This window comes from Ochotona curzoniae, unplaced genomic scaffold (assembly GCF_017591425.1).
Source record: "Ochotona curzoniae isolate NIBS_2020 unplaced genomic scaffold, NIBS_Ocur_1.0 contig_43, whole genome shotgun sequence".
Lineage (NCBI taxonomy): Eukaryota > Metazoa > Chordata > Mammalia > Lagomorpha > Ochotonidae > Ochotona > Ochotona curzoniae.
This window is the reverse complement of record NW_024466218.1, coordinates 36,595,301-36,667,389: the sequence shown is the minus strand read 5'-3', so window position 1 is coordinate 36,667,389 and position 72,089 is coordinate 36,595,301.

Below are 72,089 nucleotides of genomic sequence, written 5' to 3'. Positions count from 1 at the left end.
ACTGTAAGACCTCCAGAATTAAAGGGCTAAGACTTTTATTAAAAACATTTTGATCTAATTTTTAAACATAAACAGAGCATGGATATTTATGGATAGAATTTCCTCAGAAGATGTTCTTTTCAGTAAAAAAAAAAAAAGCTAAATCCTGTGCACTTTAAGGATAATTTAAAAGTTCATATTGTGTAGTGATAAAGCAATTTATGTTCCCTGCATTGTCTGGACACTGTATTCTTATACTGCAATTTATAATTGGGACATTTTATTCTGTATTGTGTTTTCCCAGGTTTTTATAGAATGAACTGGATATTTGGTCATTATCTTTTCCTCCTGTTAAGCTCTCTAAGCTTGCTAATCCTCACAGAGTGGCCTTTGCCAGGAAGTTGGCAGGCTGCCATGCGTGGGCCTCAGAATCAGAGCAAAACACGAGAGCATCGGGGATGTGGTCGGAAGGATGAGTCGCTGCAAAGGGAGAGCATCGGGGATGTGGTCGGAAGGATGAGTCGCTGCAAAGGGAGAGCATCGGGGATGTGGTCGGAAGGATGAGTCGCTACAAAGGGATTTCTCCAGCATGCTCCTCCACACCACCTTTTAGGCATGCACTCTGCTTCAGACAGAGGACAATTCCTCTGAAAAATGTTTAAGATTTATTTTGTTTTTATTGGAATATCAGATCTATATAGAGAAAGAGACACAGAGAGGAAGATGTTGTATCTGTTGATTCACTTCCCAAGCAGCCACAATAGCCGGTGCTGCAGTGATCCGAAACCAGGAGCCAGGAGCTTCTTCTGAGTCTCCCACGTAGGTGCAGGGTCCCAAGGCTTTGGGCCGTCCTTGACTGCTTTCCCAGGCCACCAGCAGGGAGTTGGAAGGTAAGCAGGACTATTGGGATTAGAGCCAGAGCCCATATGGGATTCAAGTATACACAACGCTAGGACTTTAGCTACTAGTCTATTGCACTGGGCCCTAAAATTTTCTTTTTTAAAGAAATTTTTAGATGTAGATTTTTTGGATGCTCTTGACATAAGCAAATAGGCACAGAGATTTCTCTGCAAGCTATAGTTGGAAGAAAACATCTATGTCTGATACTCAGTTTTATTCGCCATCACCTAGGCTTGGGAACCGTAAGCTTGAGTACAGTGCTTGCTCAGTAATGTTAAGATATTTTTCATGTAAACTATTCATTCATGAAATATTTGTATTGAGTGTTCACATCACAGGGTAAAAATAAACAATTAAATAGAATGTTCTCAGATCCACAAACTCATTAATTATATCTCACTAGTATTAAAGGATTTCACAAAACGTTTATTTTCAAAAAACTTTTAATTTTTGAGAAATAAAATTCTTTTTGGTAAATGGATTTGCCAAATCTCTCAATTTTCTGTGCAGAGAAGAGCAAAATTTAGATTCAGAATGTGAGGCGCTGATCATTTCAACAGAACAAAAATTTATTATTTTATTTTTCGGTGATTTTGTAATTCTTGTTTCACATTATACGGTTTTATAGGTACAGGATTTCCTCCATTCCTCCATCTCCTCCCTTCCCGTCTCCCCTCCCCACTGTCTTCTCTGTTTTACAGTAACATAGTTCTTCGGCAGTAGACTCCACTCCAGTGCCCGGCTCCCTGGGTATCATGACATTGTAGGTATAAACAATGGTAGGATGTCCAGCATTTTGTTATCAAGGTATACATAATGGTTTTATGGGGAGATTGCTTTGATTGGGAGTAGAGATACACACCACAATTTGTTTCCTGGTACTCGGGTCTCCATTACACCATTTGTTTATGAGACGACCAGTGTATACTTGTTTACCTATATGTGTTTTTGTTTTGAATTTTGGATGAAAGTTGCCTCATATCAGAGCCAACATACGGTATTTGTCCTTGAGAGAATGGCTATTAAGCACATTGGTCTGCAGTTGGGACCATTTTGTTGCAAACAGTAGACTTTCAATCTTTTCAGTGGCTGAGTAACAGTCCACAGACCAGTTGTCCCAGAGTTCCTTTATCTGGTCCTCATTCAGTGGGCATCTAGGTTGGTATTATGGCTTGTGTTACTGCGAATGTAGGGCTGCAGGTTGCTTTCCCATTCATAGGAGTCACTTCTTTTGCATACATTCCCAGTAGTGGGATGGCTGGGTCATGCAGTGGATGAATTTTCAGTTGTCTGATCACTCTCACATAGTCTGCAGTCCCACCAGTAGTGAAGTAGGGGAGTAGGGAATCTCTTCCCACACATCCTTGCCAGTAGGTACAGAACACACATTTCTACAAGGAGTTGTCTATTTGTCTTCAGAATAAAAGAAAATTTCTTTCATTAATTTATCAATTATTGAGGGTGCAGGAGGCAACAGGAATACAACAATTCTGTCTTTAACTGAAATCCCAAGGGTCAAATGAATTTCCTTTCCCAATGTGCCAGGTGCAGAATCTGACGCTCTGACAGAGCTGATCTGCGAGGATAGGAGAAGACAAGGCACCTTCTCCCGGAAGGCCCAGAAGCACAGAGATTCTTCCTTAACTTGGATATTTACTTCCTTCTTGTGACTTTTCCACATTGGTTTTAAATTTGTACTTGTTTGAGAAATGGAATGGTATGCATACTGCACCTCAGTAGATTCTGGAAGTGCAATGAGAAGAAAATGATTTGAACCTTGTCTTCATGGATCTCACGGGTCTCAGCCTGTGAAGAGTGGGCTTAGGCAGTCAGAGCGCAGAGTGAACCCACCTTAGGGCATGGCAATCACAGAGGGCTGCTCCCTGCTCTGCTTCCCACAGAGTTTTCATGAAAAGAACTGAAGTTTGACTCACAAAAGAGAGGGAGCAAAGACCTGGAATCATCAGACCTGGAAGCCTGGAAATTGAGAGAATAGATTTTTGAAGATCTGAACAGGCTGCAGAATGGCTAGAGGCTGGAATACATCATGGTTAGTGACTGAGAAGCTTGGGGTCCCTTGTTGGAAAATGGAAAAGCTGGCAAGAAAGCAGGGTGCGAAGGCAGATGAGTTGACTTCTGAAGTGCTTTCTCCAGATGAAGACAGAAATTTTAATTATATTTTAATAGCAATCAGTAACTACTGAAAGATTATAAACAGGGGAGTGGAACTGAGATTGAGAAGCCCTTTTTCTTATCTCTTCCATGAAATCTTCTCAATCACTGAAGCAGCCAATCTGCCTCACCCCAGTTCCCATCACCCTTCATTTCCAGAGCTGGCCGTTGTCTGCTCTCCTGGCTGGTATGCTTTTAAAATAAGGAATCCACCACAGAGTGGAATGTTCCAGAGGGCAAGTAAACAGCATATTTAATAGTAGAATGCTCTATCTTTATTTTTCCTGAATATTACTTTTGTTAGAGTAGATTAAAATGATGGAATATTGTTTATCAGCTTTAAGCTTATGAGAAAATAAAAGCAACAGTTTTTTTCTAACTAAAATTGCTATTTGGTGAATTCTCTTGCCTCATGTGTAGATTTCGATGTCATACTATTAATTTCAGGCTGTTATTCATGCCTACCAGGGCTGTTTTGACCAGCGGTATCATCCTAGACCCTTGCCATCCATCCAGGTTCACATCAGTCATACATTTAATAAGCATCATTCTTGTATCTTCATCCAACTTGTAAACTTTCTCTGAAGTTCTCTCTCCAGTTAGTAAAAATATTTTTCTGCCTACCTTTCTACTCAACTACTTTCCAAGCCACGTTAAGATCTAAATAATACTAAGGGTTTGCTTAGATGTCTTCCTGAAATCAATTCACATGATTTTGTTGATATTCACTGCATTTTCCTCAAGAGTATTTATCTACAAATGGTTTTTATTCTGGTACCTGGTGACACCCAGTGGAAAGCACCTGTCTCCCTGTTGTCCTGTGATTAGACACATTCCCCATGGGGAAGGATCCACTGCCTTCCCGGTTGGTAAGTCTGCCATGGCTTTCCTGATGTTACTCAGTGCCCTGGCCTGCTGTGCACTTTGCATATTAACTTCTCTTTAATCCCGTTTCTTATCCTACTGTTTTCCTGCAAGGATGGTTCCTTAGTAAAATGAGAAGAGCAGCACACAACCTTAGGCTCTGGGGGAGGGTTTCAAAGATTGACCCATGGGAAGAGTTGTATCAGGGTCCTGGTTAACAGCTTGTAGCTAAGGATGGCAAATCAGCAGTTCTGAGCAGATTTGAAAATTGTTCCACTTTGTTAATTGCCATTTACCCACATCAGATGGACAAATGGCCTCTTTGACGATAAGTTTTCTGTGTATGATATAAAGATGCCAGTTTTCCTTGCCTGTTGACCTTTCGAAGGATGAAGTGCGATGATGGAAAAGGCTTTGACTAGATGTGTGGGTAATGAACACACCATGTTGGAATAGAAGGTCTGACAACTCCATCATTTACTCCTCATATGGTCTCAAGAAAATTAGACAAAAAAATCATTTCCATACATAGAAAACAATCAAAGTTTTCAAAACTACACCCGCTTAGTAGACAAGAATCTTTATTTTATACCATCTGTAAAGTAAATAGTGTGTCTTAAAATAAATTTTATCTAGTTAAAAATACATTTTGCCATTTTCTTTGTTGTGGTTTCTGCCAAAGTTCACCCAGTTGATAATTTTTTGCACTCTATTCCAGGAGACAGGATAGTTCTGAGTGAAGTTTCTGAGATGAATGCAAACAAGTCATTGTGGCTCTTAGTGCAAGAACAGCAGCTGTGTCCAGCGAGCAGGGGGAGCTTGAGCCACGCGTGATGGTAACAGAAGCAGGGGCGTTGTGTGGCAGGGTGAGCCTGTGTCTCTAGAGCGCTCTTTCCACTCTGCTAAAACCCTCGTGCTGACTGAGCGTAACCCAGATGGAAGGATTATTGGGAGTATTCACCACAACATATAAAAGCCAGATCCGTAGTTGCGGCTCAGTATAAAATAGCTATTATTCCTGGCTGTTTCAAAGACTTTTCTCTGGATGGTACAGCCTGAGAGATAGTTAAACAGGTTAACCAACCAAGAAAGCATAATGAGGAGAAGACAGGCATCCTGATAGGGTGTTTCCTAGAACATAGCAACAAAGTAAACCTTTTGATTTAGATCAGCCCAGTCTCCCTGAGCTGTCCGTGGTCACGCTAACCAGAAACCCAGCAGGTACTGTTAGGCTTTCCCTCATTTTGTGCGACTTGGATGTGGCTGCATATAGTTTCATTATCCAGATACACAGTTGCTTCTTGAAGCATTTACCATTTCATTTTTGCCTTTCTAGTTCTTCATTCATTGCCTGGGAAGGGACATGTGGACAGTCTGTGCTGAGGGGACTGCAGGACTACGTTGTGTGGCCATCTACAAGGGTCACACATTGACAGGGAGCCCTTCCAGCTGTCATTCATTGCTGATCGTACAAGTCATTCATGGGCCAAAGAATTCTTTGTGCCAAGTAAGTATCATTATTACCATTTTTTAGAAATCAATAGTTTGGGATTGGAACTGCTGCAGAAAGAAGGTGTTTGCAGAGATACAGCGTTTCTGCACGGATGTGTTAGTGTCTGTACGTGTGTGTATGTGTTTTCTTGTTCAATCTCAGTGACATGAAACAGTCCACAGGCTTTGATTCAACATGCAGAGCAATTCTTGGAGAGGACAAACAGAGTTGAAGTTTCCAAGAAGAAAATTAACGATCCCCAGAAGATTACGTCCTAAGATGTTGCTTAGGTAGGATGTGGAGCCGATAATTGCTTCCTGCAACTTGTTCCAAATTGTTCCCAACAAAAAGTCCTTGCATATCTGCCTTGAAAATTGACTGATGTAGTTCTATGGAAATTCTTCTCTTTGCTGAATGTGGAACATATGTGATAACAAGTGTTATTGAAAAGAAAAAAATGTAAATAACAGCTTGATATCTTGGATTTTGAAGAAAGAAAAAGGGGATTCCAAATAACCCTTAAACTAATAGGACGATGGTGAGTGTGTGGCTGGAACAATGATGCCATTTCTCGCAGGGCAGAGCCGTGGTGTGCGGGTTAGGTCCTGGTGTGAGGTGCCTGTGTTCTGCATTGGAGCCTTTGGGTGTGAGTGCCAGCCCCACTATTGCATCCAGTTCCCTGCTACTGTGCACCCTAGAAGGTATCGGGGATGGCTGCAGGGGCTGCATTACTGGCACCCTCATGGGAGATCTGGATTTAGTTCTGAACCACTGGCTTCAGCTTAGTATGGCCTAGCTGTACGTTGTGGGTACTTAAGAAGTGAGTGTCTGTGTATCTGACAGGGAAAAAGGAAATCAACGGTCTTTGTGGTGCCTGTCCCTCCGTCTGCTAATGCCATTGTTCTCTAAGTTCTGCAGCTTCGCTTTGCTGCTCACTGAGGTCCTTCTTGAACCCTCAGCATAGTCCATCACTTTTGCTTTCTGCCTCCTACTCTTTTGTTTCACAGCATGCATTACATATTTTAAGCTACTTACTGTTATTTTCTTGTTCCTTATCTATTTTCTCCACTGGGCTGAGAGTCACTAGGCTGAGAAGCCTGTCTTGTCTTCTGATGCATGCCTGCAGCCCACGCAGCACCTGGCCCAAGCTGAGCACAGCAAGTGCTTAGCATGTAAAAACTGTAATTTATTAAAATTAATTCTGTGAGTTTATTTTTGATTATTATAATGATAAAATACTTAGAAAAATTCCCCTTTGATACTAATTTAAAAAAAAAAATAGTTGCGGATTTTAAATGTGTGTTGATTTCACATCAGCCTGATAATCATTCTGTTTTCTGAGCCAATGTCTCTTTCTCTTTTTATACTCCAGCATCTGACACAACCCTATACTCAGTTATTTAGGTAACTTAAGAACTATTATAATCCTGTGCAAAATACTATTAGATCAACTTAAAATATATCATTTACATATCTGTAAGGAAGAGTAAGAGTTAACATATCATCTATAAAATGATCAAAGCCTTCCTACTTAGCAGTTTTATTTTATACTTACTAAAGTCTGTTTATAGCTCTTTAGATACAGTTTATAAAATCACCTAAATCACCTTCTTATCCAAAGTTGACTCCTCTGCAGATTTCTCACGTTTGAGCCACACCTGCCCACCACGTCATCTGTCACACTTCGTGCCTATCTCATTAATGAGCCACACATGAATTCATGCATCTCATAGAGCATCTGTCACTCTCAGAATCACAGATCTGCACACACAACGCCTGCCACACTCAAACTATCTACTGCGAGTCACACCTGCACTCACACATACAGACCACCCATCACACTCCCAGTTCACACATGCACACACATCTCCCAGCAGGACACATGGACAGGGAACGCTAGCAGGTGCTCCAATCTATTGTTGAAACAACTCCACAAATTGTGCTTTGCACACAAAGAAACTCAGAAATATGTTGCTGTGGCCTCCCATGGTTTGGGCAGTGATTTTAAATAAATTGACTTCAGAGGTGTCAAGATTAAAGTTTATATCTTAATTTGACTGAAAAATGGTATCTTACTTCTCTCTTCATTGCTTTCTCCTCCTCCAGACTATTCGTGAATGTTTTAACTCCATCTCAAGCAATTGATATTTTGATTTCCTTGTGTTCATTTCAACAGCCACACCCTCGTCTAGGTCACTTGAACTTGGATTTGAATGATACAATAACCTGAGGCAACATGCTTTTCCCAGCCTACCTGTGGCCTCCTTCCATGCTGTGCACTTCACTTCACCTGCCAGCTCCTGCTGAGGGCCCCCTTCTCTTACACCCCGACATCAGCTGCCTGTCCTCACCCTCAGGTGTCATCAGCATGAACATCATTCCTTTGAAGGTACGTCTCCCTGGGCACGTCTCTGTTCCACAACTGGAAGCTTTGAGTTGCGACAGAGAGCTCCTCTCTTGCCCTTGTGTGCCCCTTCGAGGAGCCATGCCAACAGAGAAGTATTTGGCTCAGCCTTGCCCGTAGTCTCTGTGTTTGGACTGGTGTGGCTTGGCTCAGCCCTTCTCATAGGTTCTGCATTTTCACTGGGGTGGGAAGGCTGTGGCTGGAGCACCACCACAAATGCCTGCAGTCAGGAGCCATGGGATCCTCAGGGGTCCTTCAGGGCTGGAAAGCTGGTCCTCAGTAGGAGAGTGCTCTGACCACACAGAGTGTGTCTGCAGTTCCTGTGGGATAACTTGGGCAGTGCTGGTATCTGTCACCACCTCTATTCTTCATTCATTCATTTTGAATTACTTTGGAGTTAATGAGAATTCCTCTGATTCTGACAGCAGATACCAAGGATGCATTGCTGCGTTTCAATTTTTTTTTTAATGTTTTGTTCTTATGCGTTATCATATCCATTTAGTGGCTGAGCTCCCCAGATTCCACACTGCCCAAATGCACCTCCTCCCAGAGCCTGGGCAGCCTGCCACCCCCAGGTCCTCTTCAACAAGGACCAGCCACAGTCTTCTCTGTCCATTTTTCAGCTGTAGAGCGCTTGGAAGAATGCACACATTGTAAAGTAGGTTGATTTTTTAGGGGAAAAAGGTGCTTTTTTAATGGCAAGTTTCCCTCTTCTGCTTGTTTTGTATGACGCAAACAATTCATTGAGCAGTGTAAATGCTCCTTTCTCTTGTCTCAAGAAATTGTGGAGATTAGCTCAAGTTTCTAAATCTCTGATACCGTGAAGGCAAAAAGGTTTCAGTCAAGTGTGCTGCCATCAGTGGAAGGCTGGGACCCATTTGGAAGTCAACTACTTTGAAGCAAGGGGCTGGCGAGGAGATGGGGAGCTTTGAGGAAGCTGCTCTATTTAGGCCACTGGACCTCAGGCAGGAGAAAGGTGACTTTGTCTCATCTTCTGAGTGGGTAACAGTTTTACAGCCTGCCCTCAGGTGGTGAGATGTCCTGGGAAAGCAGGGAACTACTTTCATTGATGAATGCGGCTTTGTTCTCCCCAGGTGCTTGAGAAAAAGTCCAGGGTAGTAAAACTCACAAGAGATATCTCAAATGGGTAATTACAAAGATAAGGTTTTTTTTTGTTGGCTTGTTTGTTTTTAAAAAGACCTTTAAGGAAAGGGAGGACTTAGCCTGAGGGAGAACCCAGTTTGAGGAACTGGAATGCTGTGTTGGCCAAACAGAAGTCATTCCATAGAAGGGGAGATAGGAGAGGATGTTATTGTATTTATTAGAGTGTGTGTGTGTGTGTGTGTATGTCTGTGTGTGTGTGTGTGTGTGTGTGTGTGTGTGTGTGTGTGTGTGTGTGTGTGTGTGTGTGTGTGTACATGTGCACTTGCATTTGCATGCCTGTGTGTGGGTGTTTTCAAGCCATGCATGTAACAGGGGTCTTTTGACTTTGTAGAACTTTGAGGAAATCACAGTGACTGACAGGCAATGTAATGCACCTGCAAGCACTTCCTAAATGCACCTGCAAGCACTTCCTAAAAGTGGTGTTGTCCTTGGGCAGTTTGTGTGGGGAGTCAGTGACAGTGTTTCCAGCATTCCTTTGGGACCAAGGTAACAGCTGAGGCGTGACAGAGATGCTTCAGGGCTCATAAACCTTGAGATGTATCAGTGGTGTTGCTCAGAGCCGTCCCCCAAGCTGCTCCACCAGGAGCTCTTCCAAGAGCAGTGATGAGCTAACCTTTCTCTCCAGGGGCCTGAGATGCCACACCTGCTACTCCAAGACAAATTCTACCACCTCTGACTTGCAGCAAGCCTGAAGATGCTTCAATTAGATGAGAAGTTGGGGCAGCAGGAGAAGAGCAGCTTCCCAGAGTAACTTGTGGAGAAAAGTCAGCTGTGTTGGTGACCATAAAAGAAAATGCCACCTGGACGCAATTAGGCAGAAAATCCTTGGAGCTTAGGTCAGTCAAAATGAACAAGAATCTGCCTCTACATTGCTGTTTATTTCTGGACCTTCTCACATGTTATTTTGAGAAGCAGTAGACCGTAAGTATAATGAATCTGGTACGCCGTTTACTTGTGGTGGGTATGCCATCAATTGCGAAGGTAGATTTGTCACTGACAGACCATTTGCCTGGCTGCTCCCCAGGTGCAGCAGGATGTACAAGAGATCAGCTGCAGTGTGAAGGTGCCCTCGAGTAGTGCCCAGAGGAGGAGGTGAGACCCATGCTGGAGCCTTCCAGCACTGGCATCGCTGCCACAGTGGGTCGCAGCACCGGCACCTGGGGATATTATCTGCTGCTGACTGGAAGCAAGTAGGCCCTCCCTGCCATCTCTGTGTGCCTTAATGGTTGGATTGGTTGTCTCTTGGGCATTTAGCTTAAGAATCATGGATCCACTGGTTTCTAGGTTCTTACACACATGATGTTGGAATGCTGTGGTACCCAGAATTTTTCTCTGAAAGGTCCAGGAAGAGGTTCCTTTGCTTCAAAGAAAACAACAGAAAAGCTTAGTTCTCTGCAGGATGTTGGTTTCCCTCTACACAGCTCAGATTTCACCTCCTGCTTGACACGTGGTGGTGTAATCACAGCATGCCTTCTATTAGATGTGTACATCTGTGTTTCTTTCTGTAAATTGTGAAATTATCAAAATTGGGACCCGTGTCTTAGTTTACATTCCCTCATAAGCACAGCTTAATCAAGCAATCGTCGAGTGGTTGGTCAACTAAACATACCATCTTCTTGGCTTGGAAGGGAGTAAAAGTGCTAGCCATGTTTTTTATAGGACCTTTTCAGGGTTCAATATTTATTTATTTATTTTCCCTTGTCTTGATTTCTGAATTCTCTTCAATTTTTTATCTCTAGTTCAGGGGTGCTACTTGTGAAGTTTGTAGAGCAGGAGGAGAAAAGCTCCTGAAAGGGTTGTTCTTGGTGTTTAGTGGGCGCATTAATTCCCAACACACTGAAAAAGATCATGACAGCAGCTGATGCTTGGAGTATGCAAGTAGGGCAAGCAGCAGAGTTGCAGTTCCCGTTGCTGGCTCGGGAGGTGCTGCTACAGACGGAGAACAGAATGGCTTGATTTGGGGGAGGGCAGAGCAAGAGGACTTGGGGTGGTAGGGAGCAAAGGTAACACAACTTGGCTCTTGGGGAGTTCAGATGCCATGCTGGGGAAGGAAACTGCCTCAGGGCGTGGATGGAGGAGGATCTGCGTACTAAGGCTTTAAAATGTGCAGGAGAATATTCAGAGGAGATGTTAGAGTTTTCACACATGATTTAGAAGTGCCTAAGAGATACCAAGTGGAAAAGTACCACTCATCGAGGTTGTGTGCAAGTCAAGAACAAGACCCAGCTGAAGATGCGGATGGATGGGTGAGTCAGCAGCATCTATGAATCACTGCCTTTAATGTGTTCTGCAGACATCTGCATCGTGGCATCACCAATGACAGCTGAGTTCTGCCTCACAGGCCTTGCCACCAGCAGCTTGTGGCCCCCTCCAGCTTCTCTGGGCATAGGAGCTGGAAGGAAATTAGCAGAGTTTTCTGGGGCCTGTTCTCCAGTTCCCTCTTTTAGCAGGAGGCCAAAGCCTTGACCTCTGTCATCAGTGTCTCTTTCTTGGTGCACACTGAATGATGTGATCTGGTCTCTCTTCTGCCCCCAACCTACCTTCACATTCATGCTGCCTGTATGTATTGTTCAGATGATGTATTTCTAGGCACTGAGAAACCATCCTTCTGGGTTGGTTCCTGTGGAATACTGCTTGAATTTCAGTACAAGTGTGTCAAAGGGTGACTACCATCTGTAAGCACTGGCCTTTTGGGAGCCCAACAGCTAGTGGCATGTTTGTGCTCCACTTCTGTGGCATCCCACACATGTGTCTTGGTCACAGCCATTGCACTTGCTGCCCCTTTGCTCTGGGAGTATCCCTAGAGCCAGGTCCTGTCTGGTTGGTGTCTTTTGTCACTTATGGTTCAGGCCAGATATTGTTCCCGCAAGGCTTTCCCTAGCCCTCCGCTGAGATGCCACAGCCCCAACCTGGCTGCTCACTGTTCTTACATCAGCATTTACAGAGCGGTACAAGCTGCATTTGGCTGTTGACTTTGTTCATTGTCTGCTTCAGTCTATACCCCAGGAAGCAGGGCCTTGCAACTGGTTCCCAGCAGGATCGAATGTCTAGCTGAGCTCCTTCATGCAGACATGAACATGGGTGCATATGCAATGAAAGGACAGCATGAAAGTGGAGTTGCAAATGTTTGAGATGGGCCATGTTACAATGCTCAGAAAGTTGCTGAACATCCCTGAACCTCTGTTTTCTTATCAACAAAATGTGAATCTACCTACTCTCACTTGATGAATAGTGCGGCTCCGTCAATGGAAGGGTTTTATGTAACAATGATGCATCTTCAAAGTGCTTTTGTGTTGTCAATAAGTCCATCAGAAAAAACACAATACAGTAAGTACTATCAAAATTCAACAAATACAGAGCACAGATAACATGCCTTCAGGCCAGTAATCAAGTTGCATTCACTCATTTTATAACAGAATTTTTTATTTTCAATAGAGGGATGGTAACTGAACACTCTCAGAAACATTGCCAAAATTTCAGATTCAATTATGTTCCTTTCTATTCATGTCCATCATGCCTTCCATGGCTCATGAATTGGAACACAAACAAGGCTGAGTTTCTGCCATTTTCCATGTGTCATGCTAGACAAGAACAGGCAGTGAAAACAAATGGACACAGTGCTTAAGAAGCTTTCAACACATAGCGAGCAGCTACTAAACAAAGACACATAGTGAGAAACAATTGAAGAAAAGCACGGCTGTGGGAGAGGAAGGGAGGTCTCTGCAGTGAGCTCTCCTAGCTCAGGCAGCCAGACCAGGGCAAGGGTGAGAGAAGTCAGGGAAGTGAGCTTGCCCTCCAGCAAGGATGCTAACGTGGTTAGGGAAGGAAAAAGGTGAACAGTGCTGGTGCCTAGAGACCAAGGAGGACTGGGTGATGCAGGAAGGGGGTGAGGAACTAAATGGGGATTTCAGATTTTATCCTAAGTATTTAACATGCAGAAGTAACATGGGTTGTTAAATACTATGAAAGCACAAACCCCAGTGGAAAGTGCCTCCACCGCATCAATTCTGATAGCAGAGGTTACTTTAGGTTTTCCCAGAAGGCATTATGGTGCAATAACCCCTCTGGCTCCCCTTCCTGTTCTGGTTGGCTTCTGCAGCAGGTGCGGGAGATGTGTGTCCAGGCTGAGAGAGACCATCCTCTTGGGTTGGCACCTCCATTGGACTTCTGGGGAAAGTTCTGTTTCATATTCATATCAGCTCCTGTTGGAGATTAGATATATGTGGTTCTATATTTCTTGCCTATAATAGTCTGTGAAATATCTAATCTTCTACAAGATTGAACTTCACACACTGCAGAGTAAGATTTCTCTGTTTCAAAACTTGCAGCGTGATTTTATGAAGAGCAGATATCCTACTATTCCAATTAATCATTTCTACTTAAAATCACAGTGTTTAGGGATTGGCATTGGTATGAGGTTGGTTACTTTTGGCACTAAGAGATTCTGGAAGTTTCCTGATTCTTCTTGTCTAACTCACTGATTGCCAGGACATGTCTCTACCTCGGGACAGGGGACTTTCTCAGTGTTCTTTTCCTGAAGATGGGGTAGATCTCCCCCCCGGTAGGTCTGCCACTCCTGAGCATTGGAGGATGCTATGTCTGCAGAGGTGTTTCCTGAAGCAAGCCTGTGTTTGTCACTGTGAATTTAGCTTTACACGGCTCATTTACAAGGAAACTGAAATAACTTCTTTCCCTTCATGGTTCTGTTTTCCTGCTGATGTTTTGCACAGTCTGTTCATTAAACCGAGCCTGTCCTGAAAATAAGACTCTAAATCACTTAATGGCCAAAAAACAAATTAAAAAGCAGTCCCTTGTGGAGTCTGTTGAGTTAAGCAAATACTTCTGTTTTTATATGAAGACAGACGGAATGACTAATTAAATTCTGAGTAGCCTGACATATTGCAATACAAATAGCTCCAGATATAAAGTCATTTTTCTAATGCTTTTATAATCCTCAATATTAGAATTCTACCCATTTTTTTCTTTAGCAAATTAAAGGTCAGCAGAGCACTAATTGGCATTTCCTTGGTGGAGAAAAGGAGTTAGATTTGTTCTTTCAGAGATCCATTGAAAGGGACATGAACCAGCTCCACAAGTAAGCCCTGCATTTCAGCACGTATGCTTGCTTTCAGGAAATGTTCATCTCAATAAATCAGATAGTATTTTGCCTCCTCTCTCATTGTGAAACTTGAAGATGTGTTGCTAAATGGGAAATTGTCCTTATCTTCAAAAAAGACAAAATTTAATAGTGGCAACACACAAGAGAGAATTAATCATGACACACAGTAGAATGCTCTGAAATTAGTGTATGCAACTTGGGTGAAGAAGAAATTGTTTTCCTTTTCTGAGGTCAAAAACTTGCACTTGGCCTGAACTTCTGAGAATGAATGGAAGTTTTTCAGGGCATGTACGTTATCACAGGCCTGAGGCGTGAGTTGTTCTGTGACACAGGTGGGACTCTGTGGAGAACTGATGTGTGGCTAATGTGTTTATTCCACATGTGTTCTTTTTATCTAAGCCGCTGGTTGTCACCTTTGCTTCAAGGAGTGCTGGGCTCCTACAGGATGGGAGCAGGTAACAGTGAGTAAGGGAACAGGATTCTCTCCTTTCAACAAGATCACCTCTCATCAGAGAAGAACTGGAGAAGGCTTATCCTGGAAAGTATTATTTGCAGAAATGCGTCTGCTGAAATGAACCACTGATGTAGGGAAACTCTGTGCCTTCCGGACCTGGAAAAAATGAACGAAAGGACGTTCTCTGTGATCTTGTCTTAATTCCATTCCACACGGGAATGGAGAGGGAATGACAGTGGAGCAAGACTCCTACAAGGAAGGGTTTAGTCCAGCAGTTTCAATTTTCGACAACTGTGACAATCTCAGAAAGTACCATTCAGGCTAAATTCAGTCCTGAGATTATTCACTAGTTTTGTATTTCGGGCAACAAAACTGGGGTGCAGATAACACAGTCAGAAGTAATAAAGCTGTATTTTGTATTCTTGGCAGAGGCTAATGCAGTTTTGTGACATCTTGGGTTGGTTTGGCTGCTCTGTTTATCACTTAGGATTACATCAATACTGTAGTTCCCATCTAGTCATGGCAAATCTATTTCTCAGTTGTAGTGAACCCAAGAGGTGAAGGTTTGCAACAATTGGCTGGCTTGTGGTAACAGTGTGGTTAGAAGTTAGGGAAGCGAGGCTTTCACAGCAAAGTCACCAGAGTGAGACAGACTGGTGCTATGTTTGAATACAAGGCTCTTCTCTGGCTGTGACGTGTCAGACAGCACTGTGAAGTGTGAATTATAGTGTTAGCCTCTTGAGGAGGCTCTTGGCATCAAGTGAGAAAATACAAGGACTGAGCTTGTTTCTGTATTTTGGTCTTATGCAACTCCTGTGCTAAGGATTGTTCTGTGATGTCTGTGGCCCACAGCAGGGACAAACAGGAGCAAATGAAGTGTAAGGAACATCTGATTGATTAAGGCAATGCTGTGTAATCTTTTGGAATCACATTAAGCCTGATTTTTTTTTTTCATTCAATACTCATTCTTTCTGAATATGGGAGGTGTAAGTGTCTCTGCCCTAAGGAAGCTGGCCCGGATGTAAATGGCAGTGAGCAGTAGCACTGGGAAGAAGCATAGAAGACACAGGTGGCTTGGTTTGGTCTTTTGTGCTCCTGTCCTCTCCACGAGAAGATCAGAGCCCAGGTTCCCAGACCTTGCTTGCTTGGACCCTGGAATGGGTTACATGCAATGCAGCCCTGAACTCTGCCTGTGCTGCAGTCACGGCTTCCAACCCAGTTGCAAATCTACAAGTGGGAAATGTGTGAGTTGTTACAAACTCCTGGGAAGCTAATTGTTATTGCAGACAAAGTTGAGTGACACATATAAGATATCTTTTATAATATCAAATAGAAAGAAGTGCTTAGGTTAGAAAAGTTGTAAAGAGAGGATAAGTCATGACTTTGACATCCTAATCACCTTCCCAATTGGAGGAAGCCATGAGCCTGCTGTTGTGAAAACTCTCCTGTGCTCATTTCAGTGCAGGCATTTCTGTTGCACCCAGGCAAGTTTTTTCTAAAATCCCACCTCAGGAAAGCTGGAGGACACTGGGGTAAACCCCTCTTTACCTACTTATAAGAATGAACTCACTCATTCCGACATAGGAAAATATATCTGTGACCTGATTTCTAATGATCTAACTTTAAGAGCTGAAATATTAAGTTGTTATTACTTCAACTTCTGTCAGATCTGTCTGAGTCCTTGTGTTTACATACATTTTCTATGATTTCATATGTTTGTCTTTTCTTGTATGAAAATTCAGTATAGTTTGAATGCAACTTGCTGTGCATTTACTGAATATGGAATTATGCTACGTTTACATTTTCTATAGAATATAATTAGACCATTCAATCTGCTCTATCTAAAAACAAAATGATTTTAAAATGTGCATTAAAACCTGTTATCTTCAGCTTAGTTCGTTTCTTCCTCATGGGGACATGGCCTGTTTTTATAAATTGGGTTTATCCCATCTTTTCTATCAGATTCCATTTTTTTCTCTGTTTAGAGATTCCTACATAGCTCATAGTCCATAAACATGTATCTAGAATTTAAGTCTGGATATGGTTTTCAAAACCATGGAAAGACTTTGTGGCATGTCCTAGAAAGTGTATTCAGTAAAGGCATAAGCATCCATTGCATTCACAAATACCTTCTTCACATGTGCCGTGATGCTAAGTGTTCAGGCAGGGATAACAATGTTAAGGAATGATTTCTTATCTGATGGAATGGATGTGCAGATGAAAAATCTCAAAGTGGCTATGTGGCCGTTACAAAAGGAGCACGCTTGTGGAATTCCTTTAAATTCCACAGAAATCAGATTGCAGCACTAAATCAAGTTACATTTCTCATTCTAGCACTAACAAGCAATTCGTGCATATTTTTAATATTAGCAACTTGGACTCTTCTTTTTGGCAATTATTTCAGCTATGTGAATTTTCAAGTAAGTAAATAGCAACATGAAGAGAAAGGATTACAGGACTCCAATTTGGGGGGCAAGTGTGTACAACATACTTGTAAGAGCTATAGCAAATGCACTTTCCCAGAGACACAAGGAAAAGGATGGGAAAGATGGAAACAGAGAAGCTTATGTTCCCAACATGCGGCTCCTTCAAAGGCTGATCAGGCAGCAATTTTGTTCAAATGCCACCCATAGTTCAACTCAGAGTGCATGCTAATGAGAAGGAGCTGGCACAACAACATCTTGATTTGTTTGACCTTTGAGAAGAGACAACCAAAATAATTTTTGAACCAGAGAAATCATTTTACTTCTATTCTATTTATTTATCTTTGTAAACACTTTTGTAATGAGTTTGTCAGTGTGGAAAAGTGAACTATCCTGTCCAATGATGCATGTTTTAGTTATTTTCTATGTTGACCCATCAGCTGTAAGGCCATACTCTCTCCTGAAATAATCGCAATAGGAAACTTCAAAATAGTGCCTGGTATATCCAAATCTACTCATTTGTGCAAAATGCTCTCAAGTCCACCTGCTCAGTTCATCTGTTCAGCTAGCTTGCCTCACTTCATCACTCATTCAAGAGATATAGACCATGTGTTCTCCATGAACAGTTTGAGGCACTTGATAAAGTGCTAAATATTTATGTAAAAAACAAATAGTCATATCCAATTCAGAATTTTCAGTGTCAAGACCAAAATCTACTTGTACTTTTGAAAAATATTTATTTATGGGGCTCGACATGTTAACCTATTGTCTAAGGTCCTCGCCTTGCACGCACCAGGATCTCATATATGAGCCGGTTTTATTCCCTGCAGCCCTGCTTCCCAGCCACCTCCCTGCTTATGTCCTGGAAAAGCAGTCAGGGATGACCCAGCCTTGGGACCCTGCACCCATTTGGGAGACCCGGAAGAGCTCCTGGCTCCTGCCTTTGGATTGGCGCAGCTCTGGGTATGTGGCCACTTAGGGAGTGAACCAGTGGGCGGAAGAACTTTCTCTCTGTCTCTCCTCCTTATCTCTGTATATCTGACTTTGCAAAAAAAAAAATCTTTTAAAATGTTATTAATTTATTTGAAAGTAAGAGTTATAGATAGAGGGAGAAACATACAAAGATATATATTTCATTCCCTGATTAACTCCTCAGATGACCACAATTGCCAAGTTTCAGCCAGACTGAAGCCAGGGGCCAGGAACCTCATCTGGCTCTCCCAAGTGGGAGGCAGGAATCTAAACACTTGGGCCATTCCTGCTGCTTTCCCAGGCCATAAACAGGGAGCTGGATCACAAGTGGAGCAGCAGGGCCTCAAACTGGTGGCCATACGGGATGCCAACATCAAAAGGAGCAACCTTACTTGTATGTCATGACACCAGTCCCAAGGTCAAAATATAAAACCCAATGTAGGAGTCGCAGAAATCTCAGGAAACAAAATGTGTGCACAGAAACTAAAAAAATTTCTCAAGTTCAAGTAGAGAATTAGTGTTAGAACTGAAAACACTGTAAAGTAACATAAACAGTTTTCTTTATACTGCATCCCATTTTGAAGTGTATATTTTGTGAAAAACAAGAAGAGAAACGTCAAGTTTTCATTACCTCTCACTGAGATGGGGAGGATGGAATAAAATACAAATAAAAACATCACATTTGCTAAAGTGCATTCAGGAACCAAGACAGGGCAAGGCTCTCGGCATCAAGGGCTGTGGGCTTCCAGGGCCACATCAGTGGTCTTTCAGGAGGGCCATTGCTACTGTCAGTTCTGTTGAGCCTTGGCGTGGAGCTCAGGACCATGATTCCATCTGTTCTCCCTGCCTTTCATGTGATGCTGAGCTCAGGGTCTGGCTGTGAGTGCTGAGATTACCACTTGCTTGGCTTCTAAGGAACGTTTCTTAAGCTCCTCAAGTTAGTTTTCATCTTCGTTGGCTTTACCAGAAACTGGTGGTTCAGCGTTGTCACGATGGAGGGTACATGGGGCATCTGAAAGCCAGCTGAACCTGTGGGCGTTTATGAAACTTACAAACTATTGATTAGGGGACTAAGGTCAGGTATCTAAGGATACAGATGACTGCGACCCCGTGTCACTGAGGGTAATTACAAATTGCCTTGAATGGAAGCACAGCTTAATAGATGCAGTTGCTCAAAATGGAAGGCCGAGGGAGGCCAAGCATATCCAAGAATTAGTATTCAAAGGTTAGATTTTATATCAGGAATTTTCATGGAAAATTTCTTCTAATTTCTGCAACTTATGCAGCATATTACTAAGGAGTGGATAAAAATATGTTTTGGCTGAGAGCCGGAAAATGAATTGAGTTCAACCTTCAGTCAGCATAGCTTTTTCTACATACTTTGTTCTCTGTGACATCAGGTCTGAAAGCAGAAAAACATGAAACTTCTAGAAACTACAAGTGCTTAGTTGTTTCTCTGTCCCACCGTTTTCTTTTCCTTGGTCTGGTTCCATCACGGTCTTTTGCACGGCGCACGGTGCAAGTCCACAGCTGGTCCAAAGCAGCTGAGGTTGCTTGGCCAGGTGTCCAAGGGAAGCATCTTCTTGTCATGCTGCAGCATCTTCTCATTTGCATAGTCAGGCCTGTCCTGCTTGCCACTGCATCAGCACCATAGCCCAAGGCTTGGCACAAATTGAGTGACAGCTGTTAAGGACACTGCCTTGACTTGTTGTCCAGAATGGTTGTTTCCCATGATCCCCATCTTCCTTAATTCCCATTCTTTGAATTTTCTCAGATACACTTTCCATGTATTTTATCACTTATACATTTTAGCCCAACACAGCCCCTGGAGCATCAGGATGTCCTTCTCTCCTTTCTTAGCATTTTCCCTGCTCGCATAGCTAGCTCACTGCAAGGAAAAGCACAGGCCGTCAGGAGAGACATTTGGGCCTATGCTCCCTGGTGACAACAAGAGACGAGCTTCATCCTTTCCTTGGATCACTGACTTTAGGAAACACATACCTGGAACTTCTTTCTCTGCTTCTTTGAAACCGAGTAAATCTTTTCATCTGGAAATGTCTTGCGCCATCCTAGATTCTTTTGAAATGTAACCATCAGAAAGACAGCCCCTGGTCTCAGCCTCCGTGGGAGGATGGGATCCTAAGTCTAAAACCATCTCTTTGTATGAAGGTACGAGTAGCTTGTTCCTCTGCATAAAGCAGCTAGAGAACACACAGCCGTCCAGTTGCCAGGTAAGCCTAGTCGAGCTCTGTGCGACAAGTGCTGTTCCCACCATCTCTCTTTTGAGGACTGATTATCATTTATCATGAGAATATGCGTGGATGGAGCTTGTTTGGCCCAGTTACACAATAGTATGAGATTTCTTTTTGTCTGTTTAAAAAGCTTTTATTTATTAAATTTGAAACTCACAGTTATTGAACCAGAAAAAGAAGAGCTTCTATCCAATGGTTCACTCTCGAGATGGCTGCAAGAGCTTCAAACTTCTTCAAGGTCTCCCACATGGATGACAGGGTCCCAAGCACGTGGTTCATCTCCCATTGTGTTCCCCAGACCATCAGCAGGATGCTGAATGGGAAGTGAAGCAGCTGCGACATGACCTACCACCAGCACGGGATGCCAGCGTTGCACATGGTCGCCTTACCTGTCACAATGTCAGCCTCCTTCCAATCTTATCAATCTCAGGATATTGTCTGTGATGTACATCCCATTTTGATTTAATAATAAAATTGTTTTCTCCTCTTTCTAACTGTAGGGGGAATTTTCCTGGTTTGAGTGGAGATTTTAATGTAAATTACATTTTCTTAGTATTCTTCACAAATATTATTGAATCTGTCAGAAATATGCTAATTTCCATTTATTTAATGCTTATAAATATTGTCTATAAGTACTTGGTTTAGTTTTTACAATTTATTGCAGAAGATTTTATACACTACTGTAATACAGTTTCATAAACTGAGATATAAAAATGAAATAATTTGCTTAAAGCTACTTAGTTTTAGTTGACAAAGCCAGTAATCCAATCCCTGTCATATGGTTTTCTCCAATGTTTGCTATTTTCTGTTTGCATTCCCTTTTTTGAAAAAAGATTTATTTAGGTGAAATTCAAAGTTACCAAGAGAGACCTTCCACCCAGTGTTTCACTCTGCAGGTGGCTGTAACAGCCAGGGCAGAGCCAGGCTGCGGCCAGGAGCCAGGCTGCGGCCAGGAGCCAGGAGCTTCGCTTGGTCTTCCACATGGGCCATTCGTTTCCTTTCCCAGACCACTATCAAGGAGCTAGATCAGAAGTGGAGCCTCTGGGACAGAAACCAATGCATATGTGATGCTAGCTTTGCAAGTGGTAGCTCATCTCCCTGTGCCATGCATCCCCAGTGTCTGCCTCTTAAAACCAAAGTAGACTTAGCTACAGAAAACCGAAAGGTCTTGTAGACCTTCAGAATGTTGAGAAGGTCAGGGACTATGGAACCGGGACATGAGGACGCCCTGACCATGACTCCTCATGTCTTTGCTGGGAATTTCCTAAGTAGATGCTGTGATTAGCAGTCTTAGGAGAGGTTGTGGTGGCCATGACATGAGACAAGGCAGTACAATAAGTGGTCTTCATAATTAACTGTTATGTTACAGGGTTGAAGAAAGCATCAATGTTATTCCTGTTTTTAATATGGAGGGCCTTAGGCTGTTAGGAAACTGCCATAGTTTGGTGAATGATCGTGTGGCAGTGGGTAATCCATGCACTAAGAAGAGTGATCACAGCGTTTATGCCCGATTGTCAGGGTCGTGGAGGTCAGCACTAGCCAGGATGCCGGCGATGAGATGCTTACTGGAGATCCTTGCTGGGATCTTGGGAATGGTGCGGTCAACGTTGGCACCAGTGTGTGTGGCGTGGATATTCACACTGAGTTAGGCGGTGGTATCCGTCAACAGCAATCCAGATCTGGAAGATGGAGTCAGCCTCTGCCAGTGCCTGTACCTGCAGCATCAGGACACTTAAACAGCAGAATGATGGACTTATGTCTGCTTATGGAGGACTAGACTATTGCAATAGCATAGGGGAAATCAGAGGGGGAGGGAAAGATTAGCACACGTTTGAAAGGGAGAGATTTTAATTTCTTAGTTTTATGTAGTTTTTGGCTTTATTGTTTTTATGTATTTATTATTTTATATTTATGTTTGCAATAGAATAGAAGTGGGTGGACTGGAGGAGTTTGTGTGTGGTCGGCTGAGCTAAGGACAGGGGTTGGAAGGTAGAAGCTAGGTCCTAGGAGGGGGAGGGGAAGCACACAGAGAACATTCAGGTGTGTGGGGAGGTGAGTGTAAGGAGAGGGTCAGTGCTGGGGGGGTGAGTGTGAGGAGAGGGCCAGTGCTGGTGAGTGTGAGGAGAGGGTCAGTGCTGGGGGGCGGGTGGGGAAGTGACTGAGGACAGGGCCAGTGCTGGCAAAGTGTGGATGTTGCAGATCCAACTGGATCTTGGATTGAAGGATCAAACAAAATCATGCTTCTCTTTTATAACTTCTCTTTTATAGTTAGCAGGGAGCCAAATTAATTAGTAAGAGACAATTTTAGATACCGGGGAAGAGAAATGTGCTTTTAAAGCAAGAAAAGGCAGAGCAAACCCAATAGCAATGAAGCTATATTCCAGAAAACCCAAGCAGGTCATTTCTGAGTCTTAGTGAGTCTTCCTGCATTTGGAAAAAATGATTTGGTAGTGACTCATGGACTATTAGAGCTGCAATGAGCCCTTATCACAAATATGAATCCCTGATCTGGGCTTGCAGTGCCAGGTTAGCTGTCGGTCCGTGTCTCACTGAGTGTCCTTCAGGTGTTGGTCCTTGCTCAGAGCTTCGTGTGGTTTAGTTTGAGGAGGCTGTCCTGCTCTGGGCTTTGTTGTTTCTAGTATTAGCTTTCTAGTGAAAGACATTGACAGTTCTTTATCTTGCCATGTGTATTATATGCTAAACATTCAAATAGCAGTCTAACATGATTCTGAATCCATAGCAACTTTGCCTTTGTTTTGGATTTTCTTCCCAGTCTACAAGAATTCTTTGTTGTTTTGATGGACAATGAGCGAAAGCATTTCACCAACAAGTGAAAAACCTGCATGTAAGCAAACCCCCCAACTTAATCCCTGATGAAATTTCTACCCCTTTGTGTTGAACTGTTCACTTTCCTTTCTGCAAAAGGATGGTAACTTTCCTATTTTCCCTCTGGTTTCTGCAGTTTTGCTAGCAGTTATTTGTGGTCCCAGATTAAAGCTGTTGCCTAAAACATTTTCTTGCCATTTGCTGATAGCATATACTTGGAAAAGGATTTTAAAGTCATGGAATAAAATTATTGGAAGAACAGTACTTGCAACAAAGTATTTGTGTTGGCTAAAATGTAGCCTCAGCTGCTGGCAAAGAAGTCTTTAACTACTCTAGTGCAACACCGAAGATTGAATCATTCTTTACGTACAAAAGGCTGTCCTTTGATTGGCCTAAGGAAAAGTAGCAAGCAACAATAGGTTTCTTTGATGATAATTACTCATGATATTACAGAGATTGCTAATCCTTCTACCAGCACAAAGACATGATGATTATATCAAAAGCATTTAGCTAGAAGTGCAACTTGAAATTACTTGCCTTTTAATCTTTTCCCCCCTTGTTAAGTTGGGCATGCTTGATCAAGTTATCTAACCTCTTTCTCCCATCCTTGCATTTTTATTCAGTTTTTGAGTTTTGAATTTTGCTAACAACATCTCTGGCCATAGGGACATGATACCTGTGCAGGAACAGAGAAAAGGGGCTTTGTGAACACAGGACAATATTTGCTGTGGCCCTTTCAGCCCCCACGTGTAACTTCAGTCTTCTCTCTACAACAGAAGACATTTCCACCTTCATCGTATGCAGCAATGCATTCTACACAGAGAATCCAGCAAACCATGACGTGTGGCCTCTCTCCCACACCCAACACATTACGGCGCATAAAGGATGATGTAATTGTGATGCATTAACAGGTTCTGATTTTCTTTCGGGGGCTCCACCACTACTTCTTGCCGCACATCTTTCGTCACTTACCTACTGATGGCCACACCTCCCGTGAGAAAGGTTAGTGCTCCCTCTGAAAGACTGCAGATTTTACTGTCTGTGTGCTTCCTGCCCAGGCTGGCGTGATGACCCATAGCTGATCTGGAGTATCAAAGACTAAAAGCTGGGCTGACAATTTCTTTGTCAGTAATGTTTCCTCTGCATCCAGTAGGCTTCTCCTGTATTTGCTTCAGTTAGCTCCACATGCTTTAATAACAACTCACAGAAGTTGTTTCCAAACATGATCATAACACCTGCTATGAGTCATAGCTTGCCTGGCCCCATGAAGCTCAACGTAATGACAGCTTGAGCTAATTTCAGATGACAGACTTTGGTGACACCTTAATCTGATCCTTTCTTCTAACAGGAAAGCTTTACTGAGGGTTTTATATCCACCTGCATGCTTTCTCTCGGCTCAGCTCTTTGCTGGAAAGCCCTTCCATCCTTGCTGATGCTCTTCCTTTCTCGGATCCTTTCCAATGCCATGCAGCAATGACAAAGACATCCTCCCTTTTCAATCTACTTCCTTTAGAGCAGAGACTTAGAATGGGGGGCATTCCATTTACTACAGGGCTAAGTTCACACAGCTACTCAGTGTGGATATTTGGCAAGTGCAGTATTTCAGGAAGCCAGGCTATGATGCAGGTTCATAGGTGTTGGATTGCTGGCCACATCGAACTCCAAAGTAGTTTAGAAGTGTTTTCCAGCTATCTGCCCAAGTGAGAAACAAACCGCTTACTGTGGACACAAAGAAATTTCAGCTACAGGGAGCAAAGAAGTAACGAAGGGACATTCTGAATAAATAAGCAATGCAGAAATATATGTCTGGAGTAAGAATCAGGGATGAAAAGCTGCGGTTCTTAGATGGACACTAAGGAAATTGGAAGGGCAAGTTATTGCTAAGGAAGTTTCTCAAGCACTTCCTTGCAATGAACTGGAAATGGAAGAGCAGGTTTTCATAGCTCCCACACCCACCCTGCTGGTGACCCCAATGACCTGATGAGGTGAAAGGAGAGTGAGGAGGTGGTGCAGAAGCAGGTGGTTGGGTTCTTCTCTGAGTGAGAGCTGCTCCCTTGCTGTGAGGTTGTGGGTGAGTCTCTTGGGCTCATTGTCTTTTAACAATAACCTGTGGAGGTGGAACACGGAAGAAGACGCACCTCTGGGACTTAGCACTGCCTTGGGTGGGCTTCCAGGCAGGTGCAGGTAGAGGAGCTCAGGGCCCTGGAAGCTGGTTTCTGCCACTCTGCAGAGGTCTGGCTCCATGTGAGGAAGGCTGCTGCCCAAACTGCCATATCCTCTGGTTTCACAGCAGTACTCACTAATGCAGTTTGCCAAACCTTTAATGAAATAAATGAACTTCGTAATTTCCCCAGAGATACAATGTGAAAGTATCAGCCTCCTTATGCTCAACTTCCTGACTAACTTAGTCAGTTGTCAGTTCAGTTGTGGCAGGAAGGTAAAAGAAAAGGAAAGAATCCTTTATTCTGCTCTTGGCAACTTTAATTTATATATAGTATGTAGACTCATTCCTGGCCCTTTACTATTCATCTCTGTAGAATTTCTCCTCTCTCTCTCCTTCTTTATGTGTTTGCATTTATTAAATATTTAGGTATCTTCAAAATTCAGGATATAAAGTGGTGAACAAAAGCATATATACCTCGGAGGTAATAATCTGATAAGAAATGTACAACAGAAATATGAGCCACACTTGTAGTCACATCAAAAACAAGTATAAGAAGGTAGGTAAAGTTGATTTTAATCATTTATAAACACTGTATATTCCAAAATGGGGTAATTGACAGGTCCTCATTTTTTAAACTAACTCTTCAAAATCCATTGGAACAAGTGTTGTACAAATTGTTAGACAAACTGTGATACATCTGCTTTGTGGACTGCTGTTGCAGAGTATTCAGAGATGGGTAAACTCTGCCACACACCAGAGCTTGGATGAACTGTGAGGATGGCACGTCCAGTGAACAAGGCCAGTCTCAGAAGGAAGCACGCTGACACAGCATCCAGGAAAGAGCAGCTGTGTACACTGAGGACAAAGCAGTGCTTTTCAGGAGTTAAGGTTAGTAGGAAAGTAGCGTAGACTTGGTTATAAACGGTAGAAAGGGGCATTTTCAGGGGACGAGAGTGAGTTGCTTGACTGTGGTATTAGTTGCACAAGGTGATGCATGTGATAAAATGGCAGACACTTGTATTCATGATCACATATGATGTGACTGTATAGATGGCAAATTGAGAGATTTCTTTATGGATTATGCTCGTGTCAATTTCTTTCTGTCTTCCTTTCTTTTGGAGCTCTCCTTACTTGAAAAGTTGGGAGAGAGAGAGAGAGGAACTTTTTTTTGATTGTTTACTCTCCAGATGGCCACAACAGCCAGATCTGGGTTACTTTGAAGCCAGCAATCAGGAACTACTTGAGGCATCTTCAGCTGCTTTCCCAGCTACGTTTGCCAGCAGCCAAATCAGAAGCAGAGAAGCCACCACTTGCACCAGTGCTCTGACATGGTTGCCAGGACGCCAGAGTTGCGAATGACAACTAGTTCTTGGTGCAAATTTCGTGACTTTGGTTTTTTACTAAAGTTTTGCAAGATGTTTACGATGTAGAAGGCCAAGAGAAGGGTGAGAGGACCACTCACACACTTCCTTACAACCTCCTGTGAATCTATTTTTAAAAAGCTAAGTACAAAGATGAAAAATGGCTTCTGCTGTTGGCAGTGTTTGCTGTAAGAAAGATCTAGGGAAATGCTGAAGTAGGTTTCCAAGCATCCAGTGAAATTCTGAAGACTATTTCTCTATTATAAAGTTTTATTGTCAGACTGTGGATAGCAAGGTTGTTTATAAAGACACACCTCAAATGCTGCATACATAAAATGAAAAAGCTATCCAGGTCCAAGACGATCAGGAAATCAATCCTATTCTTGTCTTCCTTTTTTTTTTTTTTTTTTAGTTTTTTGAGATGTACAATGTGCAAATGATAACTTATCTTTCTTTTTCTCATCTTCCCTTCTGTTTAGAAAGCTTAGCTCCTTAGGTGTCCCCCTGGAAACGCTAGAGTTCTCAACAGACTTCTAATTTTATGGCACTATTGGACATCCAGGGAGCCCTGCCAGCCTTGAACTTTGTGGTCTTTTCTTGTACTGCTATTTCGTGACTGGTCTGAGATAGCACAGCAGTAGCAATGTGCACTCCAGTTGCAGGTTTTGTGTTACTGAATGTTTTAAATGCACAGAATGAATCAATTTGCTAAGGATGCTTTCATAAAAGAAGCATCTTCCCTACATCTGATTAAAGTGATTCCATGATGAAAGACCACCATTTGTTCTACTCAGTGTCCAAGCAGCCTAGGGCATAGCTCATCATCCTTTCATCCTGGAGACGTTTTCTTGGGTGCTCTCTTTACTTCTTTCTACCTCTTTTAGCCTTTCTTTTAAATATTGTTTATTTGTGGGGCAGAGAGAAGCAGATATGTGATTGATAGAGGATAGACAGATGGATAGGGAGCTTCCTTCTGCTGGTTCTTTTCGCTAATGCCCCAAACAGCTAGATGTCTGCACTAGTTGAAGCCAGAGCTTCTAATGCAATCCAGTTTCCCTACACAGGTGACAGGAACCTGCTTACTTGAGGTATCACCTCTGCCCCTCAGGGTTAGCAGGGAGCTGAACTCGAGAGTTTGATGTTAAACAGACAATGTGATATGAGATGTGGGCATGTTAACTGCTGTCTTAAGGGCCATGTCAAATGACGACCACTTGAGGCATTCTTTGATGGTCCTGACTCCCCATCCTCTCTTGCAAATACTGGAATCTTCTAAGGCAATCATTCTAAACCCTCTTCTCTTGCTACATTCCCAGATCTGAAAGTTGCTATGAATCACGCTGCAATCACCTTCGATGCATGTCCTAAGGCATTCTGGTCCCCCCCTCCACAGCAGTTACCTATGTTGAAGGCATGGCTACTTCTCATGGAAATTCTACAGATGTCTTTGTGATGAGCTGGACTCTTTCTGGCCCAGGCTTGGGAGTCTGAGGGTAGATCCTTGAAAGAAGCAGATGGGTTGACGAGTATTAGGGTGAGTCCTGACCCATTGTGATGCAGGTCATTGTCTGAAGGGATGGGAACAGACACGCCTGCAGGAATGGTTTATGAGGATCTGAGGAGATAAGAGGCACCCCTATAAACCAGCATGGCTGACATCCTGGTCTTAGACTTCTGGCCTTCAGACTTTGAAAACATTTGTGTTGTTTAAGCCAGTCCATCTGCAATGATTTGTTAAGGCAACTGGAGCAGGCTAATACAAACTACATTAGTTAGGCACTTCTGTGGGCATTAGAAAAGGCTGTTTTTGTTAGCCTCGTGGGCTCCAGCTTGCTCAGTGACCAGTCCAGGCTAGATTCCCATCCCCATCTTCCATCAGCTGTCCATATATTGAGTGTAAATGAGCCAACCAGATGTCCTGGTCTCTTAGGTCTCCTCTTCCCACCCTTGACCTCTTGTGTAGTAGCAACATTTATCTTTTTCTAATAAAATTAGATCTTATCATATATTTACTCAACAGTCTCTGGTAGCTTTTAATCATATTAGAATAAAGCTATCCGCATTCTCTAACAGTGCTTGCAGGCCCCTGGGTGGACAAACCTTGGCCCAGTTCTGTGACCTCCTCTCTCAGCTGTGCAGCGCTCCCTGAGCCTCAGGGGCCTCCAGTGCCCCTGGACCCTGAGGGTCTGCCAGGCTAGGAGCTCTGTTCTTGCAGGGCCTCAGCTCTTGGTGATTCTCCCAGATCATTACAAGCTCCATCCAGATCTCACTCAGCACTTGCTTTCTACAAGAACCTTTCTGCAAGCTCCTGCTCAACTTCCCAGGTGATCAGTTTTTCGCCCCAAGTTTTATCTTTCTCATGGCTGTCATCATCTCTTGTTTCATTACTTAATTATTTGGTAGTTTTTCTGTTATGGTTCTCTTTCTGCCACCACTTTTTGAATGTGTGATACATGACAGGCCTTGTCTGTCTCCACTGCAGGATCCACAATTCACAATGGCCAGAACATGACTACAAAGGGATGTGCCTGGATTTCCAGTCACACTTTGGACGTTTCAAAGAAGTTGTTAAGTTTTTGTTGGAAAAACAGCTTTACCAAATGAAAATTTGGTTACTTGGTTTATGTAAGTGTGATCATTAGAACTTAGAAATTTTGTGTAATGGTATTTTTGTGTCATATTATGACTGGTATTTACTCTTATTTAAATTTATCCCTCATGAATGCATGGTGGTATTTGTTAACTGTCAATATTTGGTACATTAAACACTCAAAGTAGGCACAAATTCAACAGACAGTCCCTCTCTGCAGGAATTCAAGGTCATATACATGGATTGTAGGTCATTAGATTTTCTGACAACCCAATGAGGTCATTCGGAGGAGCGTGAGTTGGTTTCAGCTTATAAGGAAGTGTGGGGTTGGAGAGGAGTTTGAGTGACAGCAAACTTAATGCAGGAAACACCAGGTATCCTAGAGTTGTGGATACTGATAGTTTGGCAAATACAAACCCCAGTCTAACTGGCATTAGCTTCACATGAAGAAAGGCAGAGGTCTTCCATCTGCTGCTTCACTCCCCAAATGGTCACAACAGGCAGAACTGACCCAAAGCTGGGAGTCTGGAGCATTCTGTTGCTCACCCATGAGGCAAGAAGCTGGGTTTGAGGTGGAGCAGCCTGGACTAGAACTGGCGCCCATGTAGGTGCCAGGCATGGCATGTGGAGGATTAGTCTTTTTTGAAGGGTGTAATTTTGAAGAAGACAAAATGTAGAAAGTAAACAAAAATCCATTTTGTTGTTTAGAGGTACTCTTTTTCACTTTATTATTTATGAGGCACTTTATAACTTCCGGTTCTCAGGCTAATGTAGAAACTTCAGGAATTACATCTAACTATAAGATTGGTGTTATATAACCCTCCAACACCTCCCTCTGCCACTGAGCTCTGAAATAGCAGCACTCAGGGGTGGGTGGTGGAACTGCCTAATAGTTGCTAGAGGAGACTGATTTGCATTCGCTTCTATTTCACCATATTATTTTTGGGAGAGGAATTTTAATTGACAGCGTAACTATAACAGATCTAACTTTTACTCCTAGGCCATCCAATCTGGCTTTATGGGACCCTGCTGGGTTACCTTGAGACGAGGACATGCATGACCCCATGTGACCTGTGCATGGCAGACCACAGTGTGCCGGAACTGACTGATGCCTGTAGGATTCTTACTCTCTTTGTGCCTTCTATCCTTTGCTTCTATCTCACTAACTACAGAGTTATATTCAACATGTGTATCATTTTGCTGGCTTGTCTATAGCGTAATGCTTGCAATTTGAAGTGGACACCGGGCTGCTTGTGAATAAAGAGACAAAGGCCAGCCTGTATGAAGAATAAAAAACCTTGATATGTCAGCAAAATGTCAGGATCCATCATCCACACAGATGTACATCATCAGGGCACTAATGAGCAACTGCCCATCTTGTCCTAAACTTTTGTCTACTGTGGTTTGAAGAGTCCTTCCTGCCCCCAGGGGATTTCTCTTAAGTGTAAAAAAAATAGTTTGAGACAAAGAATTTCTACTTTGTACAGACCTGTGAAAATATCAAAGCGTTAACCAAAGAAAACTGACACAAGCAAAAAGTTTTAGACATCAGTAACAGAATTTATTGATATTCCTAACTAAAAAAAAATAAAGTGATATTTTAAGAAAGCTCTGAAGAAATGAAACAGCATGCAGAAAACTTGATCTGCTTAATCTGTTTATTCTCAAATGAAAGTTTATATTTTCACAGGGTAAGAAAAGATTTAACTGAATTTTTCTTGGTGTATATTTTTGTTTCATAAATTGTGCCTTCTCTATACTGTTAAGGTTTTATTTGCTAAGAGATTCTCTTCACCCCTGCCTTAGAATTATTTTCTGTTGTGATCTAGGCTGAGCTAGCTATAGACCCACTTTGATCAGTGCAAAAAAAAATAATAATAAATTTTAAAAAGAACATGGCTTGGAAAGTCTATTTCTTAGTGTGTTTCCTTTTATGAAAGTTTTTGTCAGTTGTATTGGTTTTCCTTTGTATAATAGTTGAGTTTGTAAAACTTCTAGAAGATGTTGCAGTTTGTCCCTTAAACCTAGTCTTCATTTTCTAGGGATTGATTCTTGACATTGGAGTTACAGAGTTTCCTGTATGCAGAACAAAACACTTAAAACCCATGATTAGAGAACTTACAGAGATTTAGAAAATGGATGAGTGGATTCATTCAACAAACATTTATGGGTGCATAATTCTTGTGATTTCTTTGATTTCTAGTATTTTTAGATTCTGAACAACTTTGCCATCTAAATTGCATATGCCTTCCTGATGATTCAGAGAACAGTATGAACTTCACTTTTATTCAAAGCTAATTTGCCACTCTCTCATCATCCATGGTCTCTAGAGTGTGTCGGGCCATTATGTGAGGAGTGACAGAAGAAATGTAAAAGGAGAGTCTGAAGGCAATGAAAGCTATTTGATCATGAATGCCTTTTTATTCCAACACCTGAATGGAGATGATGGAAGAAATTGAAGGGCTGCATTTATTCCAGGAAAAACTTAGAAAGGTAATTGTCCTTTACATGAAACCTTTTGTCATTTTTACCTTCCCGTTATTACTAGAAGGTCTTTTTATGTGTGATTATCAAAAGTGGCAAAGTATAGGAAAATGATAGAAAACTCACTTGTAATTATGCTTTGATAAAATAGCCTTTTGCTCACTCAGACTGGAAGACTGAGCAGATATCACAAAGACTGTGAACTCTTTGGAGCTACAAAACGGCTTTTCTATAAAAACTTTCTTTGCAATTGCTCGACAGTATCTAACAGAAAGTTAAAATATGTATTTGCAAGTGTCTAGAAATAAATTTGAAATAAAGAGACTCACACTGTAAGTCCTTACCAAAAAACCTCAAACTTAATTAAAATGCTACTTTGTTGGTGATTTTCAGTTTCATAGTCTGTATGATTTGATATTGCTAAAACACCCTAAGTTGAGAGTTTTGCTCTAACTGTACAAAGGGGAGTGTTTAAGCTTACACTATTTATTTATGAAGCATTTATTGAACGTCTTCATTGTTCCAGGCATGATTCTATGTGGTGATGAAATATCAGAAAAAAACCCCAGAAAATCCTGTGTCAGGTGGTGGAAACACAGGGCTAAGGTAGACACTAGGTACTCCACACGTCCCTGTGGAAGGACAGCATGGTGCTAGCGTGGGAGGTGGAGAGGGCAGGATATGGTGGAAAGGTCCAGGGGACATAGCTACAGCAGGGTGGGGCCAGGGCTTCCTTAGGTAGTGGCAGAGTCGACACTTGAAGGGCATGAAGGCAGAAAAGGGACTTCAGGAACAAAGGTAGTGCATTCCTCTGCCAACTGACCCCCACACACTCGCCTGAGTGTAGACTGCTGCTGCTGGTGGGTGGGCTCATGAACCGGGCTCAGGGACCATGCAAAGGGAGCTCTGGGTGCACTCTATGTAAGGGTCATGTTGTTCATACATCAGATTAGCGAGATGGGAAAGATGGTGAGGAGGTGGGAGAGCTGAGAGGGGAAATGAGCACCAAGTCATGACAGTGGGATTGAGAGCAAGTGGGAGACGTGGAGAGCACTGCTCAGATACGTGGGGAAGATCTTATTACCAAGGGGGGAAGACGGGAGAGTTTAGGTGGAGCCCACTTTTAACTTGGGTTTTATTACAGGGTCACAGATGGATCTTTAGAAGATGGAAGACGATAGACCAATGATGAATGGGGTTTACAGTGCAAGGAAGAGGAGCTGATTCCACGGAGTGCAGGTAGCAGGTACATATGTGGAGCAAATCTGGACTAGAAATTAGCATGCAGAAATCTTCAGCACTTGAGTGATTGAAATGCCACCATGAGCTCACACAGAAGGGTGTGATCCGCGAGAAGGCAATGGTTTGAGGCGGCATTTAGCAAAAACAATTAAGGTGCTGGTGGGGTGTCAGCCACCCACATCTAGCTCTCTGGCTTGGAACCCCAACTCCACTCTTAATTTCAGTTGCTTGCTATTTCACCCCTAAGGACTGGCATGTAATTTGATTTCTGACACCCACACAGGAGATTCTGGTGGAGTTCGTGGCTCCTGGTTTCAGTCCTGGCCTAGCCATGACCTTAAAAGGGATTTGGGAAGGGAACTAGCATCTAGACATGCTCATCCTCAATGTTTTTGTCTTTCAAATAAATAAGCACATGTTTTCTGTTAAATTTTAAACAAGAAAAAAAGAAATGTAGTGATCCTTTCACTACAGTTTGAGTTATATCAACATTTTGAAGAAAAGAAGGAAAATGAAACCAATGAAAGAGTGATGAGCTTTCTATCTACATGTAGCAATTTTACTGCAAATGTAGGGTCTTCAAACAACGCATGCTGACTGTTCTGTAATGTGGGACAGCTGCTTCCGGACTCTTACCAGCTGTATTCCAGAGCTGGGTTCACACGTGTGTGAAGCACCCATGGCTGTGAACACCATCTTGTTCCTTGCAGGTTGCTGCTGGCTGGATGCCGTTCAGGTTGCAGAGGTCATCTGAGGTTGTTTGCCATGTGGGCCTCCAACATGGGATTCTGCTTCATTACAGTCTGCAAGCGAGCGTCTCCTTGCAGGAAAGCGTTCCAGTCTCATGTAAGTAACCACAGCTATGTCAGACCATACATCCTATCGTGCTTGGTGCTCTGTGAGTGAGAAGCAAACCACAACATGTTCGAAGGGAGGGACTGTGCAGGAAGTGTAGGCCTTGAGGCCACCTTGGCACCTGCCTGTCACTTGGGGAAAGGATGGTGGCATGGCTATTGAGAGCTAGGGCGTTCCCAGAGGAGTGAAATGTCTATGAAACAGGACTAGTGGAGGCCCCACCCTCATTAGCTGGAGATGCCCAGGATGAGCACCTATGGATGAGAATTCACATCTCTTTCAAGATGCTCAGGTGAGTCAATGAAACCCAGGGGACTAACATGAAGCACTCCTGTCCTCCACCAGCTTCTCAAGAACTGAGGGGTGGGTGTGTCCTGACCCGACCAATGGACTGAAAGTTCCAGATCTCACAGTTATATCTAGGTCAGTTACTACGAAATCTGCTTGATCAGGCCACAGTTTCGTATCATGGCATTCCGCTGTCTGGTAGTAAATAGAAATGACTCCTTTTTGGCTTACACAGTCTTATGGAAAACTGGACATAAATTATGTTTTGGGAACAATAATTGCGGATAAATCCATTTTCTTGTTGAAATTCTGATTGGCCTGAGACATTCAATTTCTTCCTCAGGAAAGGTAGGGACTATAAGGTGACAAGTTTCCGGGGTAGAGACCAATCCAGGGCCTCCCAAAAGGCCAGCCTTCTGGACTCTGATCTGGTGGGAGGAGACCTCCTGCTCCCAAGAGTGGAAGTCAGTTTTGGTGGCAGATTCTGGCACAGAGAGGACAGTATTGCCCGGGATGTATGCACGCATGTTAGGGCACCTGGATTCAAATTTTAATTCCAATTCTAACCAACACTGTTCAAGAATATGTATGATGCTCAAGTGCTTGAGTCCATGCAAGTGGGAGGAAAGGATGGGGTCACAGGCTCCTGGCTTCAGCCTCTCCCAGCTCTGGCTGTTGAGGACATTCTGGAGAAAGAGACTGAATGCAATCTGTCTGTCTCTCTTTCCCTTTATATCTCAATTCTCTTTCAAATAAATAAAATCATTAAAAACTGTAACTCTTGAGAGAGGCACTTGGAAGCTCTAAACAAAATGACTGGACAAGAATCTTACGATGTTAATCCCTTGAGGTGGTTAGTACATGCTACATGTGTCTTGAAATCACACTGTCTCCATAAGCATGCAGGAATATTACATGTGAATAAGACATTGCATAAGCCCTGCACAATATAAAAACACATTAAGAAGCAATTTAAAATAGCTCTTGGTGATCCATTAATTGCCCAGTCTGAAGCTTAATTGTAGCTCCTGCAATTTTTGTCCAGAATGTGTGAGAGCTTCTGGAGGCAGCTGGTTCCACACTTCGCTTCAGAACTACATGGAAGGGGTGGCTGAAATCAGTGGCTCAGTTTCTCTCTCCAGTTCATCAAGCTGAGTCATGAGTTGGGCGCATATTGGCTGATGTCATCTTAGCAGCCCCTCCATGAGGTTTGGCACACATTGGTCTCTGCCCTTGGACATTCGCAGTTGAGTTGCCAAGTCATACAGCTACAGATAGATGGTGGTGTTGGAGTCTGCATGGAGCTGCAGGACTGCCCTTCTCGTGGGATGCGCCCACCCCAAGTGTTGTGGGGAAAAGTCTGATGCTTTCTGGGTAATCCCTGCTTGCTGAGTTCTCCCACCCACTTGGGTGGATGGCATGCTAGTCCTCAGGAGAAGGGTCTCTCTGAGGGAGGAGGCTCAGATGAGATCCTGAGAGTAGGGCCCCAGAGAGGGGTTGGTGCCCTTCTGTGTAGTACCCATGAAGACAAACATGGCAGGTCAGTTGAGCATGCTGGAGCCCCACCCTCTGAGACTGTGAGGAACGGAGCTTGCTGTCTGAGCACCCAGTCTGGCAGCTTGTTCTGCAAGGCTGTGCTGGTGACAATGAAATCCAAACTTAGAGAGTTTCAAATTTGAGATCATAGATCCCCTTCAGGCCTGCATGCCAGATGTGCAGGCAGCTTTTGTGAGGTCGGTCCCCTCCATCCTTTCAGGACACACTGGGTAAATTCCAGCACTGTCCTTATCGGCGCACACTGGCATCACAGCCGCTTCTTCAGCCACGGCTGCCACTGCCCTCTCTTAAGGAAGACTTGTTGTGAAAGAGCCGCAGGACAGGGAGGCTCTCAATTCTCAGTTGTATTTTTCTCTGTGATAAAAACCCTCTCTGGCAAAGAAATCCTTGACTACAAAAAATAATGATATCTGACGATGCCCTGCTGCACAATAATGAGCCGAATTCTCCTCTGTGGCCTGTGAAATCACTCTCATTACTTTATGGGTGTAATAGATCTATAGTGCAGACACCCCACTTAATGCTTCCTTTATGCAGGAGGCAAAGCAGTGTAAGGCAGGCAGAAGTGGATTAGGGCAGAAGCAGCAATGATTTCCTAAGTATTCCAGGCCAGCGTTTGGGATAGAGTGTTTCAAATGTGGTAGGCAGTTAGTCATTGTATTAATACCCACATGCATGGATTAAGAAGGCATTATTCTTCATGGTTTTATCCCATCTGGCATTTATAAGGAAATAAGTGGGTATTAAATGGACTGTGAATACTCATTGTGGCCCCAGGAACACCGTCTCCTGCTCAGCAGTCCCAGCTTTAAAGGTCAGGGTCTTTATGTTTCTGTCTTGATTCAACAGAGAAGTGTCCGCAGCAAAGCCAGAATCCTGGACTTTGGAGACTGTGGGCTAGATGACAGGGCGTCTCCTCAGGTTTGGTCAGGTGGGAGTCGATTTAATGATGGGAAGTGTGTTGCATCTTGGAGACTGTAAAGCTGGGCTTTACCAGTGAGGGGTGCTGGTAAGGAATTTAGGTGGCAGGTGTCTCTGGACAGTTAGGAAGCACTCCGGCCCAGTGAGTGTGAGTGGTCTGTGGGCACCAGCCCAGCCCTGCGTCCACGTCCACACCTTCGACAGCGCTCGTGTGCCAGACCCACTCGCTCTCAATCCTGGGACAGCTGGCTGCTCTACGCATGGGCGACGCTCCCAGAATCGCTGGGTCTCCTCTTCTGACACACTCCCTCCTTCGTTTCTTTTCATACTTTAGCTTCTAGTGTAGACTCAGTAAAACCCTCTGTTCTTCCAGAAATGTCTCCTTTCTTTCAAATATCTTCTTTCTTCAATCTGGAGTGAAAATGCAATTCTCTGGACGAGTACTATGCAACAGAAATACATACAAGTGATATTAAACTAAACAAGTGCAATACATTGTAGCAATATGTTTTATTTAACTCAATATATCTAAAATAATAAAACATTGACTTTTTTGACATTGGTGGCAGTGAGATTTATATTTTGGGGTAGTTGTTATAATTACTGAACAAAAGCGTTGTCTTGCCTGTCACATGTCAGTGCTGAGCTTTCATTTCCAGGGTGAAGTTCCAGGCCTCTCCTAGATACTCAACCGTTTTATCCCCAGGGCAGGCAGGATATGTCACATTTCCCCCATGATGGCATAGATTTCAGAAAGCAGGTAGAGTCTAGGAATAAGTTCATTTGGACAAAAATTTGAATGTGAAAAATGCCCATGTCTTTTTCAGGCTCTAGTACTTGTAAAAATTGTAAAGCAGTGGTCATGTAGGGTCTGGTGCAGTAGCCTGGTGGCTGGAGTCCTAGCCTTGCATGCTCTGGGATCCCGTATGGTGCCAGTTCTAATCCTGGCAGCCCCGCTTCCCATCCAGCTCCCTGGTGTGGCCTGGGAAAGCAGTCAAAGATGGCCTACGACTCTGGGGCCCTGCACCGGCATGGGAGACCCAGAAGAGGCTCTGGGCTGCTGGCTTCGGATTGGTTTAGCTCCAGCAATTGCAGCTGCTTGGGGAGAGAATCAGTGGATGGAAGATCTTCCTCTCTGCCTTTGCTCCTCTCCGTATATCTGACTTTCAAAAAAAAAAAAAAGCCCCAGTGGTCATTCAGTCATGCAGTAGATGTGTAACACCACAGTTAATATAGTGCACATTATGCCAAATTTATACACATTGACTCATAATAAAACTTGAACATGACACCAATTTTGACAATAATACATAATTTAACAGTGAATGTGACTAAGTTATTTGTATCACAATTATTTGTGCATTTACTTCCACCTTTTGCCATGACTGCACACAAGAAGGCTGAAGAGGGCCCTGCATCGGGATTTTCATAAACTTTTGCTCTGCCAGACGTCTGACAAATAGGATGTAAGATTTGCTGCAGCCTGGCTGGCTGAGACAGAGGATGTTCTCTCAGTTGCTGAGATCAGAAGTGCAAGGTGAAGTTGTCTGTGGCACTGCGCTCTTCTCAGTCGCTCTGCTGGGCTGCAAACCCCCCCATCATATCCTCCGTGGTGCTTCCTCCGTGAGCGTGTCTGTGTCACGCCAGGATGCCAGCTGCAACACGTTAGGGCTAGTCTTACCTGATCATCTGTTTAAAGGCCTTATCTCCAGATATTCTGAGGCGCTGGGTGTTGGGACTTCAATATAGGAGCTTATCAGGAGTGCACTGGTCAGAAACGATGTGCAACGGCATCCATCTCTTTTTATTAACTGTCAGACTTTGATATAACTGTATGGAACAATCCATCATATTTTACTTATCATTTTGAAAATTCTGGAGGGTTTGTTCTAGCTTTTTATCTGTTCTTCCATCTTCCTTGATTACTATTGACCTTGAAAACAAAGTTCATACTGATTTTCTATAGCTTGGAAGGTAAATTCTGACTTTTTTCTTATTTGGAGTATCTTCAGCTGTATAATAATACTTTCTACATTTGATTTTAGAAAATTAACATGATGACTCAGTTTTATTTATTTATATACTGACTCTAAGCACTGCAGAATTCCTTGCATGGTTTGAGTTTGATTTGCAAACTTGCTTCAAATAATAAATCTTTTATGACCATATACATATGTGAATTAATTTTAGGAAAATTGATTCATTCAAATAACTTTCATAAATGTATCAAAGCAATATAAATGATTAAAAGTATGAAATGTTAACTTCATTTGGGGAATTATCATTGTTTTCTGTATGTCTTGAGATAAATTCCTTGTATTCAGTTTCATTCTTGTTTTTTTTTTTTTAATAGAAAATTAAGGCCAAAGTAGCTAACCAGACTGAAATTGCTGTAATGATAGCGGTTTCTCTGGCTACATGAATATTCATGTTATTTGAATGGAATGCCAATGCATGATTTATGATCTTTACTCATCTCAGGAGCACAACCTGATTGGTTGTAAGTTACTATAAGTAGTTTCTTTATGTCAGCTTACATTTACATAGTGCAAGGATAAAGCGCTGCTGATCATTGTATAGCATGACTGTATCTTATCCTCAGTCTTCCATTCGGCTTTCTCAGGAAGCTAGCATCACTCATGACTTGGGGAACACCTGCATGTATACATGGCTTGACAAGGGTTGTATTTTTGTGTATTAGCTTTTGTGTACCTGCCCATATGAACATTTAATATTGGCTTTATGGAAGTGTTGTTTTATTTCCTTGCTTATTTTAGGATTTATTTATTTACTTATTTATGTTTTTTATTTAAAAGTCAGAGAGACAGAGAGGAAGATCCTCCGTTTGTTGATTTACTCCCCAAGTGGTTGTATCAGCTGGCAATGCACCGATCCAAAGCCAGGAGCCAGGAGCTTCTTCCAGGTCTCCCATGTGGGTGCAGGGTCCCAAGGCTCCAGATCGTCCTCGACTGCTTTTCCAGGCCACCAGCAGGAAGCTGGATGGGAATCAGGGCCACCAGGATTAGAACCGGCGCCCATATGGGATTCTGGCATGCTCAAGGTGAGGACATTAGCCACTAGGCTACTGAGTCAGGCCATCATTTATTTATTTTTAACATAACACATATTTATACACATTGTGTGATGTAGCAGCACTTATATGTATCATGCATAATCTAATCAAAGTAAAGTTAAGTAATGGTCAGGTGATTACAAAATTCACAGGTTGTTTTTCATTAATTGAACTGATTAACTTTGTGTATTACTTGTGCATAGTTATTGGTTCCTGATTTACACACAGAGCTTTTTGAGTAGGGGATATATCTCATCCTTATTAACCTTTTATTGGATGCCTGTTTACACAGCTTTTAATTGAGAAGCTCTGCTTGCTTCAGTGCATTTTTCCTGTCCTTGCTTTCCTCGAGTCCTCGCTTTACACACAGCCGTCTCCTGGAGTCAGAGCCAACACTCTCAGCGGCTGAGTCTTCGAGATGCCTTAGGAGGATCAAACTTGATGTCAGCACAAACCTTGCCATCCGTGTTAAGTATGTCCTAGACAATGATGACACGATTATTTGAAATTATACATGCTTAACTTCTACTAACTTCAGGCTTCCACACATTCAGAGAAAGTCTGAGTGTCTCTGTGGCTTTGGCTTGTGCCATGTTGGTGCTGTGTCTTCTTGGCAAGCTTCTGGAAAGATGTGACTAGAGCTTGTGGGATGTGCAAAAGTTCATATGTTGGACCCTCAACCCTCCGAGTATACTGCAGGTGCAGTGTGGAGGCTAGGTTTCTGGAAAGTAAGTGACTTTGTAAGAAGACAAAAGAGCTATGAGCTAGCATGCTTGCTCTGTGTTGTGTGATGCGCTCTGCTCCCTTGTGACAAAGAAGAAGGCTCATCTGGAGAGCAGGTGTCCATTGCAGACATATCTGCTCCACCCAAGGCCCTGGACTAGGTTCTTAAGGATACAGGGTGAACAACACTGAGATACCACGAGTGAAGATTCACAACGTCTCAGGGACACACACACCCACAGTCTGATGTACTTTATGAGTGTTAACCTTGCACTGGTACCCTACCGAGATCAAGTCTGACCTTCAAAGAAGTACAAGAGAGGGGTCTCATCCCAGGGGTGGAACATGCATGACCCGTCACCGATGCCTGTACAATCTAACGGGTAGAAAGACATTTTAAATGGAGAGCGAGTCCAGTGTTATCCATGCTCACATGTAGCCACCTGGGATGTTTTGTGGCTCTGTGGCATGTAGGACCAGGTGAGTTGCAATGTTGAGCTCCTGGATATGTTGTTGAGATGAATCTGGCGCTATGGATGTTAGACAAAGAAAAGAGTGAAGACAAAGTAGTCCATATTAGCTATACATGGAAGCACAGTTTGAATGTTAGTATCAAATTGTACAGTGTCTCGTCAGAGCTTGATTGTGGATCACAGGAGCTAGGCTGGCTCAGAGTACAGAGAAGAAGGCAGAAGGCAGCCAGGGCAGAATCACATTCCTTCCTTTCTGGGTTGGACTGTGTTCTGTAAGACACAGCTCTCTTTCCTATCAGACGTTATTTTCTACGTAAATCAAGACTTCAGTAATTACCCTTTTATGTCTGGGAATCTGTTGATGACTTAGTCTGTTTGTAATATATACCTAAAAATTGAAACACTGCTATGGGAGTAAAATACAAAAAGTTGTAATAAAATGATGTTTATTATAATGTAGATGTTAGGATATAGTCTCACTAGCAAATGTGTTGAAAGGGCTGGCATTGTGGCGTAGTTATTAAAGAGGCCTCCTGTAACTTCAGCTTTTCTCATAGGTACTGGCTTGAGTCCTGGCTGCTACAGTACTGATCCAGTTCCTTGCTAATGTGCATGAAAAACAGCAGAATATGGCCCAACGGTTTGGGCCCCTGCACCCATAGGAGGCCCTGAAGATGCTCCAGGCGCCTGATCATGGTCTGGCCCTGCCCCAGCAGTCGTAGTCGTCAGGGAGTGAGCTGGTAGGTGATGCATCTCTTTAGCTTCCCATTCCTACATTTCTGTAACTTAATCTTTTAAAATCGTTCTTTCAATTAAATGTGATGAAGTATAAAAAAGTCCATATTAAAGAGAATGATGTGACAAGTGTCAGGGGCAGTGCTGGCTAACAGAATGACAAATTGATGACTCCAATGCAAGGAGAACATAACAATGTGATCTTCTGAAATATTAGAATAAAGCATATTGAAAAATAGAATAATTACTAGAGATTTAAATGTGTCTAGCCTGTTCAGGAGGTATTTTGAGTTTCTGGGAAAGTGAGCAATGCACACAAACATGGAAAACACTCTGGCATCCTTGAGTCAGTGCTACCTGCCAGAGCTTCTGCCCAACACCATGGCCACCCAAACCCACATACACAGTGCTTCCTTGCTAGCTGTCCCTGCTCTGTTTAGAGGCATTGCTTGGAAGCACAAGGGATAAAGATGTTGGTCAGGAGAACACTCTAATTATTCTTGCAATAATAAGCATGTTTATACCCTTCCTTAGTCTCACCTGCACATCCAGAAGTTATGGTTATGATGTCCTGATGAATGTTTAGGATCTTGAAAATAATTATCTCAGGGCTTGTGTTGTAGTACAGCATCGTACTCCTCCACTTGGCTCTGGCATCCCAGCATTCCGTATGAGCACTACTTCGTGTCCTGGCTGCTCCATTTCCTATTCCGCTCTCTGTTTATGCCCTGTGAAAGAAGCAGAGAATGGCGCAAGTCATTAGGACCCTGTGCTTTCGTAGGAGACTTGGATGAAGCTCCTAGATCCTGGCTTTGGATCAGTTCAGTTATGGCCATTGCAGCATTTCTGTTGTGAACTAGTGGAGGGAAAATTTCTCTCTGTGTGTGTTTCTCTCTGTATCCAAATCTCCTCCTCTTTCTGTAAAAGCTGCTTTTCAGATGAAAATCAACACAATCTCAAAAAATTATTGTATCTTCTGGCTTTGTATACATTTTAAGTTTCATAGAAGAATCATTCTTCTTTGATGGTTGCTCTTTGCAGAGATAAAATCAAACTTGGTCCCCCCCCCCCACCACAATGGCCTAATTGCTTAATCCTCTGCCTCCAAGAGTTGGGATCCCATATGGGCACTGGTTCACGTTCTGGTTGCTCTGCTTCCCATCTGACTCCCTGCTTACAGCCTGGGAAGGCAGTGGAGGATGGTCCAAAGCCTTGAGACCCTGCACTCATGTGGGAGATCCAGAAGAGGTTCATGGATCCTGTCTTTGGACCAGCTCAGCTCCAGCAGTTATAGCCATTTTGGCAGTGGACTAGTAGATGGAAGATCTTCCTGTCTCCTCTCCATAAATCTGCCTTTCCAATGAAAATAAATAAATTAAAAAAAAATCCAACTGGAGTAGATGTGAATCATTCCAATCTTTGAATAACCAAGCAGATAATGACAGGTCAGTTTTCTTCTCATTCACAACTCTTCCACAAGGTGTACAGTTTGATACTAATGTGCACATCTGCCGAAGCCTTCCTGCAGCTGTCGCCATGGCAGTGACATGTGTCACTAGCTCCATCTTGCAGAAGGAGATTTGGATGCCTGGAGAAGTCCATGCATCGCCAGTCCCCCTGATTGAGCTCCTCTTGTGCCTAATTTAGCCTGGCATGCGTAGATTATAGAAGGGACTTAGGGAGAAGATAGACACAAGCCACCCACAACTAGACCATACCATACCAATAATGTTACTGCTAAGAGATCTTCCGGACAAATGTCATAGCAGAAAAAAATCAGTTTGGAAATGTAGTGACAGGTTTCATTAGCACCCAAATTCCCCATATCTTTAGAGAATTCACTATGGTAAGATGAACCAGAATGGAGCGTCAGGTTTTCCCTGTAGTGGGAAAGATTCACCTTGTCAGCTCAATGATGTGGAAACCATCAAAGACAATGAGTCCTCGTGCCTCTGATGCTGGGGCAGGCTGCCTTCTAGCTGGTGCCTCACCTGTGCAACGGTTCAGACAATTACTAAACCATACCCTTGATGAAACATTTCATTTTTTCCCATCTCCAGTTTTAAGACAGAAACTAACAACCATGAAAGAAAAAGTCACTTTGGGAATATTTAAATTCAGTGATATGTTTTGTTTGGATGTTTTATATGTGTGCTAAAATTTATACTGACCAAACAAGAATATTACACCTCTGAGTTTTCAAACTCTATTTCACAACTCTAACACTTAAATGTAAACAAAAAACTAAGTGGCCATATGAAAATGAAGTAATTCAAAGTTACTGTTAACTGTGCCATTGCTTTTGGCTTTTGTTTTCGCTGGTACTCTGTCCAAAGGCAGCACTCTGAAAGTGAGGCGCAGGCTGGAAATGAACTGGTCCAAAGCAGACGTGTTCAAGTATGAGAAGCTGCTACTTCAGGCTTCCATTGTCACTGCAAGTCCCTACATTAACTGCTGTGTATTATGCTCATTAAAGAGAAATAAGAACATTGCATTATTATTACACAAGCTTATATACACGTTATTTAATTAAACATATTTATTTGAAATATTTATTCAAAAGGAAGAGTGAGAGAGAGAAAGATACTCTATGTGCTGGTTTACTCTCAAATGGCAGCAAAAGCTGTGGCTTGGCTGGAGTTAGGCCATGAGCTTCTTCCTGGTTTCCTGGGTGCTGGATCTGAAGAACTTGGGTCATCTTCTGATTTCACAGGCACTTTAGCAGGTAACTGGATTGGAAGTAGAACAGTTAAGACTTGAACTGGTACCCATATGAAATTAAGTTGCTGGTGGCTGTGTTGCCCCCGATGTATACATGTTATTAAAACTCAATAGTTAAGAACCTCAATTGCCTCACCCCAGTAGGTCTGTTTTATCACTTATCTTGTTTAGTATTGCCAGTTCATGATGATAGTCAAAAGTAGACAGGTTGTAGCCCCTTTAGCAGTTGGCTTTAAATTCTCTACTATCAAAACCATTTCCTATTTCCCAACTGCAGTGCCTGCATCTGGGGTGGAGCGTGCCCACCCCCTCACTGCTAGAATGCAACTAGGGACTGTTAGGGACTATCATCTGCTAAAATTACACATACAAAAACATTTAGAAAGTGATTGCCAGTTGAAAGACATAGGTGATGGCTACTGGGGACCAAGCCTTTGTGTCCCAAGAATCCATATACTGAAGCCTTAACACTTAGCCTGATGGTGTTTGGGGTTGGTGCCTTTGAAGAATAATGAGGTGAGATGAGGTCATGAGCGAGGTGCCCTGGTCTGATGGGATGAAGACACTGAAGATGAGTCTGCCTCTTTACAAGTGCTAAATGTGGTCATGTGATTGTACAGCAAATGGCAGTGACATCTGAAGGAGATGTGCCTTCCTTGTATGTAGGCCTTGGATTTCCAGCTTCCAGAAATGGGAGAAACCAATTTGTTATTTCAGCAACTGTATCTGTAGCATCTTGTTAAGCCAATATGAGCAGACTACAGCTTAAAGTATTTTAGCTTCTAAACCCACTGTAGATTTAAGTGATTTTCTATGACCCAATTAAAAATCTTCAATATTTCATTCTTTGTTTTTCTCCTTTGTTTTTCAACCTCACTATAGAGGTGGGAATGATCTGGACATAGACTTCAAACAGCAGGAAGTAGAGAACAAGATTTAATGTGGCCTGAGAAACTAGATTTAACCTTGTATAATGGACAATATTAAAAGGGTCTGAAGCAGTGATGCTTATAAAGGATTATGGAGAATAATAGAGACAATAGGGGATTTAGAAATCCAGCCAGCTACCAGGAAATAATGCAATTCCATCTTCTTGATAAGTGCTCCATGGTTAGCATTTTGCCGAAGGCCTTAATTAAGGCTAAATGCAATCAAGAAGGCCTCCTTACTACCTCATGATGTGGGAATTTGGGCATTTGGATAAGCAAGATTAGAAAATGAAATATTCCCCTTCTGGACAGTCAGCAGCGCATGATTCCCAGCATCCCAGCTGGAATAGCTGATCGGACACAGGCCCTTGGGCGTGCTGATGCCGTTCTCACAGCCTCCTTCCTGGATTTACAAGATTTCTTCACAGATGATGCTTAGCTGGTGTGCAAACACCACCAGACATCTGGAAAAGCAGTGTGTCCTGCTGCCCATTATTCTGAACACACAGCGATGTTCCAAACTAGGCATGTCCCTGCTGGCAGATAAGAAAAACAGAGTGATGTTCCCCAACATGGCCACAATGCTTCCTCAATGGTCCCTCACTTCCTGGGTAGGGGTATTACAGGCATGCTGACACTGACTTCGCTAGAATGTCATTTCCTTGGAAGCTGTTTGATTTTTCCCAAATGTTTGCTTTTCATTAGCATCTCAAACATTTCAGTCTAAGTGGAGAATTCTGGATATGCAGATATTCATCAGCTGCATTTATAAATCATTGCTTGCTGCTATCAAGAGTTATCCAAGTTTGTAGGCAAACAAGTAAGCCAACAAAAAACAGCTGCAGTCTTGACTGAGGAGTGCTACCACCAGAGCAGTTTCCTGGAATTGGATTGAGTCAGGCAGTTACGAGGGAATGGCCCTGAGCCACTTGTCCGCCGCTAACTCCAACGGTAGACCCAATCACTGAAATTAGAGATCATCTTTCTCCAAAGGCTACACTTGACCTTAAGCGTTTCCGAGAATTTGTGTGCTTCACGCTGTAGGACATTTCTCCCTGTAGTTCTAGCTAATTCGTCTCTGCTTCAAGTATTTGGCTTGCTCTAATTAAATTGAGCAAGTTTGAGGCAGTCACATACAGCAGCTGTTCAGCCAGAAATAAAGAGAGATGAAGGTCAGCTGCACTGCTTTATATCCAATGAATCTCCAAGTTTGAGAAAAAAGTATTACCTTTTCTGGGGTTTTGTTTAGGCAGATTCAGTATTGATCAACTACTATAAGAAGCACGAGTGAAGTTATCTGTTGAGGTACTGCAGAGGTGTTGGTAGATGAATTGTGTAGACGGTTCTACAAACACTGTCTTCTGTTCACTGCTTTGCATGAGTGGGGCGAGACGCGAGCCTGTTACCAAGGCTGGCTTTGCAGCACTTCATTGTGTGAGCATATTTTAGATCTTGCTCTGTGTGGACAACAAAAGCTGCCTTGATGCAGACTGAGCTCTGCGTGTGCTGAGCTTGGTGATTCCCAGCATGCAGACGGTGATGCGCGCGTCTGTGGGGCTGAGCACAGGCACTCTGCTTTGGTTTCGTCTTTATCCCTCACTCTACACAGACACTTGAGAAGATCATACAGTGGTTCCGTGCTTCTGCCTTTGGTTAGGAACAAAGTGAATGAGAAGGCCAAATGAAGTAATAGGTGCACAGTCAAGCAATGTGCACGGCAATCCTTTGATTTAATCAATGTTGTGTCTTTGAGACAAAATGAGGTATAGAAGAACTGAGAGAAACTTATGGTTTGAAGCTTCTAATCTGATAGTTCTCTTGATGCAAGTGGCTCTGTTATTTGAATGCAGTCATTCTGAGTTTGAAAACAACTTTGAGCTTTAAAAGATTTACCAAGTCATGCAATAAACCCGCTCAGCTCTATGTTTCTTGTTATCAGTCATATCTCTGGGATTGGATCAAATTAAGGAGAATATCACAGATGTCATTTATAGTGTTGCTTGGTATTATAAATGACTCTAGGGCTTGGCATGAAGTCTAATGGCTAAAGCCCTTGGCTTGTATGTGCCCAGGATCCCATATTGGCACTGGTTTGTGTCCTGGCTGTCCCGCTTCCCGTCTAGCTCCCTGTTTATGGCCTTGGAAAGCAGTCAAGAATGACCCCCAACCTTAGGACTCTGTATCTGCGTAAGAAGCTCCTGGCTCCTGGCTTTGAATTAGCTCAACTTCAGCTGTTGCTGCCATTTGGGGAGTGGATCATTGGAGCAGAAGATCTTCCTCTCTGTCTCTCCTCCTCTTGGTATTTCTGAATTTCCAACAAAAATAGACAAATCTTTCTATGCTTATATTTTGATGCATTATTTTTATAAGGCAGTGGCAAAATAGAAGTATCAGCATGTTGTTATTTCATGTTATAGGGTAAATTTTCAAGCCATTTTAAAGCATAAATCCTGTATTAACTGGAGTTGCCTCCAATTTTGCACCTGAGTTGCTAGTAGAGAACTACCATTATGTGATGGATACACATTTCTGCAGGGAAGAAACGGCTTGAGTCCTGTTTTACTTAAGTGTTTATTCTCTGTGACTTAGCACCATCAGCTTCAATATTTAGGAAGGGAGGAAGACAGAGAGAGAGAGAGAGAGAGAGAAATAGTTGCAATCCATAAGTTCACTCTCCCAAATGTCTACAATGACCAACAGGTTGGGGCCAAGGTTGAGAAGCAGAAACTCAACAGTTTTCCCATGTGAGTGGCAGAAACCCAATTTCTTGAGCTGCCACCAAGAGCTCCCAGGGTCTATGTTGGCACAAAGTTGGGTTTATGAGCCAGGAATCAGACCACACACTTTGATGTGGGATGCAGGAATCTTACAGCTAGGATAGGCCCACTGTGTTTTTTTAAATTATGATTATTCATTGATAATATTTATTTTTGTAATGACACGATTCCCTATGCTCAGGGATTTCCCCATTAGTCATTTCCCGTTTTCTTACTGGTGATTTAAAATATAAAATCTAGGCATTAAAAATCGTGGAAATATTTTGAACTTGAGGCCTAAGACAGGCTTGTTTCTTATTTTCATCTCTATATTCTTCTCTGAATCAGTCTGTTAAAATCTTTCTCTGTTTTCAAGATCCATCCTGATCTGTTCTGACACGTGATTCAAAAGGATGTTTTTAAAAGAGAGGGCCTGGTGTAAATCTTACAATAGTGTTTCTCTAAATGTTAGCAAGTCTGCTTGGAAAAGCTTGTCAGATAAGTTTTGGAAATATTGCACTTTCATTCTCTTAGAAGTTTTCTGGTGCTCATTTGTGTGTGTGTGTGTGTGTGTGTGTGTGTGTGTGTGTGTGTAAAAGAGTCTAACTAAACTATTCACATGCATCAGAATGGTTCTTTAAAATGTGTGACCACAGACACCCTCTCCTCCTTGCCTTGTCATTCACTATGCCCTGCTTTGTTTGACACAAAAGATAATTATAAGAATACACTTTTTAAATGAGGGAGTGTTGGGGGCTGATGTGGGGTCATCCATGATCAAAGAAACACACAATTGAGATAGTCAAGAGTTGATTGGAAATACAAGGTAGAGTTTAGAAGAGAAGTCTGATTTAGGAAAAGAAATCTGAAGTTATTTCATAAAAATTATAATAGGGTATTGGTTCTGTCTATTGTATTTAGGTCCGGGGAGGTGTAAATTTACCTTTCAAAAATTTATCAGTCTTTTTCCATTAACTGTATAAGTTGCTCTTTCGAAATTTTAGAATTTATTAGTTTAATCATATCTCTGCCGTAGAAGTTATCCATTTTTTAAAAATAGTCATTTTTATCCCTGTTATTTTTCCCACCCACCCAGCTTTTTTTTTTCAGTCTGTCAAAAGTGTAAGCTGCAAGGGTAATGATAGGAGAATGATGGGTGAAATGCCAGCCCTAATTAGAGACTTGATTACTCTGTAATAAAAAAAGGCCTATGTTTGATTTGGACGGTTCTGGGCTGTCAGGTAGAATGAATCAAACATGTCTGCACTATTATTTCAAAATGTGAACATGCATTATTTATATTGTATTTCATAGCTATAATTAATTATGTGTCTGTGGAAATGATGTCCCAAAGACAGTTGATTTTATGTTCAATCTGTATGTGCATTTGTAAAACTAATTTGTTCTCATTAAATTTTTTAAGGCTTTATTTGAGCTAAACTCAGAAGGTCTTTCAGGGAATAAAACTCACAAAATACAAAGCAAAAGTCTAATTTAGGTTTTTACTAGTAAGCTACTCAATGCCTGAAGCATTGTAACTTATATTATTATAGTGGATATTTTTGAGCTATAAAAATAAAGAGAACGCATACTTCTTCAGAAAGTGTTTTAGGATTTGCTTGAAAGCCTTGGATATAAAATGAATGAACATAATGTAATCTGAACTTCCATTGCATTGTGCAAAGAACACTGTGTTTAGTCAGTCAAATGTTAGGCTTGCCTGACAAACTATTCAACTTTTTTTTTGCAAAATCATGTACTATTTTTCTGTCCTCATTTTCAATACTTGCTAAATGTATGAACTACTAATATTAAAATTTGTGTTCTTTCAAGTGTTTTACTCAAGCATTTTTCTCAATCAGTGATAATAGTAGGTTGATTTACTTCAAGTAAATCAATGAGTCAAATATAATATTGAAAACAATTTATGTTAAGCTCACTATAATTAGACCTGTTTAGCTGTACGGAATTGCAGTCAGTGAACCAACATTACCAGAAAAGTATGTTTTCATCATTTTATCTGCTTATATGCTAATTAATTGCTAAGTTCCAGCCACTGCTATACAATTAACACTCAAATCCAACATATTAGATATTTGAACAGATATATTAGAGTTAATTCAAAATTAAAATATCACTGTTATTCAATTAATGTAAGAAAAATATTAATGTCTGACATAGTTGGCTTCCAAAACTTATGAGAACTCCATTTCTCTGTGAGGATTTTCTGTTAGTTTTCAGTATGGTAATGATGCTAAGACCAGCTGATTATTCTTTTATGTTACCCAGTTTCAGAGATCACTAACCCAACCAAATGAGGCAATTATTTTTCTCTTTATTTGCTGTTTTCAGAGATCATTAAGCTTACTTTGTCCACATTGGAAAAGAAAGCAACTCTCTAGCCAAGGTATTTTTGATTCTCAACAACTCATCTCTCGTTACAGTTAACCTCATGCTTCTAAAAGTTGGACTTTAAGGTTCTCGTTACTGCTAGGACACAGACAAAACTCTGAAATCAGAAAAATGCAGGATCTATGAGAGGTGGAACTTTGGTATAAAGATTTCACACTTTATTCTAATGGCTGTCTTGATCGACTTCAGAAGGGTCCATGATAAGGGGAACAATTCGAGCTCTCAGGAGTTGGGGCAGTTAGGAGATCATGTCATACACTTCCACTAACAAACAGCTTCAAAATAAGATGGGAAGGGAGCTGTGCACAGGGTCCTGGTCTCTAGAGAGGGCCATGAGATCTATGGTGAGGTTCTTAGGACGTGGGCAGAATATTCCTGTAACGCACAGAGGAGACCAAGGGTGTAGGCATGGGATAAGAGCACCGAAATGTAGCAACAGCAAATCAGAAAGACAGCGACATCCAAAAGGCGGAGAGGCATGCAAGGTAAAAGCATGCTTTGGATTTCACAGTGTGATAAGTAGGTGAATGTCAGCTCTTGTCAGACGCTATCACAGTGGCAGCTATGGTGAAGGATTCTGACGACATGAAGGTAGAAACTGCGGGCGGGCAGCAAGTGTGATCCGATACTCCACCAAATCGACTGAACCGTGTTGGTGCGATCTTGGCATATCCAAGGCATGAAACCATTGGGCATTCCTGAAACACTCATCTTAGTAGCATAGGAGCGCTCTGTATAGCCAGAGTTAGACTTTGCACTCTGATATCTTTCTTTAATTCACGTAGATACACATTATTATATTAAAATTCGACCTATTCTTGAGAGCTGTTTATCTTTTCTTTCTGTCAGCTCATAAGGATTTATTCAATTATACAAAGGTTTTCTACTTATTTCATCTAAATTTAATGCAACAGATTTTTGCTCTTTGTTTGATGTCCTCAGTGATAAAGAAACTGTTTATAGAACAGCCTAAATACACACTTTAAAATACAAATCAACCCATATATGTTTCCAGAATAAGTGTTAAAACGTTTGTCTATTGGAGGGGCAAAAGGAAATTCTTGTCTGATAAACCTACTCATTAGCTTCTACAATATGAGTGCAGAAAATTTTAAAATTTGAATGGTTTTAATTCTAATTTTTAAAGTTTATTTATTTATTTTTACTTACTTGAAATGCAAGCAGTGAAGAGTGTTGAGAAGGAGATTCCCATTTGCTGGTTCACTCCCGAAATATCCGCAACAACACAGGGTGAGCTAGACGGAAGGCAAGAGCTCTGCGTTCCAGCCGGGTCCGTCACACGGGTGTTAGGTCCCAAGTGCATTAGCTGACCTGGGCATCAGAAAGAGCCTGGACCAGAAGGGAGCACAGCACTGACGTTCAGGCGCTCCAGGATGAGGTCCAGGTGTCCCAGAAGGTGGCTAAAGCTACTGTGCCACAGTGCCAGCACTTTCTAACTTAAGTTTCATTATATTTCTAAACTCAAATTTTAATCTTTATTAAAACTTATTTACATGAAAGGTAGAATGGGGAATAGAAGGAGAGACAGAGATGGTGAGAGACTCCATTCATTCACACTCACTTCTCAAATGCCCGCAATAGGCGGTCATCAGGGCTGGACTATGAGCTTGACTTTACCCTACAGGGGTGATAGGAACCCAAGTCCTTGGGCCACCCCCCACTGCCTTCCCAGGAGCACTGGAAATCTGGATCAGAAAACGGAGGGATCATTGTCCAACGTGGGATGCAGATGTCCCAGGAGTGCCTTTCTTGCTGTTCCATACTTGCCCTTGGATTTATTTATTATTTTTAAAGTAATAGCTGTAATTCAAGGTAGTCCTGCTCTACAGTGACTTGTGTGACAGGCCCACAGAGGCAGCATGCTTTGGCGCTGTGTCTGCTGTGTGCTAACTCTGTCTTCTAACCCAGGCCTTCCAAGGTCATCTGTTCAGAATCATGAACTGAGGTGCAGATTTAAGGGAGAGGATTTATGTCACAGAAAGCCATATGCAAGAGTCAAATCCTATTGGTTTGCAAGAGCCAACTGTGTGTATGCTAGTCCAACTCCATGTTCAACGGTCACTCAGAATGTGCAGTGATTGCACCATGGAAGTAGGGAAGCGCTGGTGATGAAAGCACTGACTTCTGCAGAAAGCACATCACTGTTACCTGTGAGACATTGCCGCTGTCCCCTTCTCAACTCTCTGCTAGCAACTGCGTCGTTAACTTTTGCACAAGATTTTGCATACTACATTATACTGTATTCTACCACTTTCTCCCCATCTACTTTCCCACAATTATTGTTATTAAAAACATTTTGCTTTGGGGGATGTTTTAGACTTAGAAAAATTGAGCAATCAGTACAGAGAATACCCATCTCAAGTTTATTACAAATAGGTGTAACAGCTTCACTAAATAGAGTAAGAAAAGTTCTGACTGACTGAAGGAACTCTGCCAGGAAGGAGTTTATCACTGAAAGCAAAAAAAAAAAAAAAAAAAAAAGATAGTAAAATTATAAAACTTTTGGATAGAAAGTATGTACATTTTTGAATTCAGTCCTTGCAGCAAAAGCAAGACCCAAAAAGAAATCATTGACAAACTGGGTCTTACCCAATCAAAGCTTCAATTTGTGACAAATGGACAGACATGTGTAGAGAGAGAAGTGAAATAACAAGTAGAAATAAAGCATTTGTAAACCATTCATCTGAAAAGAAAAGCTAGATTCTAGAATACTCTCCCTACTCAGGAGTTAGAGGTCAAGCAATGCGATGATTACGCGAGTGCAGGTCATGAACGGGAGACCTGCTCATCACTGGAGACCTGCTGCAGGCTCCTTCCTGCTCTCTGCCAGAGGAGGGCAAGGAATAGAACCGCGAGACATTACTGCATTTTCCCAATAGGTTAAACGTAAGGGAAACACAAAACAGGGGCAGCCGCAAGTGCTGATAATAAGGAATGACTGAATCTCCTGTACGGTATTGGCATGGGACAGCCTGGAAAACAAGTTGGTAGTTAAAACAAAACAAAACAAAAAAAGCTTAAGCCCCCAGAAACCATATGACCAACCAAAGTCTACCTTTAGGCATCAGTCCTGAAACAGTGGAAATTTCTGTTAATGTAAATACGCAAAAATGCTTATTGCAGCTTTGTTTGTAATATCCCCAAGCTGGAATCAGCCCAGCATCATTCCACAGATTGATGTTTATATATTGTGCATAAACAGGAATGAACTCCAGATGTTTAGATCAACTTGGTTGGTCCTGCAGGTAATCAAGCTGAGTGAGAAAAATGCATTTCCACCAAGTTGCATTCTGTATCATTCATGTAGGCAATATCCATCAAGTGACAAAATTTGGAAGTGGTACTGGTTGCCAGGGTTTTGTGGTGGCGGGTAGGGAGGAAGCTGTGCTTAAGACGTGGCCACACAAGGCCATCCTGAGCACGGCAGGGTCTGCTTCCTGACAGTGGTGTTGGATACATGAACCTGCACATGCCAGTGAGCATGCATGCACATTGAGATGCACAAACAACCCTGGGGTGTTCCGAGCAAGACTGCTAAATTTTAACGTTAGTATCTTGGTTGTGATCTTTCTCTGCCGCTCTTAGAGAATATTAACATTGGGAAAATGTGCATGGGCTCTCTACTGTGATGTCTTAGAACTACATGTAAATCCACAACTATCCCAGTAATTTGGTTCATGTGTCCATTCTACAATGTCCAAGGAGTATAAATATGTTTATCTCTTCAAATATTTAATATTTCTTTAGGGAGAAACATCCAGAACCTCATCTTGTACATTTTCAATTGGAGAAAGAGTAGATTTCCTCCTTTCTTCTGAACTTGTGGAGAAGTTCTCTTGCTTGGGTTTCACATTAGAGCCTGAGCATTCTGTAACCACAGGGCCACAGCGGTGGCTGTCTTTTTTTCTACTTCATCCTTTTTTTTTTCAATAAAAACTATGTAGGGCCTGTTCTGCTGCTGCTAAATTATACATTTAAATTATGTATTTATTTTTTAAATGTCTTTTTGGATTTGGATTCAAATCAGCATAATGTCACTAAAGCCTCAGGACAATGTATTTGAAATGTTCCCTACCCTAATTCATGGCTGCATCACCGCACAGAACTGCTGAACGTGATTTGGCAAATCAGGTTTCCACCTCATTATTTCTTTTGGGAGCAATGTTGAACATACCTAGAGTTTTCTTAGTTCTCTTAATGCCTTGTATACTCTATGTGTCTGTAATGGAGAATGGCTGAGTTTTGTTGAGATTTCCATGTTTTTGCTTGTTTGGTTATTTTATTGAGAGAGCGAGAGAGAGAAAGAGAGAGAGAGATCATCCAGCTGTTGGCTCATGCCTCAAATGCCTACACCAGCCAGGACTGGGACAGGCCAAAGCCAGCAACCCCATCCAGAGCCCTCACATCAGTATTCGCATCACATCTGCTGCCTTCCCAGCTGTGTGAGCAGAAGCTGGCTTGGATGCAGAATGCAGAGGAGCTGTAATTTGAACTGGCACTGTTGTATGGGATGCACTGGTGCAAATGACGGTTTAATCCATGGTGCCACAACTCCTGCCTTTCTGTGTATTCATCCACGTCTACATCAACATCATTTGACCTACAAGACCTACATCTTCGTCTATGTGTATGTCTACATGTAATTTTACAGAACACTCCAATAAAATGTCACTTATTCTTGTTAAACTTTAGGTAGATATTTTTATCCACCTACAAGTACCATCTACAACTACAGAAATGGAAACTCCTGGAGAAGTTTCCAAAGCTTTTGGGTCAGAGGACATCACCTGAATCCCAGTTGCTCTAAGTGGATTGCCCTTCTGGTGTCAATAATGATTGCTGGAGTGACATATAAATCAGCCAGTGAGCAGATGGGAGCAGTTCTTGGAGAAGTGCATGAGCTCTGTCCCTTCCGTATAAGCAGCTTAATCCAGGATGATTAAAACACTTCATTGAAAAGCACCAGATTTACTTTTTAAAAAAAGATTTATTTATTTTTATGCAAAGTCAGATACACAAAGAGGAAGAGAGAGAGAGGAAGATCTTCTATCCGATGATTCTTTCCCCAAGTGTCCTCAACGGCCGGAGCTGCAATGATCTGAAGCCAGGAACTCTTCTGGGTTTCCCACATGGGTACAAGGTCCTAGGTTTTGGGCTGTCCTTGACTGCTCTCTCAGGCCACAAGCAGGGAGCTGGAGGGGAAGCGTGGCCACCAGTATTAGAGCCAGTGCCCATATGGGATCCTGGTGCATTAGAGGCAAGGACTTTAGCCACTAGGCCACCGTGCCGGACCCAAAGCACCAGGTTTTCTTAGGCTGTTTGTACTTGTGACATATGAAGCTGAGTTTCTACCATTGTTTGTGTAGCTGCATTGCCATGATGCACTTAAACAGCAGAATGCTGGACTTCGGACTGTTGCTGAAGGGCTATGCTGTTGTGATAATATTGGGGAAAGAGTGGTGGGGGAAATCTGTCATTAACAACAACAACAGTAAAAGGAGCAGTCTTTTCAAGACATGGAGAACAGAGTAATCGGCTCTGAGAAGAGATGAAAATGTCTACCAAACCTGAAAGGCCCTTGCGTTGAGTGGAAGAATGAGTCCAAAAGACTGTATAAGTTTGTGATGGAGAATGCAGTATTAACTAGTTTTATAGCAAATATACCTAAAGGCAAGATTGGGAAGCACAAAGTATGTTAACTGCTTTGAAGCGAGGATAATTTACTTTGTTGAATCTCTCCACTCCTCACATCATTGTTGAAGCTCCATTTATTTCCTTCCTCAGCACTGGACGTGTCTCTGCTGATAATGTTATTATCCTGGAGGAAGGCCGATTGTGTTTTCCTTTGTGGATGAATTGTATCAGCCATGCAAGCATGTCTGTGAGAGCCAGGGTGCTGAATGCTTCTTTCTGAATTACCAGTGTGTTTGATGGCGTAGGTTTAATGCCACACACTTGATTGTCTGCAGATGGGCCCTACTAACGTGTTTTCACTGCTATGTACTTTATTTAAGTTAAATGACACACTTGGTCATTCATGGTAGCGTGTCTCAGACAGTCTTACCTTGATTGTGTAGAGGAGAAAAGCCAGAGTGCAGCTCCAGCTGAGGTCAGAACTTGAGAAGGGTGCGTGGAATAGGCGTAGAGAAAGTAAACAGACCAGTACAATTCCAGGATCATAATGGACAACGAGAGACAGATGTCCGCTTTATTTTTATAGAAGCAGTCACAAACTCTGACAGAGTTTTTATGTCATGGTCAAGTGGGTGTTTCTAAGGATAATTCTGCTGTTTGTTTCACTTTAAAGCAGGATGTTATCCATCCTGACCCTGTGGTCAGGAAGTTCTCAATAGACGGTGCATATCAATCAGTAACACATTCCTACTACAATCCTCATTCTACAACTTAATCTTGAATCAGTTAGGGGAGGAAATGCATCATAGAAGGAGGGAACTAAATATTAAAGATGGTCAGTGGGGGCAGCGGAGACAGAGACAGCATGAGTAGTAAAAGGCCCTTCAGCAACATCAACTTCTAAGCTCACATTGATGGTACATACCAACTCTACAGCGGCAAACAATGCCTGAATAGATGATAGAATTCTCAGTGGGGTTGTCGGTGTCCGTGCCAAGGGAGGTGGAGCTGCCTTCAGGTGGTTTAGAGACATTTGCCAGGCCCTGCCATGCAGCCGGAAAGTCCTTGTGGCCCTGCTTGCAATGGAACAGTCCTCTTCACACCTTCGTGTCTTCCACACCCACTGCACGGACCCCAGCAGAGAAAGGATTTCCTTCCCGTACTAGGACCACAGTTGAGGCTCCTAGAATAAGACAGATTAAAATTGGGAAACCTATGTGCTTCAGCTAAATTTGGTTAAGAACTGGATAATGTGGAGAAGTATGTGGAACTTGAAGAGTGTAGTCAGCTGGGAAGCACAGGTGAGGGCTGTGAATAGGTCTGCTAGTTCTGGTTCCCCATGTCTCCATGTCTCCACATCTTCAGAGATCAGGGCATGGTTTTTCTGTGAAAGAGTCACATGAAAGTCTTACACTTCAAAGAAAAGGCAGGGGGATAAAGAGAGAGAGAGAGAGAGAGAGAGAGAGAGAGAGAGAAAGAGAGAGAGAGAGAGAGAGAGAGAGAGAGAGGCTCATCTGCTGGTAACTAGCTAGCCCCAAACACCTGCAACCATTGACACTGGCCTGGGCCAGAATTTGGAAGCCACGACTCATGCTGGTGGTGGAAACCCAACAACTTAAGCTATCACTTCTGCTTCCCAGGAGGAGGTTAAAATCAAAACACACAGCTGGAAACAGAACCTGTTCTCCAATACAGGACATAATCATTTCGACTGATAAATACCCTCACTTCTTTCAGTCTTAATTCTAGCATTTATTAAATTATCAGTGCAGTTTAGACCTTCTCTTATTTGTTTTTGATCAGCTACTTCTTTTTGTTCTTTTTAGTATCTGATCAATTTCTAATACTATCTCAACACATTCATGTGTCTGTCCCCATGTTTTTCATGCATTCAGATCAAAGACATTGACAGCAAAAATATTTCATATGTCTTTTTCCATTGCAATGATATTATGGCAGATATTGTGGGCCATATGAATGGTAAGAGTGTCATAAATCCGAGAGCATTTTACAGTAGAGGTGGTTGACTGCAGGTGGAAGTGAGCCCAATGATGGAGACAGGACCTGTCACAGGGAGCTCTCCATAAAGGTTATTTCATGTCTACAGAAAGGAGAAGATTCAATTTAATGTGGAATATTTAAACATGGCCTATTAGCCTGATAACTTTTTTCTTTAATCTTAGCCAATTAAATTAAATAGTATTTCAAGCCATTTCATTATTCTCATTCTCAAATAAGCCTTTAAATGCATTTTTAACCATGGTTTCATATCTTATTGGTTGTATTTAATGCAGCCAGTATAATCTGAAATATTTTAGGCATGTAGACATTTAAGGAAAATGTTCCCATTTGAAATATGATTTTGCAGCACATAACTTGGTTATAGCAGACATGAGGAAGGAGCCATGTTGGACAGAAACCAGCAGGAAACTGCAAACAAGATCTGGGATTTGGTGATATCTTTCTTCCTGACTAGTTGAATTTGTTTGGACAAAATAACCAATGTCCTCCTGTAGCTTTGATTAGGGTGAAAGTGAATAGGTGGGCTGGGTGCATGATTTTAATTTTGAACCTAATCATTTCACACTCCTGCTTAGGACACTTTAATATTGCCCCATTTTCTGGAATAAAATTTCAGACTCTGAAGAGCCAGATGTTTCAGTATTGTTCTTGCCTTGCCCTTTCATTTCTCAAGATGGTCAAGCTGGTCTCCTCTTGGCTCTTCAGCACATTCTCACCTTGGTACCCAGAACTGATTTTTCCTTCCTCACAAATGTCTTCCACATCTTTAACTGCCAACTTTCAGGTCTAAGCAAGTCATCGATTCCAGGAGATTCCCAGATCATGCCATCTGAAGCAGTCTGTCCTACCCCGCCCCCAAGATATGAACTCACAGCCTTTTAAAAACTTAGCTCAGCCAGCGATTGTGCTGTCTGTGAAGTTCAGTACACAACTGTCTTCAGACCAGCTCCCACTAGGACACAAGCTCCTTGGAGTATAAGGATATTGTCTGTCTGGCATGTTGGCATAGAATTCCTAAGAGTCCACAGCAGTTTCAAGGAATCCATTCAATATGTCTCCAATAAATGAGTAACTATTTGGATTTAAATGCATATGGATTATGTAAAGTTAACAACATTCTGACTGGAGTCTTTATCTATGTGACTGAGATGGAGCGGGAGAGAACAGGAGAGGAACAACTCTGCTGGATTACTGCCCAAATGCCTGATACCTTCAGGAGGCCCAAGTCAGCATCCAGGGTCTGAATCCAGGTGCCTTAGATGCATGACAGGATTTCAATCAATGACACCATCACTGCTGCCTCCAAACTCAGTACTGGCAGGAATTTGAAGTCAATAGCTGGAGCTAGGAGTTGGCTTCCATCATTCTGATGTGCTGTATGGGGATCTTGACCTGCCTTGAACCAGTAGGCCAAATGCCTTCTCCTATAATCCATATTTTACATGGCTTAATGTTGCCAGAACACTCAAATGATATCATCATTCAGATTCAAGACAGATATATCTACATAGCAGAGACCCATGATAATAAGAAGTTACTTTGACAGCAATTGCAGTGACAGTCTGGGCTGATCTGCATAGCACTGCTCAAAAAACAATCCTCTGTGACAGATGAGCATTCCCAGCTGCCGTTTCTAGCAGATTCTCTAAATAAAGGCAGTTTAACCATCAGTGGCTTGACTATTCTTTCAGAATCTTAAATTCAGATGTGCACTTTAAGAATTGATCCTGAGATAACGTCTGACAGCAGACACATAAAACTTCAACTCTGTCAAGCTCAGAGGCTCATCACAAGCAAGGGATGTTGTACTAGAGGTAAAATGCTTCTCTGTGTAATCAGGTCAACACTAGATGCTTCAACAGCACATTGAAAGCACCAAGCACTTTTAATAAACATTAAAATGTCCCTTTACAATTGTCTACTGAATCTCAAGCTATGATTACTTCTAACTCATATAATAAACACTGTATTGCCAAGCTGCCATATGAGAGGATCTCCAAAATGTTCCTGGAAAATGAGTATCATGAAAAAGTTATATCTGGATTTCCTTGTTCCTCCCTCACTCTCTTCCTCCCTTCCTCCCTCTTTTCTTTTCTTTTCTTTTCTTTTCTTTTCTTTTCTTTTCTTTTCTTTTCTTTTTTCTTTTCTTTTCTTTTCTTTTTTCTTCTCTTCTCTTCTCTTCTTTTCTTTTCTTTTTTCTTTTCCTCTCCTCTCCTTCCCTCCCCTCCCCTCCCCTCCCTTTCCTTTCCTTTCCTTTCCTTTCCTTTCCTTTCCTTTCCTTTCCTTTCCTTTCCTTTCCTTTCCTTTCCTTTCCTTTCCTTTCCTTTCCTTTCCTTTCCTTTCCTTTCCTTTCCTTTCCTTTCCTTTCCTTTCCTTTCCTTTCCTTTCCTTTCCTTTCCTTTCCTTTCCTTTCCTTTCTTCCCTTCTTTCCTTTTCTTCTGCTGTCAAAATAAAATTAGCTTTGCATTTCATTTTTTCATAGAAAACATTGGTTTTATTTTTTATCTGAAAGAGCTACAGAGAAAGGCAAGACACACACACGCACAGAGGTGCTCCAACTGCTGCTTCGCTTCTTTAATGGCTGCAGTGGTTGAAGCTGAGCTGATCTGAAGCCAGGAGCCTCCTCTAGGTTTCCCATGTGAGCACGAAGTCCTGAGCCATTCTCTGTTGCTCTCCCAGGCTACATTCAAGGAGCTGGATCCCAAGTAGAGCAGCCAAGACACAAAGCAGTGCTCACATTGGATACCAGCATAGCAGCTAGTAGAGGATTAGCCATTTATATCACTCTATCTTCATCTGTCTTTTACATTTAATTTTTAAATGGCCCTTTAAAATACTCTCAACTGATCCTTGACTATTTATAGGCATTTCAAATACATGTACAATTTGGTTCTTTTGACAATAAGGCCATGTGTGCAACATAACTAACTGCCAAATACTGAGCAGTTTAAGTAGCACAGAGTAGCTAGAGTGGTTTTATGATCAGGCCAATCTCCCCTGCATGATCTGTCAGAGCCTTGTTGACCCTGTCTGACCTTGCCAGACTTGCATACTTCAATGCAAGTCCAGAAAGCTGGAGCTGTTTCCGTTACTAAGAACATGGTGCATGAGAACCCTGACTTTCTTGCCCTAAGAGAAATCTATTACTGAACATGGATTTGCAGAAACATAACCACCACAACTCTATCTTTCAATGTGGCACAAAATAATGGCAGGTGCTTTCTGCAAGACTCTTGGTCATGGATCCAAAAGAGTCTTCTTTCGCTTGGGATATTTATTTGGAGGAAGCAAAGGGTCAGTGAGAGAAGGTGAGAGCCTGCCTGTGTAGGTGAATCAGCTGTGTCATCTGTGCTGATGTAGTAATGGTGTATTAACCTGACTGTGCTGATAGCCATGCACACATGCACCATTAGAAGCCATGCTCTTCCCCACCCTTCAGGCATGTGGTATTCCTGTATTGTCAGGGTCTTCAAGCAGAGAGTTAACCAAATGTATTCTAGATTCTGATGCTCTGGGTTCATGCTATTCCATAGCCTGTTAGCAGCTGTGTGAACTTCACTACGTTACTTAGACTCTCTGTAACTCAATTACTTCATCTCTAAATGGAAATAAAATTACAATATAGATGTGCTAATTAGAGGCCTGAAGATAGAGGATGGATATAAGATATCACCTACACATAGAAGCTGATTATACACATTATTTTCAAATACAGCTTTGTGTCTGATGATTTAAACTCAATGCAAAAGCATATTACTTTATTTTTCACTGAGATTGTATAAGCAGAGCCCTAGCACCGACATCAAGTGGCACCTAGTCTGAATCACATTTATTCCAACTTGCCCTAGGCCATACACTCATTGCTGCACATTGACAGGCCACTGTGTTGTGTGCATGGTGGATCATCGGGGTTTGCTGTGTTTTGATGCAGTGTGGGTGCTTGCTAGACAGCTGCCCGAGGCTACAGGAGCTGGTCTCTCTTGACAGCGTATATGGAGGATGGATTTTACACTGTGGCAATGTCAGGGCAGGTTGCAGGCACATCTGGCTGGCAATGGTGCCTCTGACACTGGCTCTAGTGTCACGATCTGGAGTGTGTCCTGAGCTCTCTGTGGGATTCTGCAGTGAACGTGAAGCACACTAGGCAGGGGTCAGTAAAGGGCTTCCCAGTCAGCGAAGGAATGCCTTGTAGGTGACCAGGGTGACCAGAGTGTTAGCATGCCACTTTACCAGTGGTTGGTGACGGGTGACTTGGGAGTCAGGGCAATGGTTAAGGAAGGTACTTAGGGCTCAGGTGCCTGCACTGTTGGCAGGCTCATGTCTGCTCCGGTTGTAGGGGGTGGTAGCCTTTTGGGTGCACTTGGGGGCAGCAGGTATTACTTGAAGAAGAGAGGATCATTGCTTCTTTTCTGATATGTTTTGTTAGTAAGTAAAATTTTCTCCTATCTTCACCTTAAGTCCACTCCAAGAAGCCTCGACACATACTCATGTGCTTGCTGGAAGATGGGCTAAGTGGAAATTTGCTCACTTGCTGTTGAAGAGTGGAGACTGGTGCAGAGGGCAGGAGTTAAGGCAAGGAAGAATGTCAAGGTGTCGGGCACTACTTGTCATTCTGGAATTAAACCAGCAAAATGTAACATGCAAAATCTGTAAAATGTAAAATCAAAAAAAAATACAAAGTATTACCATGTAAATGCAGAATCCATGGTTCATATTGAGCCACGTTTGCCAGTGTCTTACATTCTCAATTGCAACACAAATATTTGATTTTTTTAAAGTGTTAAAATCTATCTATATAATTTCCATGTCATTTTTAACTCTACAGAATTAGATTTCAAAATACTTTAAGCTGCTCAGCATCAGCATCAGACTGAAGCTCAGCACATTTATCAGCTTTGACTTAGGTTGCTGCAACTGCTGCAGGCTGTTTTCTGATGAGCCTCGACCTGTGGCTCTCTGAGTGTGAAACCTTCCACTTGTGTCTAGCCTCTTCACTCATTTTATTACCCTTATTCAACTCTCAAACTTCATTAATGCGTATGCGTAACACTCAGTCCCGTCACATCTTATTAAGATCTAATGAGGCTCTTCTGGACTTAATTTTAGAACTCAGTGGCTGTCTAGATTTCCTTGTCTCAGCATTCACTTTTGCCATCACCAGCCTTGACAATTTCTCCTTTGCACACCAGAAAATTTGGTGACTGATGATTGCCTTAAGCCTTCTCCCATCCTCGGCCACTGTTTCATCCAATGCGGCACCTTTCTGTACATCTTCCACACACTGCCTCCAGTGGCAGGTGCTCAAGTCAACAAATGCCACGTGTTGCTCTCATCTGAAGCTCATCATGGGTGTAAACCAGGCTGTGACAGCAAGTTGTCATCAAGCAGATTTTCTCTACCTACTTGACTTTTATCTTTTGTTGTTTCCAATTGCTAGTCTAAGATGTGCTGGCCATTCTTTGGGGGGTGGATTCAGTAAGAGCCAATGAGAATATTTAAGTACATTTTTGGAGTTTTCAGGTTCTAAATTCCATGTCATGACTTTGATTTCCTACCTAATAAAGGGAAGTAATGATGAAGATGATAATAAAGCAGTACCACTATTGTATTCCAAGCTACACTAATTGCTACGTGCTTGGGAGAAAGTTAAAAGCCTCTTACAAGGTTAGTAGATTTCAGGAATTAACCAACTTTTTATCTCCCTTGTATGTTCATAGGGACATTCAGTCTTAAGGCCAGTGTACTCCAACAGCTATTCACATAAGGTGTTGCCCTACTGTGAGGGAGACAGAGATACCATGACTGTTTTTGGGAAAGTATGCTAAAACCAGTGGTATTTTTTTCTATAATTTTTTTTTCCCTCATAAACTTCATAATATCAAGTTATGGCAGAAGCTTGCTGCCTCTTGCCCTGTATTCCAAGGTCAAGTCTCATAGGGATATATAATTCAGATGTGATTACTCTTTTGTGAAAATGAGCTCTTTTTTTCTCAATTCACTTTTTATCTGTTTATTCTTTGTGTCCAAATCATGTTGTCTAATATTTGGAGATAGAGCCAGCTCTTTGGTCAGGACTGGTCCAGCCTTGGACACAGCTTCTTCGTCTCATGGAGCTGCAGGGTTCCTTGTGGGTCTGCAGGCCTGTCCTGAGCTGGTACTGCGCGTCTCCGCCTGAGTTTCCAACTGCCAGCCTCAAGTCTTTCTCATTCAGGAGCCGAATGACACCTGCTTGGTGAGCGTTTCCCAAGTCATTTTGGAAAACAAAATTGAGGAAATACGTAATCAAATACTCCAGACACTGCCTGAAATAGCCACTTTCATATCCAGGCCACAAAGTACTAAATGAGAAGAGCTGTAATGTGTGGTCTTCATCATTTGAGCAAAAAGAAAGAGAATGTACCCCAAGGATCCCAAGAGTCCCAGAAAAGAGACGTTTTGAACAAAGAAAAAAGTGATAGGGGATCAGGTGATACGCATCCATGATTTTAATAAAATAAAAAAAAAAAGAAAAATACAGTTGTGAGGGAAAAAAAAGAACTGTGATTCAATTTAGACATTTCAGAGACTGATTCTCCTGCTGTATTGACATGCTCAGGAAAGAACCAATGCCATTTCCACACTTTCCTCCATGTGGGAATCTTGAATGTCAAGAGTAAAAAAATGGGTTCTAACATGTTCACTTAAGTGTGTCCAAAGCATTCCCATGAGGACTGGTATCATGGTGCAGCAGGAAAAGCTGCAGCCTGCACTCCTGGCATCTTATGCAGGCACTGATGTATCTCGGTGGGTGCTGAGTCAAGTCCTGGCTGCTCTACTTCTGATCCAGCTCCCTGCTAACGGCCTAGCAATCCAGTGAAAAATGGCCTGGATGCTTGGGCCCCTGCATTCATGTGGGAGACCTGGGAGAAGATCCTGCTTCCTGGCTTTGGACCAGCAAGTTGCAGCTGCTGCTACCGTTTGGAGAGCGAATTAGTAAAACTTTGTGTCTGTGCCTGTAACCCTTTTGTATAAATAAATAAATCATTAAAAAATTTGTATTTTACTAAATCCCATTGGTTTCTGCATGAGGTTGATCTCACGGATTTATTGCAGCTTCATTATCACCGATGTCTATTTATTTTTGTTGTTAAATAACGCCCTGGAAGAACTCCACATGACTTCAGTAGGTCAGGAGTGTTTTTACGCTTGAATTCATTAGGTTCAAAGGAATCAATAAAAGCAGTTAGTGTGAGTTCTAATTAAATATTGCAAAAACAAATTTCTTTCTTTGTCAGTCTATCATTTATAGCTATTACAAAGGGAAGTAACTTGGCCTTCATTTTCCTAGCTTGTGTATTGTCATAACTGAGCAAGTGAACTTGACAGTACATTTTCCAGCAAGCAATGCATATATATGCAGTGACAAAACATTATACCGAACAAGGTATTACTCAATTTTTTCATATGTCTCTGCATATTCATGATGGATCTAGGGGAATCTGCTTTGAATTTCCTTAAAATTTCCAAGTGTCCTTCTCATGTCATGGACTCAATCTGGAAATACAAAGACTGTTAATTTATTGGCAAAAGTCGATTCAATTTGAGACACATCGTGAAAGGCTTGTGACTTCGTCCAGAAATAGGAATCTGTTTGGGAAGCAGTGGGGCCACAGTAGAGCGAATGAAATACCTACCACATATTCCAGCTGCTGGGAACCTAAACATGGGGATAAAATGAAGGCTCTTGACTAGATTTTCTAGATTTCTGATAGTTATCAGCGATAAATGACCACAATGGTGCTGCGAAGCACTTTAGTGCCTACGTGCGGCTAGCAACAGCATGCATTAGTTGGGCACGCGCACCTTTGGGATACCTGGTTGACTTGGGCCAGGATCAGCTGTTGCAGCTGGACTTGTTCTTAATTCAGCAGTCAGTAGGGGTCAGACAGGTGCAGACTGTGCTGAGTTTTGGTCTAGATGATTAGTTTTGTTCCATTCTCAAATGGGCCAGTCTTTGTTTTTCCCATATGTCCAAGTAAGAGGAGGAAGCATTGACAAATGGCATAGACTGAGAACACTGCAGTTATCGGTCAGACAGACCACAAGGAAAGTTCAGGCACTAGAGATGGCTCCAGCTTGTATTTCTTGCTGTGCAGAGCTAAAATATTACTTTGTGAATAGGGCACACCTAAGAAGGGTAGATAACTGGAATCACTTTTGCAATCAGTTATTGAAGATGGTTTTCATCTTTGTCTACAAAAATTCATGCTCATAGCTATTTTGGATATTGTAATTCTTCCATCATATAAGGGAAGGAAGATACGTAGAGACATTTGTCATGTAGAGATATCTCCACCTTTCTTCTGAAGGAAGTTGGATAGAAATATGAACAGAAAATGGTAGAGAAAATGGGATGGATAATTGAAAAAAGGGTTTGTGCTCTGTGTACGTCTACAATATAAAATCCTCAACTTCACATAATAGCAAAATGTGCTTGAAAACATTAAACCTTATGTATTCAGCAGAAACAGCTGATAGGAACAGTTCAAAAGAGGGTGAGGATAGAACTCCACCCCCAAGGGACTCTTAGGGACAGGAAGTGCCATCCAATTTTCTCTGTGTCTCTGGAAGAAGAAGGACCATCAGTGTGACTGAACCTGTGGTGTTCAGTGGGGTTACTGTGGTGGGGAGGGGGTGGAGCTGACAGGGAGAATGACAGGGATGAATTGTGAGCTTTCCCAGAGACTGGAGTGGCTAGGGCTGAGGTTTAGAAGGCCTGATCCCATGTATTTGTCCCAATACAAAAACATTCTCCTTTGTTTAAAAAATCCTACTGTATTTTTAAAAAATTTATACTCCAGGTATTCCTCTTCCAAAACAAAATTGTCTAAGAAGCAGGCATGGATTACACAGAAAATAGAGAATGATGAATTGGACTTACACTGATGGAATGCCAAAAAAAAAAAAACCAACCACCTAAGAATATTAAATTTAAAAATCGACTTTAAAATGCAAACATTGACTTAGAATATTCTGTCCACTCTATAGCAGTGAAGTGGCTCTAGTGGAATTTGGCCAACCTGGGATTAGGCCCAGAAACACAGACAGTACTGTCTTCAGGCTTGGATAATTACCTACCACTTTCAGTAGCTGAGTTCATTACCTTGTGACATAGTTTTCCATTTCCCCCTTTACACTAACTATCAAGACTGCCTTCTCAAGTGACCTGGGATTACGTGCTAACCTTAGCCTGAAGGGGCTCTGTCTTTGCCTGTGTTGTGTCCATCTAGCAAAAATAAAGGATGCAAACATAAAGTGACTCTGAGAGAGTTAGTTGGTAGAAATGGACCTTGGTGGTCTTCCTAAGTCTGATAGAGTAATACAGAGATATTTGCTTTGGATATTGCAGAAGTTCAAAAACGAGGTCATACAAGGTGACATCATAAGAGGCCATTAGAGAAGAGACACAGCCCAGGTCCTACAAGAAAGAAGCTGCCAAGCCAGAACACTGCCAGCAAAGCCTCATTTATGCATCCAGTGACAACATGAAGCCTTAGCTGTGTTTCTCATTTTTGCATTTGATTAATGATGCCAGATTCCCATAAATATTATATGATATTATTCAATGTTTTCCCTAGAAAATGCCTCACTGAGACCAGATGTAACACTGCTAAAAATCAGTAGTGATTCTAACAGGAATGAATGATCAATTGTTGCTGCACAGAGATGAGCTCTGTGCAGAAGTGCCTAAAGATGGTGAACCGTTCACGTTTCTCGTCCATGTTGCATAAAGACATGACCGTGTGCGAGACACATCTCACGTGCTCTGTGGGTGTGTTTCCACAGTGTGACTGCTCTCACCAAGAATCCCTAACAAGTCTGGTTCCTCACCAAGTTTTACCTTGAACAAGACAGGTGAAATTGCTAAAGGATATTAACAAACACACACACATCTTTAGTTTTGAGATTGAAACATGTTGAGAAGCGTTTTGCAGCATGCACTGGTACTGCAGTATTGCACCCTGTTGGGGGGAGGTCTCCCAGGCCCCAAGCCAAACGGTTTTATAGATTTTTGACAGACTTGTTTTCTAACATTAACACATTTATTTTCAGATGTTCAGAAGCTAGTAATATATTCTTCGTGATGCAGTGTCAGCTCAGCTCAATACAGTCAGAGTGGGTATCTCTTCACTTTTGCCCATCGTCATATTCTCTTCCATAACAACAAGAACGAAGAGCGATGAGACCTCCCAGTTGAATCGGCATTTAGTACTTAGGCATGTGTTTCCTCCTCTGGTTTGTACCAAACCTTCTGAGACAGATAAGGCAAGCCTACATCAGCCAGTGGGATGTCAGAGAACTGATGTGTCTTTGTTAATTACTTACACAGAGAAATAACGTGTACTGTGGATTGCCTACCAGGGACATAGTTTCAATGCTATTTATCAATCAGCTTAGTCAAGCCACAGGCTTGTGTATGTCTTTTTCTTGTATGTATAGAAGTTGAATAATAAGCACCTTTGGTACTGCACAACACTATTTAAAAATCTTGTCTATATAAATGTGCACAGCACAGCTCACGTTTCAAGATTCTGAATGCACATTGCAATCATAAAATGAGCAGAACAAGTATCTGTGATATATTATTGTGTTAGTATTATGGTCCCTTAAAAAGCTCATTGAAAGTTCATATCATAAAAACTATATAAAATGTTTTTGCACCAAAAATAAATTATCTTTTAATCCTGCTTATCTAACTTTTCCAAGTATCCTTGGATTCGTGGATTTTGTTGGCTGCTATAGAGGATGGATAAGATGCAGTTTATGGATTTAGATTTCTAACTTAACTAACTGCTGCATTGAAATTCTAGCTCAGCTGTATATCTTTGCAAAAGTCATTTTTCATTTTCGTATGTAACTTCCCTTCCCTTTAACAAGTGATAATACTAATATTTAATGGCTAGGATTGGCTGACTCATATACGGTAACTCAAGGAGGATAACATATGGTCATCACCATATAAAGTTGACCACTGGTAAATGCTAACAAACCTTTTAGTAATGATTTTTCCTATCTTAAATTCTTATAAAAACCTTATGCAAGTCAATGGGTCTTCATTATATGTTGCTTTGTCAAATTTTTTAAAGTAACATTACTTCTAGTTATACTTCTAATCATTTGTTTCAGCTATTTTGAGAGCAGTTAGTTCACTTTCTTAATACAAGAGATATTCCTTGCCCCTTGGCATATCACCACGTCTGCTAGTATTGATTTTGCATAGACTGTTTTACTGACATATGTGATTCTGATTTTGTCGTGCGTCATTTGATAGCATAGACCTTTGAGTCAGAGATTAGTATATGCAGTTCTGGAGGTGTCTCCAAGTGCAATACACAGGTGTAAATGCTGTACAGAATGAGTCCAAGTTCAAGATTTTACGAAGCAGATGAAGACGAATGCTTGTGTGTCTAAGGTAAAGTTAGGTGACCAACAATTTGTTTACCTAAAACTCTAATTACTTGATGGGATAATAGTCCCTCAATATTCGATAATTTCTGAGTACAAGGAAGTATGAGCAAATTTTGCCTTCAGTTCAATTGTTATATTGCTATAAACAGTGCATTAATTTACATGACGTGGCATATTCTCTACCACTGCTGAAGCTTCAATACTGTTACAGTTTTCTCTTTTCTGAGCATACATAACAACACGAGAAATTTATGGTGAAAATGATCCTATCTAAATGAAATAGATAGCCTACGGCCATAGCACTCTGAGCATGCCCGGTCTTGTCTCAATGAAATACATGATGCGATTGGCACTTTTGTAGCACAGGAATGCTATGAATTTTAAAAAGATCATTTTTTTGTTTAATTTTAATACAGTACTTGTACTTCATCTGCTGTCAAGGTTTCTTATTAATATTGAAAAAAATAGATTTAATTTCAAAACCATAAATTTTACAATGTTTATCTTGCATTAGGAGAAAATCTGATTGTCAGGAATATTTTTCTTTTTGTGATTAAATAAACTCAGGAAACAAAAACAGTATCTGTGTGTATCGCTATTTATTTGATTTGATTTATTTGGGCACCTAGCATATTCCTGATGCTTGGTTACAGATGAGAGACAAATTGGGGCAAAATGCACATAGAATCTGCTTTTCTGAAAACTATAGCTAACTGGGTGAAAGTCACTCACCCTTCCAAATCTACTTTTTGAGAAATATAAGCACAGAAATCTGTACCTGCTAAGCTGTGGTTTATATAATGTAATAGTATGTGAGAGTGGTGCCAAAGATACGTCAAAATACATTCATTCATTTACATGGTCATGACCTTCAATGTCACGTTCCAGATTTCTTTATTCTGCCAACAAACATTTATTAAACACTGAGCAGAATATGAATTCTAAAATGCCTTCTTACAGATTTACAGTACATGGTAATATTCAAGAAATACTTGTGGAATTAGTGACAAATGAACTTAATTCTTAATTTCTTACTTTCTTAATTTCTTACTTTCAAGGTTACCCCCTTGGGGAGGAAACAGACAGTCCAGGGATTGCTGTGCTTTGTCCTTAGAGTGGTAATGAAAACGGGCCCCAGGTGGTGAGAGCCCCAGGAGCAGGCAGCTCCTCTAACTTCCCTGAAGCTGACATCACGTTGAGGCTCTCTGGATGTCAGGTGAATGAGGACGTTGTGTTCAGTTTGGTATCAGGTGAGTGAACGACAGGGTACTGTGGAATAGAAACGCGTCTATTGATGGCAATGCATTGCACACATAGGGATCAACGCTGGGGCCACCTAACTACGTGTGCTCGATCAAAGCAACCACCACTCTGAGAAAACATCAGGTGCAGACCTCCTGCTTGGTTCAGTGATGCAGGCAAGGGGAAGGAAAACAGGAATGAGTAAAAGGTGAATTCTCACATTGCGAAATAGAGAAGAGCAAGCACAGCACCATGAATTCATGCTTATATTTTGGGGGTAGGCCTGGTGGACACTCCCTGGGGAGCTTACCATACAAATGATGTAAATGAAAGCACGGAGGATCACAGTGCTAACGATACTAACCAAGGCTCAGTGACGGAGGAGGAGCGAGCCAGAGCCCACGGAGAGGAACGCAAGGACCAGGACATACTCTGTGCATTGTGTTCACGCTTCAGAGGCGGTTGGAAACACAGCTTCATCAGGGGGACAGGATCTCTGTGGGCTTTAATGGTTGAAAGATAAGCTTCTGTAAGGACAGATAAATGTGTGCTTTGTCTTCCAATTTAAAATTTTAGTTTTATATTAAAATTATCAAGCAACAGCTATGATTCAATGATTCTGAGCTTATATATTAACTAATAGTTAAAGGATATGCTGAATATTCACAGAATATGAAATAAACTGGGCCCAGTGTGATAGCCTAGTGGCTAAAGTTCTCACCCTGCATGCACCAGGATCCCATAAGGGCACCAGTTCTAATCCTGGCAGCTCCACTTCCCGTCCAACTCCCTGCCTGTGGCCTGGGAAAGCAGGCGAGGACGGCCCAAGGCCTTGGGACCCGAAACATGCATCAGAGACCTAGAAGATGCTCCTGGCTCCTGGCTTCAGATCGGCTCAGCTCCAGCTGTTGCGCTCTCTTGGGGAGTGAATCAATGGACAGAAGATCGTCCTCTCTGTTTCTTCTCCTCTCTGTATATCTGACTTTGCAGTAAAAATAAATAAATGTTAAAAAAAAAAGAGATAAGTAACTGCAAATAAGCAACTCAACTCACATGAGGAATCCTTGCTTTCAAATTTTCCAAAGGGAAAATGCACTCCATGTAGCTGCTTTAAAGAATTGTTGGCATCATTTTGAAGCTGTGTACTCTATTTCTTCTGTATATTTGCATCTGAAAATCATTACAGAGAAAAAGTATTTCTCGTCTGAAGATTATGAAGACCAATTCTCATGACAGAGTCTCACTCTGATAAGGATAGTTTAGTTTCTGTTGATAACACCTAGTTAAGACAACAGTTAGCCAATGCCTTCAGCACTGGACTGCTGTGACAATGCTTTCCTAACTTTTGTTTTTTAAAGGATTTATTTTATTTTTATTGGAAAGTCAGATATACAGAGAGGAGGAAAGATACAGAGGA